Source organism: Rhamphochromis sp. 'chilingali' (assembly GCF_963969265.1).
Source record: "Rhamphochromis sp. 'chilingali' genome assembly, chromosome: 16".
Lineage (NCBI taxonomy): Eukaryota > Metazoa > Chordata > Actinopteri > Cichliformes > Cichlidae > Rhamphochromis > Rhamphochromis sp. 'chilingali'.
In genome coordinates this window covers 1,104,797-1,176,076 of record NC_137943.1, presented here as the reverse complement: position 1 = coordinate 1,176,076, position 71,280 = coordinate 1,104,797, and the positions used below count along the sequence as shown (strand labels likewise).

The 71,280-nt window shown below is 41.7% G+C and overlaps 1 protein-coding gene and 2 long non-coding RNA genes across 7 annotated transcripts; 1 reads left to right on the top strand and 2 right to left on the bottom strand.

The window, feature by feature from the left end:
- Positions 1 to 11,988: 11,988 nt before the first annotated feature.
- On the top strand, positions 11,989 to 17,044 carry LOC308383615. Of its 5 annotated transcripts, none has more exons than XR_013969178.1 (8): positions 11,989 to 12,482; positions 14,325 to 14,504; positions 14,603 to 14,755; positions 14,872 to 15,096; positions 15,583 to 15,739; positions 15,984 to 16,092; positions 16,198 to 16,313; positions 16,456 to 17,044. It is a non-coding gene; the product is annotated as an uncharacterized lncRNA (long non-coding RNA). The 5 variants fall into 5 exon arrangements; XR_013969181.1 differs by having other exon boundaries at positions 12,032 to 12,105; positions 12,403 to 12,482; positions 14,603 to 15,096; XR_013969179.1 differs by having other exon boundaries at positions 14,603 to 15,096; positions 15,604 to 15,739.
- Positions 17,045 to 18,920: 1,876 nt separating this feature from the next.
- Positions 18,921 to 20,920, bottom strand: LOC308383393. Its single transcript, XR_013969128.1, has 3 exons — positions 20,789 to 20,920; positions 20,312 to 20,369; positions 18,921 to 19,381 (listed from the first exon to the last, which is right to left on the bottom strand). It is a non-coding gene; the product is annotated as an uncharacterized lncRNA (long non-coding RNA).
- Positions 20,921 to 44,762: 23,842 nt separating this feature from the next.
- Positions 44,763 to 51,405, bottom strand: cyp7a1 (cytochrome P450, family 7, subfamily A, polypeptide 1). The gene is made up of 8 exons (XM_080861294.1): positions 51,281 to 51,405; positions 50,416 to 50,656; positions 50,058 to 50,267; positions 49,670 to 49,864; positions 49,374 to 49,573; positions 46,932 to 47,062; positions 46,614 to 46,792; positions 44,763 to 46,515 (listed from the first exon to the last, which is right to left on the bottom strand). The coding sequence occupies exons 1-8, from the start codon at positions 51,361 to 51,363 to the stop codon at positions 46,213 to 46,215; spliced, it is 1,542 nt and encodes a 513-aa protein (XP_080717420.1). The 5' UTR covers positions 51,364 to 51,405; the 3' UTR covers positions 44,763 to 46,212.
- Positions 51,406 to 71,280: the final 19,875 nt, after the last annotated feature.

Genomic DNA, 71,280 nt, shown 5'->3' with positions numbered 1-71,280 from the left:
CTTATCCCATCCTAGTTTTAAATAGATCAGTGAGAAAATAATAATCATTGTCTCCATATACTCAGACATCACCAAGTTCCTGGATCAAAAATACAGTATGAAAAGCTCAATAGTGGCTGAAATAGTAAGGTCAGAGGCACTGTTATTCTAAGTTCAATTCAAGAAACAATTCTGTGTTTGGTTTTGATTTTTGTTTTACTTTTTTATACACACATCTTCCATTTTTTCTCACAGTTGAAATCCTGTAATAGAAGTGCATTGGAAGCAGCAGTATCCAATGTGTGATTGAGAAAAGTAAAAAACTGATTTTCAGTTAGGACTGAACCAGACGGCACTCATCACAAATCCATGTGTCCTGAAAGGCACCACACCGACAAGGCTCACATTTAGCTTTCAGTTTGCTACATTTTCTGTCATAATCTGGTTTTACTGCCTATGCAAATATCAAAAAAGCTGTGTTTTTGTCTTTATTCAGTTCAATCTAAATATCTGATATTATATTCACTTTATCTGATTCTTGTGTCAGTATGATAGACTACAAAATCCCACCTTGGTATTTTGTATTTACTATGAATTTTAATGCGAAATCTTGGAATCTTCTCAGATCTTATGACTCATTATGCTAAAATCTTAAATGTGCAGTCACTTAAAATGTGATCCTCTAATGAAAGCTTACTGGAACTTCTCGATCCCAGAGGGTTTGACTTATTCAAAGTGTTACATGTCTGAGAACTGCACGTCCATCTATCTAACATACACGTCCAGGAGACAATACTGAAGATGTCAGCCTGTTGTTGTTTTGCACATGAACTCCTCCCACCTCAGTAAGACTGTCACAGTCATGAACCAGAACTTGTTTGTAATCTCACACTTCATCCTTTTCCAAGATAGCAATTATCTAAATGCCTTTGCTGAAGTAATGCACATTCCAGCATGTGTGAGTCACATGTAGGTGACATAATTGTACTAATACAACCTGATATCACGGCACAGTGTGTAATAGACATGCCAGTTCAGTGTGTTCATTTCACGCGTTGCCTCTCCAAAGCGTGAAATGAACACGCCTGCAGAAATTGCAGAAATTCTGCATGCAGAAGTTGTAGTGCCGGCAGGAGGAGATAATGCATGTAAAGCCGAGAAGTTGGTAGTCAGCAACAAATCCACTTTTTTGCTCGCTCACTACCACAATGAATACAAGCTCCCCTTTCAGCCCTTTTTCCTGATGTTGCTGTCACTTGGCTTGGCTTACGGCCACACCACCCTTAGCACGCCCGAGCTCGTCTGATCGCAGAAGCTAAGCAGGGTTGGGGCTTGGTTAGTACTTAGATAGATGGGATGGGAGACCTCCTCGGAATACCAGGTGCTGTAAGCTTGGAGTGGCTGTGGCTCTGGTGGTAGAGCAGATCAGTCTCTGACTGAAGGAAGGTTGGGGGTTCAATCCTTGGCTTCCCCAGTCTGCATGCCAAGTATCTTGGCATGCTCTGTGATGTGTGTGAATACTTAGATTTAAGACTTAAGTATAGAAGGAAGTGCTTGTATGAGTGGGTGAAGGAGGCAAGTTGTATACAGTGCTTTACTCTGGGAGAGTAGAGAAGCGCTATATAAGAATCAGTCCATTTATTTGTTATCACAAGAGCCATCTTCCTCTGCTTGTGCATCACTACTATGTCTGGTTGGCCAGCCATCACTAGTTTGTCTTTCTGGATCTAGAAGTCCCACGTGTCCTGTTTGACCTCAGGACTTCAAGGCCATACTCAGCACAGATGTTCCTGTATACTGTGTTGGCTACTTGGTTATGGTGTTCCATGTCCTGCCTGCTAGCATCTTGCACCCTGCTGTTATTTGCTGGATTGTCTCAGGGGCATCTTTGTGCATCTGGCATTTTGTTGTAAGATTAGATTCCTTCGAACCTGTGTAATAAGGTGCACTAATTAATACTCATAAGTTCGAGCTATTAATCATTTGAAAAAGTAAAAAATATTTGTGTTATTTGTTTATTGAAATAGTTAACTGTCACTAAGCCCAAGGACTCTCAACCTCAACCTGGAGCTGCCTGAACAGAAGTTCAGATAATAAAAAGGATTCGATGAGATGAGATGCAACAAGACCATCAGAGCTGAAACACTGGTGCAGTGGGGGTGGCCAGCATCATTCTGCACAGCTGAGTGGTTCCAGCACGGACCTGACCAAGGAATAAACATGGAGGTGAGAGTAAGCTGGTATGAAGCTGCATTGTGACATTAATGTGGTCATTGAAAGTATCATGGATCTCAGTATTAGTAGGTCTATGGCAGCGTGGGGAGCGTGCTTATATACTAAGGAGAGTGAAGCACGAGTATGACTCAGGTATGAATATGTTTCATGGTATTTTTCCTAAGTTCCTAGCTTTTAAATAATTATATTGCTAGCACTGAGTTATGATATCATAGTTATGATAGATTTGTATTGTCTAATTCGTTTTTATTTCACAATTAGCTTTCATTGTTAGGGTTTTGTTTTTAGTTTAGTTTCATTGGGTTCCTCATTACAATTTACTTTTTGATGATTTGACATTGTTTATTTTTTTTGAGTTTCAGTGTTATTTGATTATTTTCAGGTAATTTATTCTTTTGATAAAACCTGGACGATAAAGCAGGTAAACAGGCTTCAGTCCCCAACCTTAATTTGTAAATCAACCAATTTAACCTCCTAAGACTCGAACTCTTCCACGGCATGCATTTTTAAATTTCTCTTTGATATTTGGGCTGATTGGGACCTGATGAATGTAAAAACGAAGAATTACCAGATTATTTTTTTTACCTGATTTTTGTTTCTAAGAAAAATGAGAGCCACATATGAGTATATTCGTTTAAAATTTCAATAGAACAGTAGCAGGATAATGTCCTCGTAAGTGGATATCAGGCCCTTGTTGAGCAAAATTTAGTATTTTGGTCTAAATAACCCAAAATGTGATGTCCACATATGTGGACGCCAGGTCCTAGGAGGTTAAATGAATTATACCAATTTTACCAAGAAGAGTTGTTAAATATCCAGCCAGGTAGTTGATGGCTGCCAAAAGCAGTTAGTCGAGGTGCAAGTTGCTAAGAGATATGTATCCACAAATTAGTTGGGATGGATATATCTGAGTCTGCATGTATGTGGTTCTGAGAAAATCCAAAATAAATTCAAACCAAGGTAACCAATTCCTTTAATTCTTCTTTTTTCCCCTCCGGTGGTCCTCCTTGGGCTCTCGCACTCTGGGGCCTCTGGATGTCTGGGGTCTGGATCTCCTCCATGCCTGCTTCATGCCCTGGGGGCGGGGCTATGCCTCTCTACATCCTCTAACAGACCGTTACATGGGGAAACCTTTTGAATACAAGCGCGCTGATCCACACAGGTGTGCACACAGGTGTTCACTGTCCATAGACACAAACTACACCTTTCTTGGCTGCTATTTCCAAGCACATTGTGCGCTGTCGGTCCTGCTTGCTGCACAACAACATTCAGTATTTACTGCTGTTTACACTTAGCTAGATTAATGCGATGCTGTTGTGTTTAGTATGTTGCTCTGTTTTTTGCTTGTTTTCTCTTTTTTCTCTCAACAGCTGATCCAGGAGATTTTTCTTCTTCTTTCTCTTTTTAAGTTTCCTTTCTCACTGTCCCTCTCCCCTTCTGTTTTTCTTTCCCTTCATCTTTCTTTCTCCCTTTCCTATCCCTCAGTCATGTCTGTCCCGTCTGTAACAACTGAAAATAAAATAAAATAAAAATAACAACAAAGGCGACCATGGCTCAGGGGGGTTGGGAAGCGCATCTGTAACCGGAAGGTCGCCGGTTCGATCCCCGTACTCTCTGTCCTGGTCGTTGTGTCCTTGGGCAAGACACTTCACCTACCACCTACTGGTGTTGGCCAGAGGGGCCGATGGCGCAATATGGCAGCCTGGCTTATGTCAGTCTGCCCCAGGGCAGCTGTGGCTACAACTGTAGCTGCCTCCACCAGTGTGTGAATGTGAGAGTGAATGAATAGTGGCATTGTAAAGCGCTTTGGGTGCCTTGAAAAGCGCTATATAAATGCAATCCATTATTATTAAATGGACCAATACGGCAAAGCTGTGATGATCCATTTGGCAAAGTAAATCCATTGGGTCTCCTTGTTGGTCTTCAGACAACAGATCTGATGGCTAAAGAACCAAATGGGACAGGCAAACCTCTGACTGCACTGTAGTTGTAGTTAGATTTTACAAGGTACAAGGACTGGGCTGAAAATGGGTGAAAAAGAAGCAAATGTCAGATACTTAGACTGTCTGAAGAACGGCTGCAAGAGACTATTTTAAAAACACATCAATGTACAGCTCTTTAAAAGAGCACATTCAAAGGGACTGGATTACAATTACTTTCTTGAGGTATACTGAAGTTTCTCCATTACTGCTACACTGGAAACAAAATAAAAATGACCCTAACTTTAGACCAACAGTGAAAGTTTAAGGTAAAGTAAAGCACGAGATTTATAGAAGTTGCTCTTAAGCAACTTCATGAGTTCACCAGACAATAATTATGTTGTATTCTCCACACTTTAACAGATAACTCACACACACGAGAAGCAGCTGGGCTTGACGTTTCAGTTGTTGTGTTATTCTCAACAACACACCACCTCTGTCTTACTTCAGGTTCAGATTAGTGGATGACTCTGCTTTCAGCTGTGTACTCGCCTACTTCTGCCTGGACTCCAGAGGTTACTGCAGAGTACTGGGTTATTAAAGGTTACTTAAACTGGCTTCAGTTAAGCTCTCCTAGCCTCACACTGGTAAATGTTGTGACATTATCATTTACATGAAGGAAAAATATTCATTAAGTTTCAGTCTCCAGACTTAATCAGGCAAAATTCATACAATGGCAAACATACAAGCCAGCACTCTTTCTAGTATCAGTATAAATGCAATTCAAGTATCACATTACTCACACTCTCATAACACATACATGTAGGGCCTTGGGGGTGGGCACGTTACACGGCGCCCACAGGACGGTCTGTGTATCCAACCTCACCTCTGTGGCCGGTGCCCACCTCTCAATTTTAAATGCATGTGGACATTGAGGTTCTCGGGAGGGGCCGTGCTGACACCTGCTGTTCTCTGGCAGCAGCACCATGCCCTCCTGTGTTTTAAGTGCACTTTAGAACAACATGCAGCAACACCACATATGAGCGGGCAGAGGGAGGTATGGGGTGGTCACAAACCCCCGTTCTCTGTTCGCCATTGGGGCGGAGGGCGCGGAGGAGGAGTTGGCCGTCCGGTCTGGGATGCTGGGCCTCCCTGCTACTGCGGGACCAGGGTCTGCCTGTCTCCACCCCGGGGGAAGGGTAACATCTCCTGGTTCTGGGGGCGGATTCCCCCTCTGGGGGCGAGGGTACCTGGACCTGGGGTATAGAGGATGTTTGGGCAGTGTGAGTGTGTGTACAGTGTCTGTTTGTGTGTGTCTCCATGTTGGGTGAGTGTTTGTATATGTGTGCAGGTTGGGAATGCACGTTCGTGTCTGCGTGCGCCTGTTCGTCTGTGTCTATATGTCAGGTCGGGTCTTAGACTCCACCTCTCTGGGAACATCTCAGCCCCCCCAGGTGTGGAGGCCTATCTCCACCCACCACACTCCCTGCTGTTGGCTGATGCCCTCAGACGTCGGTGGGTTGGTGGTTGTCAGTGTACAGGGCTGGGCGCTCAGGTATGTACCGACTCACTCCTGGTGGCTGCTTAGCAGGGCCTGGCATCTTTGGCTCGGTCGGGGCCCTTCTGGGTGGTGGGGGTCGGGGGCCCAGGCCTTGGGGCCTGGGACTCCGTCCACTCTTTCACAGCTGGCTGCCGGCAGAGCCCCCTCTGGCTTCTGCTCCGTGGCTGATGGGTGACCCCTCGTCTTCCCAGGAGGGTGGCACAGATGCCCCTCCGGTGGTCCTCCTTGGGCTCTCATATTCTGGGGCATCTGGATGTCTGGGGCCTGGATCTCCTCCATGCCTGCTTCATGCCCTGGGGGGCGGGGCTATGGCTCTCTACACCCTCTAACTGACCATTACATGGGGAACCCTTTTGAATACAAGCGCGCTGGTCCGGGTGTACACACGGGTGTTCACAGGCACAGACTACACCTTTCTTGGCTGCTACCTCAAAGCACACTGTGCGCTGTTGGTCCTGCGTGCTGCACAATAATATTCAATATTTAGTATTTACTGTTATTTACACTTAGTTAGATTAATGTGATGGTGTTGTGTTTATTATGTTGCTCTTTTATGCTTGTTTACTCTTTTTTTTCCTTCTCTCAACAGGTGATCCAGGAGATTTTTTTCTTCTTTTTTAGAAGCTCCCTCTCTCACTGTCCCTCTGTTTTTCTTTCCCTCTCTTTCTTTCTTTTCTTTCTCCCTTTCCTATCCCCCAGTCATGTCTGTCCCATCTGTAATAACTGAAAATAAAATAAAATAAAAATATAATAATAACAAAGTTCAACCAAACGGACCAATACAGCAAGGCAGTGATGATCCACTTGGTAAGGTAAATCCATTGGGCATCTTTCAGACAATAATTCTGATGGTTAAAGAAACAAACGGGACAGGCAAAAAAAAACCCCAACAACACACCACCTCTGTCTTACTTCAGATTCAGATTAGTGGATGACTCTGCTTTCAGCTGTGTACTCGCCTACTTCTGCCTGGACTCCAGAGGTTACTGCAGAGTACTGGGTTATTAAAGGTTACTTAAACTGGCTTCAGTTAAGCTCTCCTAGCCTCACACTGGTAAATGTTGTGACATTATCATTTACATGAAGGAAAAATATTCATACTCATATATAAATACTTCTCACCTCACCAACACGATTGTGCACTATGTGCTCATTATACCACGCATGATTATTGATGTTATTTTGGGAAAATCCACAAACCTCATCTTTAGCACCAAAACATATGAGAAGATTTAAAAAAGTACACCAGTGAGGTCAGGAAAGCCTCACGATGTAGTTTTGTATTTCACATACAAACACTTGTCAGTGTGTTGATGCCATGAAACAGTTGTGGTCCCTGAGCAACATGACAGTGAAAGGAATTTCACCTCATGGCACTATGATCACTAATGCTTAATGTTAGTCTTCATCACAGCACAAATACACAGTAAAGTGGTGTGTGGCTGACTTCAAACTCAACACTTTATAACATCCCATTATCTCCATTGTTTCCTCCTTTCATTTTGTGATGCTTTTTGACTGTTTTGTATTTAACAACTGCAAAGTCTGATTTTCACCCATATACATAAATATTTACTGATATATGGTTTGTGTCAACATCTTGTGTCTGTGGGAAAGCTGTTAAATAACCCTGTTTATATAATTTATTGGAAGAAAAAGTCTTTCTTTTTTATTTGTATTGACTTTAACTAGAAGGTACATCAAAACAAACACACACAGATGAGTGCAATGTTCATCACAACACAAATACACAGTAAAGTTCTGGATACATCGAATTAGTGGGAGCAAATGCTTGTTTAATGGTGTCGTTTCACATTTTAAATGAATCTGTTCTGGAATGCACCTCCTTCGCCTCCACAGCTCATTATAAGAAAAAGTATCAAGACAAGAGAGAAGAACTGAGCTTGTTATACTTTTTGTAACTGGTCCAAAAACTCAACAATGCAAAATTACACAATGCACACAATGGAAAATGATTCCACAATTTTGCATTGTAGCTGGATAAAAACAGGATATACACTGGTCAGACTGGCTGGCTTATTATTGGTGGCTCAAACACAGCACACTCTAAAAGAACAACACATTATAGAAACATAGAGGCTCACTAGCTTAGCCAATGTACAATGCTTTTCTGTTTTAGCGCCTCACAATAGGCAATCTATTTGAGTTACAATCTGCATTCAAGACAGAAAAGCAGCTGCTGGACAACCAACCCAACGTAGCAGTGGCTGAGAGGGAACAGAAGACAGCAGATAGATGTGGCAATACCAGTGGATCAGAAAGTAACACTAAACAACAGAACAGTAGCATGGGCTGAAGGAACCAGATCAGCTGTGAAAGGTAAAGTCCAAAGTGGTCCCCCAGGAGGACTAGGTGCTGTGACCACAAACCACAGAAGTCTCCACCCTAGTGGAAATACACTATAAAGTGAAAATTTACAAGAATATAAAAGAGTGGGTCTCACAGGAACTCTGAGATTTTCAGTGCAGTATCATGATAAGATGCCACCTGTCCCACAAATGTGGAAGTGATTAGGACCAAAGCAACTTAGCCACAAAGTGGTAGGCCATGTAAAATCACAGAGCGGGATCAACGGATACGTCACCAACTTCCTGCAGAGTCATTGGACTGCAGATTGGTCTGTAGTCGTGCTCTGTAACCCAGTGACTTTCATTCACGTTTCCCTTCATTCATCTGTCCAGTACACAGAAATGAGTTGTCATGGCCAGGTAGCCCCATCTAAACCTTAGATCACTGCAAAGTGTTGGATTCAGTTATTTAAAGCGTGCTGTCACTGGACTCTAGAGCAATGGAGACGTAATCTCTGCAGGGATAATTCACACGTCTCCAACTTAAAAACCTTAACATAGTGTTTAAAACTGTAAAACCTTTCAAGCCTTTCCAGGGATCAATCACTGACTTTTTGATATGACTCCATGTATACTGTGCATTTCTACTGTGAAAGTTTCTGTAAGGGTGCTTAAACTATTTCTGAAGGAAGGAAGGAAACATGTGGTCCTGGATTATTTCTGTCCAAAGAGGGATTTTCAGTGCAATTAAAGTCAGTTCCGACAAACAGAGATCCCTCACCTCTACGTCTCTGTGTCACTTCACTTAAGACAGTTTTTAAAAAGCCCGTCTCCAGCCTAAGATTGACACGGTCCTGGGTCTGTGACCAAGTGTTTTGTGTTGTTTATTATTAATAGTCTTTTTTGTCTTAATTTGAATCTCTAGTTTTTTTGTTTCAGTGTTATTTGGAGTTCTTAGTCTTTTGGTTTCTGTCTCTGTCTCCCCTGTCAGCTGTTTCCTGTCAAGCCCGCTTCTCTGTTTTATGTTTCCTGTTTAACTTTGGTTCCTCTGTTGATGTTTCCATGTCTTAGTGTAGCCGGTCTGGCCTTAAACTCTTATTGCCGTTAGTTCTCTGCGTTGTGTTGTGCGAATGACCAGAGGAGTCAGCTCTCACTTTGCCAGCCGGGTGGATTTATTCTCCCAGAACTGTTTAAAATAAAAACAAAACAGTACAGCAACTTCACTTTACTGGACTTCTACAGGAAGTGACTTCGTGGGAAGTCAAAGGTCACACAAACAAAATAAAAGCTCCCAAAATATAAATACAGAAAATAAACATATATAAATAAACACATATACATAACCAATACTGACAAAGCGAGATAACACTGCAGGATGGATCTTTGGTGAAATATAAATTCTTTTTTAATACACCCGTTACATCCACCCCTCCTAGATTTCACCAAAATCCAGAACAGTCAGGTGAACAATCTAATTGGAACACAGGGACAAATCTACAGAATTTATGGCTCCTGGGCACGGGTTTAAACCTCCGAGCTATAAGCTCTAGTATCAGCTGTATAAGCCACCTACCAGATAGGTTCAGAAAGAGCATGAGGGTGATCAGGCCTCAGCCTTTCTTAGATCAGTGTGATGCCATTTACACCACACACATTCCCAGCCATCCACACACATCAATACCTTAAAAACACACAGAAACTTGGATCAATATGGAAAAAGGAACAGACTTTGAACTGGAGGGTTATGAATTCACATTTATAACTAGGCGAAACAAAGGAGGAGGAGGAGTGGCCTTGTATGTGGACAAATCCTTGAAATTTAATGTGGTGGAAAAGATGACGATGGTGATTGATAATGTACTAGAATGTATTACAGTTGAAATTTGTAAAGAAAAAAGTAAAAATGTAATCATTAGCTGTATATACAGAGCTCCAGGTAGTAGTATTGAGACATTTAAAGACTGGATAGAAGAAACATTTATTGAAATAGCTCGCAAAAAAGTTTTCATTTGTTGAGACTTCAATATTGATTTGCTAAACCCAAATAAACATAAAACCACTGAGGAATTTATAAACACAATGCACTGTATGAACCTATTCCCTAAAATTACTAGACCTACCAGGATTACATCACATTGTGCAACTCTCATAGACAACATTTTTACAAATGACATTGAAAATAAGACTGTAAGTGGACTCCTGATTAACGACATAAGTGACCATCTTCCAATTTTTACAATCTATGATAGGAATTACAAGATCAATAAAATGGACAGTAAAAAAGAGTACAGACGAGTAAGAACAGAAGAAAGAATGAATGCATTTAAAAAAGATTTATTGAAGGAAAACTGGGGTGAAGTATATCAGGAACAGGACGTTAATAGTGCTTATAATAAATTCCTTAGAATATTTACATTACTGTACAATACCAACTGTCCAATAAAGCAATATAGTAGGAAACAGAAATATATGGACTGTCCATGGATAACAAAAGGTCTGCAAAATGCATGTATAAAGAAAAATGCTCTATACAGAGAGTTCTTAAGAACGAGAACTAAAGATGCTGAAATCAGATACAAAAGATATAAAAATAGGTTAACTAATATACTTAGATTTAGTAAAAAGGAATACTATAAGAAGCAATTAGATATAAATAGAAATAATAATAAAAGATTATGGGAAATCCTGAACAGTGTTATAAAATGTGGGACTGGACAAAAGAACTATCCCAAGTATTTCATTTGTAATGATCATGAAGAATACAATATGGATGTTGTGGCAAATAGTCTCAATGAATTCTTTGTAACTGCTGGACCAAATTTAGCAAGAACAATCACTCATCCTGGGAAAGCACAGGAAAAACCCGATACACTGATTGACAGAAATCCATATTCTATGTTTCTCACAGCCGTTGATGAAAATGAAGTTCTTGAAATTGTCAAAAAATGTAAAAATCACAAATCTTTGGATTGTAATGATATTGATATGATAGTGGTTAAAAGAGTCATTGAGGCTGTTATAAAACCATTTACATACATCTGTAATTTATCATTTCAAACTGGTCGATTTCCAGACAGAATGAAAATAGCAAAAGTTATACCTCTATACAAATCTGGGAACAAACACCATTTCACAAACTACAGGCCTGTCTCTTTACTACCTCAATTCTCAAAAGTTCTTGAAAAACTGTTTAAAAACAGACTGGAAAAATTTATAGATAAACATAAACTACTCACTGAGAGTCAGTACGGATTCAGATCAAGCAGATCAACATCATCGGCACTATTAGATTCAATAGAATACATCACAAATTCCATAGACAAAAAGCAATATGTGGCTGGGTTATTCATAGACTTGACAAAGGCATTTGACACTATAGATCATGATATATTAATAAGAAAACTGGAACGTTATGGTGTCAGAGGGGTAGTTTTAGATTGGGTCCGGAGTTATTTAAGTGACAGAAAGCAGTTTGTGAAAATAAATGGTGGTTGCTCCTTATGTATGGACATTGCTTGTGGTGTACCCCAAGGGTCAGTTTTGGGTCCAAAATTCTTCAACTTGTACATTAACGACATCTGTAAAGTGTCCAAAGTATTAAAAATGGTTCTCTTTGCTGACGATACAAACATTTTTTCCTCTGGTGATGATCTGCAGAATTTATTGGAGGATATGACTAATGAAATAAGTAAAGTGAAGTTCTGGCTTGATAAAAACAAATTATCATTAAATTTGAATAAATCAAAACTGATGTTATTTGGAAATAGTAGTTTAAATACAAATGCAAAGATTCAAATAAATGGTGTTGATATTGAAAGAGTCAGTGAAAATAAATTTCTGGGGGTAATAATAGATGAAAAACTTAACTGGAGAGCTCACGTAAGATATATTCATTCCAAAGTATCACGAAGCATTGCAGTACTAAACAAGGCAAAACAGGTATTCGACAGAACCAACACGTTCTCACTCCCAACTCGTCAAACGTGTGACGCATGGTCAGGCTCCCTCTGCTGCACTTATGGACGCGCAGGGTACCCCCCTCGCGTCGGGAATTGACGTGAAGGGTCCTCCGATTGAAGAGATTGCCGCGGAAGAGCCTGTTGTCCGTATATTTATATATTTCCGAAATCACTTTGTAGTGACGTATACTGAACACAATAAATTATATAATGTAAACAACTACCTGAAAAACAGGTAGAACGATACTTTTGTATGGTTTATTGCATTTATGGAGGGAGTGATGTATGCTGGGTAATGGCACAGCTAGCGACTGGGTGACTTTATTCACCCGCTTCGGCTGTTATCAGTCCATACAATGGGCGTTATTAGCACAAATCAGTCCCATAGATATGGGCCATCTCCTGCTAGATTGTTCAGAAGGTTGTTCTCATCCATCCAGATGGAGGATCACTAACAGGAGCGTGGAAGACTCCAGAATCCACTCTGGCTGGAATCCGGTGGATACAGCAGTGTTTACAGGTAAGACCATTTAAACGGACAGCATTTATAGAATGACCATTAAACGTCAGCGAGTGTCAGTAATGTTAATGTGGTTATGTTAGTAATACACCGAGTGCTAATATAACAGCTTTAAGATGCATTTGTAGATATTATTACGTGTTTTACCGTCTTTATGGTGCTAGCTTAAAGTTACGGTGTAAACGTTAGCTTATATTGGAGTAAAGCTGTTACTGTTTAAACGATGTTAGCACAGAAATATTAGCTTCTGTCATGACTGATGAAGTTACTAGTTAATAAAGTTTTCAGTAAAGTGTTTAATCGCAGCCACAGACTGACAGCAAATATCTCGATTAGCTTCAGTGCATCTGTAATAAATATGTGCAAGTTTCAGTGCTTCGTTTAAACTGTATGATACTTATACTGACCCAGGGTCAGTGTAAAATACAATCCTAGCTGTGTGAACAAAGCCTGGCTCCTTTAATCCTGCATGACAAACCTCAGGATGCAGGTTATTATTACTCTTTCCTGCTGGCACACCTGTCACACCTGAGAGTCAGCTAGAAACTTACAGTGACGTGGACATCATGCAAAGACTGCCAGACTCTGTAATACTGCAAATGATCAGTGACTCAGGTTATCACTAAACTTTAAACGGCACCTCTGTGTGCTGAACATCTAGGATTGAGTCAGGCTGCATCAGCTGAAGCTGTTATTTGTATATATCAGTATTTTTTATTCAGGTGTGGGGAAAATACGTAAGACTGCAGTGAAGCGATGCACCAGATTAATCCCTGGCCAAAGGTGTCGTACTCAAATCAGACTACTGATCCAGCCACATCAGCCTTTTGTGAGGTCTGTTTAAAGTTGACTAAAAGTGAACTGCAGGTTCCTGAGAGGTGGACTGTGAGCACAGAAACACATGTTCATACATACAGCTGCAGCAAACTTACATTAATTTTAAATAGATTTGTTACTCTGATGTCTGTCTCTGTGTTAGTCCTCTGACAGACTGGTGACCTGTCCAGGTGTGCTCTACCTATGACTACTGGGACAGGCTCTAGCCTCTGTAATAGAAATGTTCTGTTATTCTCATTTAAAGTATTTAAGTGCTTATGCATATGCTTAGTTGTGACACTGTTATAGACTGTTCAGTGAAAGTTTCTAAAACTAGATGAACTTACTTCAGCGTCAGCAGTTTGAGAAAACAACTCCCTTTACAGGTGCTGATAAGGCCAAGGGCACCAAACAGCTTAACCATTGATCCGTTAGGTTTCATAGCGAGACACGTGAAGTGTGGTGTGATCAGTTTAACTTCCTCCCTCCTCCTTGGAATGCATAAAGGAGCAGGAGCACGACCTCTGTGGCAGCGCTGACATGACTGAACTGTGATGTTTGATGTGTGTTGGCGCAGTAATAAATAGCTTGATCACAGCTCTTTCTGTGTTGCAGACTTTATTAAAAAAATTCCACGACACCCCCCCCCCCCCCCCCCCCCCCCTCCCACTGTGAACATGAATTGAATATTCAGAAGACATTTGTTTAAATAGTTCTACAAATCTGAGCTGTTGGTGTGTCCTTGGATTGTGTGGTAATAATATTAGAGCCTGCAATCTTTCTTACTGAATCTCTACTATGAGTCATGTTACCTGAGATTAATTCTATGTTTACCTGTCAGCCTGGACGAATGTGCTGTGTGAAGGAAATTAAATTAAATCAGGTCTGAACTGCGCACATTTAAGGAACCTGTTCATATTTAATTGAAATATGAACCAGTGATTTTTTGATTGCTGATTCCAAGAGAGTCTTTGTGGAAATCCTGTTTGGCTTTTTGTTATTTTAATTCTCTTCTCTGTTTTCCAGAACAGTTCTCCACAGTCGCTGTCCACATGGGTCAGTGGGACCAAGAAGCACTCTGCTAATGTGGGACTCTGACCAGCAACATCCAGCAGGACCCAGACAGCGTTTTCTATCTCCCAGCTGGAGTTTTTGTTTGTCTGTGACTGGAGAGTCAGATTTTTGTTGAGCTTCACACTTGCAGAGGTAAGTCAGTTTGCAGAGATCCCTCCCACCCTGGCTTTTATGTGCTAGATTTCTTATCTGAAACAGTAATATTTCAGTGACTGCTGCTTATACCACAGGTTAATACACTCTACTGATCCCTGATGGGAGAATCATCACCTCTGCCAACAAAGAAGCCTGGTGGATGTTTGTTTACAGTCTGATGATGGGACATCATGCTCTGCATCTTCAAAGTTTGCCTCCTCATTACTATTCATACCCAGTAATGTGAAGTATGCTCATATCTACTATAACTGAACCAACCTGGTGCTCCTTCATTTATGGAGGCTGTTGAGTCTGAATGTTGGATGTTGTGTATCTCGTGTTCTCTGGGCTTTGTTGTCCTCAGTCTTTTTGCAGGATCAGAAAACAAAACCAGGAGGCGCGTAAATGTTTCTTCTCCATGATGTTTCTTCAAATGTTTCTTCTGGATGATGATAAGACTGTGACACAGGATGCCACCTTTGGTCTTGTGATGAAGCAAAGCTCAGGAAGAAGTGTGATTAAATGGTACCCACATGTGTGCTGCTGAGAAGGATGTACAGGGGCACCTGCAGCCAAATCCAAGCCTCAGGTTAGTTGTAGTTGCAGAACGCTACAGGACTGAGACAGCTGAGGCATCAAATGTTTGATTAAACGGATGAAAAAGAGAAGTTTCTTCCCTATAATTATCACTTCTTAAAATCTGTAGCAACTTCAAGTCTGTCAGCGTGCTGAGCATGCTCAGAATGTGACAATATATTTTTGTTCAATATTGAATTTCTTTCAGTTGCAATTGTTAAATGAAAAAAAAATAAAAATATATTCTTATAATTTAGCAAACTAATTTATCAAAAAAATATACATATATCTGTATTAGTTTTAATAAATTAATTTGACAGCTGTATTGAAAATACCATATTGTATTCATACAGAATCAGTTTGGTATCATTGTTTGTCTGCTCACTGATTGTTGAAGCTAAGAGCTACTTTGATCTGTTTAGATCTAAAGTATCCAAAGTTGAGCTCTGATGGTTCTTCACCCCTGTGTGTGTGATATGTGATTCCTACATGCTGGCAGAGCGGCAGTTTGTGCTCACAGATGGTGACGGTGTGGAGAGACGGTGGTGTTTCCTCAGAAGAACCAGCAGAGTCACAAAGGACACCAGTCCATCTCACCACCTTGACTTGCTGACTGATGTTCGTCTGCACTGCACAGAGGAAATCAACTGACCAAGGTTTGTCCAGTGACGTGTTATGAAATGTATATTTGTTTTATGCTTACAGTTATGATTTTCTTGACAGAGGCTCTGCAGAGGTTAGACAAAGCAGAGAAAACATGTGCTTTACATTTTACTGTGATTTATTGAGATATTTGTTGCCTGATGTTCAGCAGAAATAGAATCAAAGGGAGATGTTTTTGCTGTTTTTGTAATGATGTAAGTAAATCTTCAATATTATTTATTTGCTTGGTTATATTAGGAGTGTTTCTGAGTGAGGGGGGGAGGAGTCATCATCCAGGTAAAGTGACGTGGATCAGTGGATACACGTGTCTCCCCTTTGAAGGAGACGATCCAAGTCATCCTTAAATGTTAGTGCTTTCAAATACACAAACATTTTTAAAGGACAAAAATGAACATCCAACTTTGACTGTAACACAAAATAAATCTTTGCATGTGTGTTTTCAAACTCTCAGATGGGCAGCATATCAGTCTTGGACTGTGTAACCTGCAGCACTGAATGACCACCACACATGAGCATGTTCCTGCAACATTCAGCATCTGATCCTTCATCTGTGTGCTTCTGCTTTTGGTAAGTAGAGTTACCCAACTCCAGTAACTCTAAACACATGCCATCCATTTCTAACGGCCTGGTTACTTCCTGTCAGTTACTTTAGAAACCATGTGGTCACCTGACCTAACACTGTTTCTTCTTCTTCCCCTTAATGTTCAAGTGTCACATGTCAAACAGCTGGAGAGGAAACTACACCAGTGTACTGAGATGTTTCACCAACACGTGCCAGATGCTGTTCCTTCATGGTGACATCACCAGAGACAGCCCCGCCCACCTCAGGACCTCGCCATTGATCATGATGATTATAATGATGACAGCGAGCGGAACTAAGACTGTAAAAATCCACAACCAGAATGTTTCTTTCTAATTATGAATGAATACTGAGAGCCTCTTTCTGTGTTTTGTCTGTTTTGGGGTTGTTGTTTTTTTACCTCATTTGTTACTAACAAAGTTCACAAACTCACACAGTTTACATTCTGTATGTTTCCATCTTTACCTGCCACACTCTAACTGCATTTAAGAAAATAATCCTTAGAAATCGTCGTTTTTCTCTGTTGTAATTGATGATAATTCAGTGAATATACTGCGCTGCTTCCTTTTATTGCGTCACACATTGCTTTAAGTTTTTCAGTGTCCAGTTATTTTTTACTGCTGTTTGAATTCTCTGTATGTTTGACCCTGTAGACTGTTTGATGGACTGCTTGTCTTCCTGTTTGTAACCGCCGCCTGTTTTTTAATAAAGATTTGGATTTCTGACTTCAACACAGCCTCTGCGTGTCCTCCCTTTGTGTCCTCTTCCTCTGTGAATGTGTTGCATGTGTCACAGATTCATTTTATTAACAGCTTTCCCACAGTGAGTTGCATCAGCATTCATTCACAGCACATTGCAGAAGGATTCAGATTAAAACAGTGATCTTACAGTCAGAATGATCCTGACAGAGTGCCACTGTAAATGATCTTTCATCAGGTAAATTTTAAAGTTCAGGGGCAGGAGTTATGAAGAATCATGCTGGCATTAGGACTAATAATATGTACTTACAAAGTCAAAGTTTTTTAATTATGCTAGAATATTGGAAGACAATCAACTTTTAGTGTTTTCCGCATATTAATTATTCTGAAATAGAGACGTGACCCTCACTGTACAGAAGCACTAAACAACTGACAATCTAACAGACATCATTGGCCTGAGCTGTCATGCACAGTGAGTCTGATCCTTTGCTGTGAGAGTCTGACAAGCATGTTTCTGGTCAGTTTGGAAGAAATAATATCACAATGTTGATCTTTTTTTCAATATTCCTTCTCTTTTACAACATAAACTGTGATCAAAGGTACTTATGTTCACAGCATGTAATAATACTGACAGTCCAGGGCATTGTGGTCTGTTGAGCTAGGGTTAGGGTTAGGGTTAGCAATTCAGACATATGTAATCAATATTAAACGTCTCTGACGTGGGCCACTGTCCGCAGTGTTGGGAAATCCATACCAGGCTGGAACGAGTCAAGGTAGGTGAGCATCCACGAGAAGACACAGCAGATGCATCCTACTAATACTGACAGGACCAGGAGACTCCAGAAACCGAGCATCTTCTCTTCAGTGCCATCCTCTCCTGTCACCCTCTCTGCCCGCAGCTCTTTGAGTATGGGGTAGATAAGGGCGCAGAGAAACCCTTATTACTAATTTGTATTATAATTCAATTTTCATGAAATATTCATATTCAGTATCGGTCCTTTTATATTATAACCACGTATCCACCCAGGCTCATGGTGGGGCAGGGCTCTGTCCTGGGATGCTTGACTACAAGGTAATGTACACCCTGACAGTCTAACTGTAAGCAACAGTCTAAATGTAAAGTGCATTCTAAAGTCCTCTTCAATAAATCATATGCAAAGAGTCATTCAGGACTGTAAAACGTGAACTACAGAACCCAGAGTCTTCATCATTAAATCTCTGGTTGCTTCATTTTTCTATCCTATATCAGATACTTTAAGGTTAGGTTAGGTAAACTTGCATTCTCATGGTGAGGCAAAGTGCTTTATGTGTGTGTGTGCGTGTCATGAACGGCTATAAAAGACCTATAATTAAAGAACAAAGCGGGGTTTGAGTTCGAGTTGCGGCAGACTGTCACTACTTGTAAGTGGAACGCAGCCTTCCTGCGGCGGACAGCTAATAACAGGAATCGGACGCGGTCCACCCGAGTCCACAGCAACCACCATAGCAACCACCTAGCATGACCTTAAAAACATATTCTGTCTTCATAACTATCAAAAACGTGAAATGATTTGCAAAGTGTGAAAGTGTTACAGCTGCAGAGAGCTATGGCGGTATCTTTGGAAGCTGTTTGCATAGCTAATAATATACGATGTAACCATGGAGACAGTCAGTCACGTGAGCTAGCGGTGCACGTTTACTACAGTGAATAAGGTGATTGCGTGCACAGCGTCCACACGCTGCAGGGGGTAAAGACATTACTTCAATATTGTTTTATATTGATATATATTTGCCTTCTGTTGACCATCACCTCAGGTTCACCATCACAGTTTCAGCAGACAGATGCACACTGTCTAAATATCAACACATTCAAAAACTCATGTCTCAGAAATAAGCACAGCTGTTCATGTTTGTCATCAGAGTTTTATTTGTAAGAAAATTATGAACTTCATATTGTGTATCAAATAAAAGAACATTTCACAACTCTGAGTCAACAGAAACAGGTAACAGAAATGTCTCTAATGTAGACGTGTACAGTGTAGTGTAAGCATTAAAAGATTTTAAAGGAAACACTAACATTCATGTGAAACTAATTGTAATAAAAAATGAGCAGGTGGTTAATAGATGTAAAAGAAAGAATCTGAAAACAACACAGTGATCAAAGTAGAAAACAGAACTGATGTTCAAGAACAAACCGTAGCTGCACTAATATTACACATCTCGATCGTTGTACTGAACAGACATGTTGCTTTTAAAACCACATGCAGTGTGTGACCGTGACTGTTCACTGAGACCATGAACGCCACTTCGCTGAAGCCTTCGCCTTCTTCTTCTGCTTCCATTTTAGAAGAAGAAGGAGCACGAGCTGCTTTGATCTACTGAAAGGAAAAAGCAGAACATCTGAGCTGAAATCATTAAGACAGGAACAAATTCAATGCAGTGTCTCAGGTGGCTTAGCCTGTTACAACTGTTGATACAAGCTAAATACGGTTAACACACAGTGTCAGGGAGCTCCAGTGTGGGAACTAGTGGCTTTGGGTTTGTAGTCATTTAACTTTCATCCATTCATTCATTTAATTCAGGAGGAAGAAATGTCAGGTTGGTGCAGGCTGGTTACATGCATTTGGTCCCATGCTGTCTTTAACTAAATGACTTGGTTCACTTTATGGCTGGGCTGTATGTGGGGTTATATCATGTTATTTGGGCAGGAGTTCCTGTCCTCTGTTAGACTTATAAAGTTTCTCCATAAGTAGAGTTTCTAACTCTTCTAGCACATCTGTGGCTGACAGCTTTTTGGTGGCTCTTTTTACCCCACACTGGTTGTGAGTGTGTAAATAGCCCCACTAGTTCTTTTGGGTTGCAGTTAACTTGGGAGGAAGAGGTAGGTCTGCCATGACTAGATGAATAACAATTATATGGGATACATACATTTCATAATGCATGCATGTATCTCTATAAACCTGCCTGAGGGCTGCCATTTTTACATTCAGTTATTTCTCTGTTGAATCTAAATAATGAATGTGTTACAGTTAAACTGACACTGGTCAGTGTAAATGGCTCATTGGGACACAGAAACCTTTAAATTAAACCCTATCACCTGATATCGAGTGTCAAACAATATCAGAGCTGTAAACGCTGTTTACAGTCAGAATTTATAAAACTATGATTGTAAATAAATTCAAACAAGTGAGCTTTTCTCTTTGTGCTGAATATCAACACTGTGGTTTCTTAGACTGTAAGCTTTAGTTTAGCACAACCAGTTGTAGAAGCTTCCACTCCAAATGTCTTTGATAACAAGACAAAAAGACCTTTTCAGTCCACGGCCTGAAGTTCTTCTCTGACATCTTCTGCCATCAGCTTTGTCTGCTGGTTTGAAGACAATAAACCACAAAAAAGATGATTTAGTCACTTTGTCTGCATCATGCAGCTCGAATGTGTCGTGTAACGATGTTGAATAGCCGTCGTTATCCCTCTGCTGTGTCAGTAGGATTGTACTGTACAGCATCTCATTGATATGTGAGGAATGCTAATGTAAACAGACTTACATCATTAAAACATAAAGGGCAGGAGATATTTAGATATTTTTATATTTATATTACATTTTATAGCTGACGGATATTACTAAATAGATAGAATTTACTAAATAGCTGGATGAACATGAAAAATATGTCTATAATAACAAATGACCATGAGAGCCAGTAGAATTAATTCAGCTGGACACTCAAAAGACGTCCTTAAATGCTCTTTAAGTGGCAGAACAGATGAACAAACAGTTAATTGCTTACTTGAGATGAAATCTGCTCAGCTACTTTGAAAACAGCTTCTAACTGGTTCCTCCTTTAACAGGATGACGGCTCAGGGGTAAGGCCATCATGCAGTCCAGCAACCTTTATGGTTCTGCTTTGATTCACCAGGAAACCTTCCAGCGCCTCCTGTGAAAGACACAGGCATAAACACACAAACATTTATTAACATGTTCCACAGTCTTCCAGTTTGATTTTCTCATCCTGTGGACAACAACGTACATGGATGCAGGTTTATTGTTAACTTTTGTAAGGTTTATTTAGTGAACATATCCAGCTGCAGCTCCACTGTGATCCTGAACTGGATAAGCACTTAAGATAATGTGTCAATAAATGGACAAACATCAACTTACTATATTTATCCAAACAGACGGGACCAATAATGCTTCACTGAGTCAGAGACTTTAATGTCTCTTCTATGTAAGAATGTCTCGTGCTGATATACCTGCAAACTTGACAACAAAGGTTTTTCAGACTGCATGTAGCTCTATGTCAGCTCACACATTTACATTCATGTCACACTTATTTCTGCTTTCCCATTTTATAATTATTACTTACATTTTGATTAGATACCTTGAGTTTGTAAATGATCAGATTACATAATTGGAATACAATGTATCCAATTCAGGGTTGCGGGAGGATGAAGCCTATCCCAGCTGATACAGGACAAAGACAGGCTGCCAGTTTATTGCAGGGCTAACACAATATGTGTAACAGAAAATCCACTTAAATGTTTTATATTTGTTATAATAATCATAATTATGACTATTATTTAAAGGTTTCTTTAAATAATACATTTTGATTTTTATAACCTCTAAAATATAAACCTGAGCCGTTTCAGATTCTGACCTCTGACCTCACTGCAGCTCCCTCTTGGATGTACGTCTGCTTCTTGTCTTCCCCCAGTGTTGACCGCCTGCCCTTGATATCACGTACTGTACCTGAGGAATAAAAAAGGACAAACAATTGCCTTCATTTAAGAAGTACATTCATACAGAGGTAATCTATGGAAACACACTAGTTCAACCTTTGGGAGAAATCAGTTCCTGTGAAACATTTCTGTATATGAACATCATGTGGAGAATGAATCAAATGAGTTCTTCAGGTGACTCAGCAGTCCCACACTGACAAATGACATCTAGTTAAACTATTAAGCATCTTTGCTCTTCTGAAATCTGTGTTAAACAACAACAAACATAAATTAGTAACAAAAATACAGCTGAGTAGAGGCTTTACAAACCACCAGCAGCCATAATGCTAAATTTTAATCTTCAAATGTTTCTGAGCCGTCTTCAACCTGCTTTTAACACATTAAAGTCCCACAGTCAATGCAGCCTGACCCAATCCTAGATGTTCAGCACACAGAGACACAGAGGTACTGTTTAAAGTTTAGTGTTAACCTGAGTCACTGATCATTTGCAGTATTACAGAGTCTGGCAGTCTTTGCATGATGTCCACGTCACTGTAAGTTTCTAGCTGACTCTCAGGTGTGACAGGTGTGCCAGCAGGAAAGAGTAATAATAACCTGCATCCTGAGGTTTTTCATGCAGGATTAAAGGAGCCAGGCTTTGTTCACACAGCTAGGATTGTATTTTACACTGATCCTGGGTCAGTATAAGTATCATACAGTTTAAACGAAGCACTGAAACTTGCACATATTTATTACAGATGCACTGAAGCTAATCGAGATATTTGCTGTCAGTCTGTGGCTGCGATTAATCACTTTACTGGAAACTTTATTAACTAGTAACTTCATCAGTCATGACAGAAGCTAATATTTCTGTGCTAACATCGTTTAACCAGTAACAGCTTTCCTCCAATATAAGCTAACGTTTACACCGTAACTTTAAGCTAGCACCATAAAGACGGTAAAACACGTAATAATATCTACAAATGCATCTTAAAGCTGTTATATTAGCACTCTGTGTATTACTAACATAACCACATTAACATTACTGACACTCGCTGACGTTTAATGGTCATTCTATAAATGCTGTCCGTTTAAATGGTCTTACCTGTAAACACTGCATATCCACCGGATTCCAGCCAGAGTGGATTCTGGAGTCTTCCACGCTCCTGTTAGTGATCCTCCATCTGGATGGATGAGAACAACCTTCTGAACAATCTAGCAGGAGATGGCCCATATCTATGGGACTGATTTGTGCTAATAACGCCCATTGTATGGACTGATAACAGCCGAAGCGGGTGAATAAAGTCACCCAGTAGCTTAGCTGTGCCATTACCCAGCATACATCACTCCCTCCATAAATGCAATAAACCATACAAAAGTATCGTTCTACCTGTTTTTCAGGTAGTTGTTTACATTATATAATTTATTGTGTTCAGTATACGTCACTACAAAGTGATTTCGGAAATATATAAATATACGGACAACAGGCTCTTCCGCGGCAATCTCTTCAATCGGAGGACCCTTCACGTCAATTCCCGACGCGAGGGGGGTACCCTGCGCGTCCATAAGTGCAGCAGAGGGAGCCTGACCATGCGTCACACGTTTGACGAGTTGGGAGTGAGAACGTGTTGACAGAACATCACTTCATATTCTCTACTGTTCACTGGTTTCACCATACTTAAGCTATTGTGCAGAGGTCTGGGGCAATAACTATAAAACCACATTACATTCACTTTTTACTCTTCAAAAAAAAGCAATTCTAATCATCCACAATGCAGGTTATAGGGAACATACAAACTCACTATTTTTGCAGTCTGAAATATTGAAAATTGACGATATAGTGAAATTCCAAACAGCACAAATTCTATTCAAAGCAAAAAATAAAGAACTGCCAGGTAATATTCAGAGTATGTTTTTTTTGAAAGAAGGCAGTTATAATTTAAGGGGTTTTTGTAACTTCAAAACAATGAAGGTACGTACTACAAGAAAAGGCTTTTGTGTTTCTGTTCATGGAGTGAAACTGTGGAACAGTCTGAATATGGAATTAAAGCAACGTCCAAACATAAAACTGTTCAAAAAGAGTTATAAAAATATGATCTTCTCGATCTATAAAGAAAAGGAAAATATTTAAATTAAGTGAATGTCTCTATTTAAAAACAAACAAACAAACAAAAAATTCATGATGTGATATTATAGTATATAGTATATCAGAAATCTGTTCACTATTTTTATTACAAATTATATCAGTAAGGAAGCTGACTAAATATTCACTGATAATTTATGGCAAAGGGGTGGGATTAAATAAGTGTATACTTCTTCCCACTCCCTTTCAACATGTAAATTAATCTGAATGTTTTTTTGTATGTAATTTGTATAGTATTTTTTTTCTCTCTTATTTCTTTTCTAAATGTACTTGTATATTGTTCACATGTTGAAATAAATTACCAATCAATCAATCAATCAATCAATCACTATGTATTTCATTGTGCCATAATGATACTGTCCCCTAGAATCAAAATACAGAAAGATCTCTAGACACCTGGGTTTACTTAAAACAGCGTAAGAAGAGACTGAGACCTTCTGCTAACTGAATTTGCCAAACGCTTAAAGCCAAAAAGCTTTTGAACCATGGACTCAATGAGTCGATTAACTCTTTTACTAACTCGGCCGGCTCGCGTCATGACTACATTGTCCGGGACTGCCCGTGGCTGTCCTTGTGGACCCACATCATGACATACATCCGTTGGAGGCATCTGCGTGTCGGCGACATGCACAGGGACTACTGATAGGGGCTTGGTGTGTGCATCACGATCTGTGTCTGATGGATGTGAGTGAGTGAGTGCAGTTTCTGAAAGTGTGTCTAACACAGACGGGAGGTCCAAGTCAGGTTCTGCTACCAAACTGTCCAAGTCTGTGTCTCTGTCTGGGCAGTCCTCTCCTACCAGGGAACACTGGGTTGAATCCCCTGCAACCACCTCTGGAGCTTGTTGACTTGTCTTGCCCAATCCTGAGAGTCCCTCACTCAGGGTCTCCTGACTCTCATCATCATCTGAGTTGATCCAAGCACTGGTCCTGTCCTCTGCAGTCTCCTCATCCAAGGAATCTAACTGGTCTGACGCACATGACCCTCCCTCTGATCCAGTGTCACACAGTTCAGCAGTCACTACTGGCAGGAAGCTGATATTTAAAACCAGGTTGCGATGTACCACCTTTATGTTGCCTCTGTCATCTTCCAACTTGTATGTGTGAGTCTGCAGATTTCTGTCTCTGACTGTGTACACTGTTGCATCCCACTTGTCAGCAAGTTTCTTCTTTCCTCTTTCACCCTTATTTGCAATGAGTACTCTGTCTCCTATGTTCAGATGAGTGCCCTTTACTTTTCTGTTATATCCTTTTGCCTGTTTGTCTTGTTCCTTGATGGCATGAGTCTGGGCAATCTTAGCTGCCTCATGAAGATGTGACATGAGTGTTTTCACATAATTTTTTTGATCCACAACTACAGGATCACAGAGCACCTGTTTAAACATCACATCAACGGGGAGCCTCGGGATGCGGCCAAACATGAGCTGAAATGGGGCAAAACCTGTGGTCTCATGTACAGTTGCATTATATGCAAATGTCAGACTCTGTATTTGTTGAGGCCACTTGTTCTTTTCTCTGAGGGGCAAGGACCTAAGCATGTTGCCAAGTGTCCTATTGAACCTCTCAGTCCCTCCATTGCCCATGGGATGGTATGCCGTAGTATGGGATTTGGAGACCCCTGAGAACTTGAGCAGTTCTGCCAAGAGCTCACTTTCAAAATTTGCCCCCTGATCGGAGTGAATCCGCTCAGGAAACCCATACACACAGAAAACATGGTCCCATAGTTTCTTAGCCACCTGCTTTGCAGTCTGGTTTGTGCAAGGGAAGGCATGGGCTAGCTTAGTGAAATGATCTGTAAGGACAAGAACATCTACTGAGCGTTGCTTACTATCCTCCGCACTCCAAAAATCCAAACACACCAGCTCCATAGGGGCGGAGGTTCTGATGCTCTCAAGTGGGGCTCGAGCAGAGGGTTCTGGTGTTTTGGCCAGGATGCATCTTTGACAGCATTTGACATACTCTTTTATATCAGACTCCATCTTCGGCCAAAAGAACTGTTGTCTTGCCAGATATAAAGTCTTCGCTTGCCCCTGATGTCCTGCAATATCATGGACACCATTCAGTGCCTTTGCTCTGAGACTGTCAGGCAAAACAAACTGATGTCTCCTTTGTTTACTCAGGGGGTCCTTTGTGATCCGATAGAGAACTCCATTTTGGATCCTAAGCCTTTCCCACTGTTTAAATAACACCATGGCTTTCACATCAAATCCTGCCCTTTCACGCCTGGAAGGTCGCCTTCTCCTAGTGACAAATGGTAAGATCTTTGAAATACTGGGATCAAGTTCCTGGCTATGCTGGAGTTCCTCTAGTGTGGACACAGGAAATGACTCCTGTCCTGGCCACACTAGGTCCTGAACAGACTGGAACAGTTCCACAGCCCTTGTTTCAGCAGCCAGATCCCACTCACTGTGAAAATCCAGGATTGCCTTAACATCCATAGCATCACACCCAGGCTGAGACGAGGGCGTCTGCAGTCCTGTGGTGCGGAAAGGTGGTGTGTCCACGTGTTGACCTTGGACCTTCAACCGGAATGCATTTTGTATTCCCTCAGAACTGACACTCTCAGATTCAGCAAGGAGGTGACTGTACTGCTCTGTGATCAGCCTATGGCTGACTGTTGTTGCAAAGATCCATGGTGCTGAAGTAGGTATTTCCACCCAATGCAGCAAGGCAGTCAGACTGGTGTGGCAGTGGGTGTGCATCTTTGAGGGTCCTTGCATTCAGCCATCTGAAATCAGTGCAGATTCTCAAACTACCATCCTTTTCCCACACTAACACCAGTGGAGAGGCATACTCGCTCACGGACCTTCTGATGATTTCCTGTTCTTCCATTTCAGACAAAACTTGTCGCAGCTTTGGATAATGTGCTGGAGGGACTCGGCGGTAAGGAAGGCGGAATGGCCTCTCATCAGTGAGCCTGATGCGGTGTACAAAGCCTTCGGCCTTGCCACAGTCATGTGCATGCTTGGAGAAAATGTCATTGTACTTCTCAAGCATTTTAACCAGTTTCTCCTTCCCCCCTTGACCAACATGGCACAGGTCAATATTAATTTCGCTGAGCCCAACCTGTTTTAGTCTCTGTTTAAGATCAGTGAGGTGGGCATCATCCTTCTCTTCCTCCTGCACAGATTTCTGGGGTCGACAGGTGCCCTGGAAAACTTCAAAATCCTCAACAGCAACACAAGGGGACACGTCAGCCAACTTACTGTTTCTTTTCAGGGTGACTGGTTTATCCAACAGGTTAGTGACCTTCATGGGAACCCACCTATCACCCCATAATGGCGTTATGATGCGGCCAACCATGATGTTACGTGGCATGGACTTTGATGAAGTGGCTTCAACAATCACTGTGCTCCCTGGTGACATAGAAACATTACTCGGCAGCTTGCCCCAGACTAGATGCTCTTGTCTTGCTAACAAGGTGACTGACTGCTGAAGCTTGACTGTGTCGATCTTGTCTGGGAGTTCTTCACCTCTCCATCGGGATGAATTAGCCATGAGGTCAAGAAACTGCTCACACTCTGGGGGACAACCGCCACCTGACACGAGGCGCCAATAGTCATTGGTTATTTTCAACTGGTGCATGAGAAACCGGATGACATTTGTGCCAATGATTATATCATCATGTTGACCTGGCACTACAAGGATGGGAACAATACAGGTCTCTCCATACAGTTTCATTTCAACTTCATACATGCATTTGGGCTTGGTAAGTGTGCCACCACAGCCTACTAGCACTATTTCTTGAGGCAGGGGAGTGGGTTCTGGCAGTGTATTCTCACTCAGCATACTCTGTTCTGCTTGCTCACTGAGTGTGCACGCCATGGAACCAGAGTCAAGCATACCCTGCATGTGGTGTCTGTTATTAATGCTGACAGGAGTGTAGAACAGTTTGTCAAACGGGCCAACTCTCTGTGTGTTTTGTACTACCACCTTAACACCATCTGGTGCGGCTGCACATGCTTTAATGTAATGCTTTTCAACATCATCACTGCCGAGGGTTTCAACATCTGTGCCCACACATCCCCTCACCAAATGCGGGCCAGCTAGTTTAAAGGCTGGGTGTCATTAGGTTGGGAGGCAGGGCGCCTTTGAATCGGTGAGCGACGAGGGCAGTTTCTCTTAATATGGTTTGGCTCAAAGCATGCAGACATGATGAGGATGATGATGCAGCAGCAGCCGTTCTTCTCTGCGTGAGTAGCTTAATGTTGTCCGTGTGTAATTTACGTTGAGTAGGCTTTCTCTCACTCTCTCTCTCTCACACTCTCTCTCTCTCGCACTTTTTCCCACTTCACTCAGCACGCGAGCCTTGTGCCTTAAACTGGGCAGAGGGGGGAGGGGCGGTAGTTACACTCAGTAGCACAGGTACAGAGCGAGAGGGAGAGAGAGAGCCAGGGACAACAACGTCACATTAGAAAGGTATAGTAATCATCCACAACTATTTTCAGTTGCAGACGATAAAGGATTCAGAAAGTTTATTCATGCAGGTCCATATGACAGAGAATGTGCATCTTCTTTTTGTTTTCATATTTTCATTTATATTTAGTTGTGTTGTGGTTTGCAGTGTTTTGTGTTGTTTCATTTTTAATTTGTTTAAAAGGAAAAAGCTGAAAATTTAAATAGTTAAAAGTTGAACTGTGACTAGTTGGTTTTTGTATTATATGATTTATTTATTACATTTTATGTGGAGTGAATAAATAAAAGTATATTTACAGTGGCTCCTAGAGACAAAGTACGTACAAACTCCAAAACACGAACGAACACTAAAACACGTAAAAACTCCAAAACACGTAAAAACTGCAAAACACGTAAAAACTCAGAAGCACGTAAAAGCTCCAAAAAAACGTACAAAACACAACAGCAGTGCTCCAGGATGCTGGGCGCAGTGTTGAGCTTTTGTTACCTAGTGGCTACACAAGTCAGCAAGTACCAACGTCCAGATTTGGTGTGTGGTAGTAACAGGTAAAGCAACTTTTTCTTTTTAATTATTTGAATATATGTGAGTGCTTGTGTACAAATACACAAACAATTCACATATGCTTTCCATTGTGTAATTTAAGTGATCTAGTAGCTCTGTTTTGGAAGTTCAGTTCATGCTAGAAATGTGTTTTGGAGTTTGTACTTGCTTTGTCTCTAGGGGCCACCGTATATATTTATATATAAACATATATTAATAAAACCACTTCTTTTTTTTTACATTAGTAATTCCTTTTGTGCATAATTTTATATTATTGTTAATAATAAATTAATTAAAGCAACAAAACAACCTGAAGAGCCGGTCGGAGCCAAAAGAGCCAGAAATCCCATCATTACTCCACACAGGCTCATCTAGGTTTGGATTTTTTGTTCCCTAATAAATGAGGGGTTCTAAATAAACACATTCACTTAGAAACTGAGAACATTTTGTGCTTACTTGTGTTATGTCTTTCTAATATTTAAATTTGTTTGAAACAGTTAAGTGTGACAAACATACTAAAAGAATGAAAATCAGGATGAAGGCAAACATGTTTTCACACTGCTGTAGCTATCTGGGAATATCAGCTCTGTCAATCCTTGATATTTATTATTGAACGGTTTTTATCTATTGCGCTATTTGTTAAATTTGTAAATCTGTAACATATTGTATTGTTAAATAGTCTAGTCTGTTTCTGTTACTGTATTGGAGCAACTGCAACTGAAGGCTAGTGTTTATTATGATGAGCGGATGAGCAGGACATGAAACGGAGGACTGACTGAACTGAAATGACTAAACTGGCTGGCTGGACTGGAAACACGTACAGCGTAGACAGCGTCAATGACACGACGGTGAACGAGTGGAAACTGAAGACTTAAATACACAGACTGATGAGGATGATAATGAGAGACCGGCGAATACACAGCTGAACATAATCTGGCTAACGACACATGGAACGAGATGGCACAGGAAAAACTGGAAATGAGAACAAGTGAAAAATACAGTGAACATGAATGAACTGAAAATACTCTTTTTTTAAAATGTTTATTTATAAGATTTTAAGTTCGAAGTTACATAAAATCACACCAGACAAAGGACATAAGATTAAAAAACAATAACATTTAAGCACAGAAAAAAAAGAAAACAAAAAACAAACACACAATAAAACAACCCAAACAGGAAAAATTCACCGGTTAGCCAGTACAAATCAAAAGTTCAAAAGAAATACCAGTGTCCAAAGCAGATGATCTTCTGTGTGAGGTTAGACAGGGCAACAGAGAGTTCACCAAGTCCAGACGATGTGGGGAACAAGTCCAGGAAGGAATCAGGGTCCGGCAGAAGTGCAGTTTCACACAAACACAAAGTGCAGTCAAATGGGTTAAAGTTTATGTTTAATCCCCGTTAATATGATTGAGAAAAGGGCCCCAGATTTCGACAAACTTAAAATGAGTGTCAGCCAGACGATAACAAACCTCTTCAATATACAAACATGCAATCATCTCACGTAGCCAAACCCTAAACAATGGAGGAGATGGTGATTTCCAGGCTCTAAGAATAAGTCTTTTAGCTACAATCATGCCAAACATTAAGGCTTTCTGAAGAGTACGTCTGAGTGCCAATGAGGTTAGGGAGCAGCCTAGCACTGCGAGTACACCATCCGGCTTTAATAAGTCATAAATCCGGTTATATATATTAAATATCTCTGCCCAGAAACTCCTGAGTGTGGGGCAAGACCAGAAAAGGTGACCGAGGGTTCCCTCCATTGCTTTACATCTGTCACACAAAGACAAAATAGCTAGGCAGCATTTTTCCGTCTATGCTTTAGAAAAATGCAAACGATGAAGGACCTTGAACTGTATAAGTTGTAGTCTGGCATTAACAGAGCGTTCTTTAATCTTCTTCAACCCATTGGCCCACAAAGCATCCAATATGTCTACTTCCAAGTCATTAACACAAGCATCCTTGATGTGGTTAGCAGGTTCTGTAAGTGTAAAAAGTGTAGTAAACTGGCTGATTAGGTGTTTGGAAGTGTGATTTTTAATCAAATAATCATAAAAGTCACTATGAGCAGGGGCTTATCCAGATGGGCAAAAGAGTGTTTAACAAAATTCCTAATTTGTAAGTATCTAAATAAATGAGCAGAGGGAAGCATACATTTTGATTGCAGCTGAGCAAATGAAGCAAAACAATTGTCGATGTAGAGCTCCTTAATAGTGTGAAGACATAATTCAGACCAAAGCTTAAACACAGGGTCCATCAAGCCGGGTGAAAAAGAAAGGTTTTCAGTTATGGGAGCAAAAATGGATAGGTCTGGAAGGCACAAAGCACCCCTAACTTACTTTAAGATCCTAAGAGAATGACCTAGAACAAAATCATTACTTAGAAGTTTGGTAGGTATGTTTGGCTTAGGAAACAGAATAGCATCAAGTGACATACCAAAAATTGATTTAGTGTTGTGCGCCTCTATAAAAGGCCAAGAAGGAAAGCATCCCTTCTAAACAGCAGGAACAGCTGAAACACTGTTCCAGAAAACCCATGTTCTGGCATTGCAAGCCCAATAGTAGTGCCTGAAAACTGGGAGGCCTAATCCGCCCTCAGAGGAAGGTTTCTGCAAGTGTGCCTTTGAAATTCTATGGGGTTTATTTGCCCAGATGAAAGACAAAATGATAGAGTCTATAGTTTTAAAAAAAGGATGTAGCAACTTCCACAGTCGCTAGAGGCCGGGAATGGAGGCCGCCTCTTTGCTTGACGCGCTGTCAACTTTACGCAATAATGCCAGAGGTGGAATTGCTTACTTGTTTATTAAAGTGCTTTGAGAGTTTACAGAGTAATGTCATGGGCTCCTGATTCAGACTCTTAAAACATGACAGGCTCTAATGCAACAAGGGGAAACTCGTTGTGCAGCGGTCAACAAAAACTAAGGCTACCCAGCCCTCCCCTCTGTCAAAATCAAACCAGTGAATGACAGACTGACAACGCCCTCTTAATGTCACCGCTAGCACCCACGTGACTCCCATTACACATCACCATAGCAACCAAACAAATGAAAACCCAGTGATCATCAAAATTCAATTCATTTAGTTATGGCTCCTACAGGGTTTATTTGCCCAGATGAAAGACAAAATGATAGAGTCGATAGAGAGATGGGTATGTTTTGGAAAAGATGAATACATTTAGGAAGTACTACCATTTTAATTATATTGACACGTCCAATTAAAGAAAGTGGGAGAAGAGTCCATTTATCTATCTTAGCTTTAATACTATCAACGAGGACCTGAAAGTTCAATTTAAATAGCAGCTTACGGTTTCTGGGACTGTTAATACCTAGGTATTTAAAGTGACTGCTGGTGGTTTTAAAGGGTAAGCTAGAGATGAAGCTAGAGTTGAGACCATCTGCCAGTGGCATAAAAATGGACTTGTCCCAATTAATTGTGAAACCAGAGAGTTGTCCAAATTTGTTAATGAGATGAAGCAGGGGAGGCAAAGAGAGCCTGGCATCAGACAGTGTTAGAACCACATCATCTGCATGTAGAGTTATAGTAGATTTGACAGGACCACAGGATATACCCACAATATCAGAGCTGCTTCTAACTGCAATGGCCAGAGGCTCCATAGCTAAAGCAAAGAGCAGTGGAGATAAACAGCAACCCTGCCTAGTCCCCCGGTGAAGCAGAAATGGATGTGATCTATCAAAATTTGTCAGTACTGATGATCTTGGCCGTGCATAAAGCATACGTACCAAAGTTGTAAAATTACGACCAAAGCCAAATTTCTCAAGCGTAGCAAACAGGTATTTCCACTCAATTTGATCAAAAGCTTGTTGTGCGTCTAATGAAATAACAGCTGAATTTGGAGAGTTTTTTCCATACAGTTCATTCAATAGACGACGGGTATTAGAGAAAGCAAATCGGTCTGGGATAAACCCAGTTTGATCTTGTTGAATTAAAGTGCCCAAACATTTATTAAGACGTGAAGAAAAGACTTTTGCAATGATTTTTGATCACAGTTTAATGAACTAAGTGGGTGAAGTCACATTGGTGGGGTCTCTGTCCATCTTCGGGAGAAGACAAACGTGTGCATCATATATGCTATCAGGAAAAAAGCCCCGTGCAATAGAGCAGTTCACCATTCTGAGTAAAAGTAGAGCGATTATATCAATATGGGCTTTATAAAATTCTATGTTGAACTCATCCAGTCCGCAGGCTTTACCGCTAGGGAAAGAAAGGATAGCAGCTTTGACTTCTGTGATGCTAAAGTCAGCTTCAAGCGCTTGGGTGGCAGACTCTGTGAGGGGAATACTCAGAGAGTTAAGAAAGATAAAAGCTCAGAGTCAGTAGCGTTTGATTTAGAAGAGTACAGTTGGCTGAAAAATTCAAAGAATCTGTCATTAATCATTAATAAGAGGAGGCAATTTTGTGTATGGTCTGATGGGCTTGCACATCTTTTAATTGTCTGGCAAGTAATTTATGGGGTTTACCTCCCAACTCAAAGTGTCTTTGTTTCAATTTAATAATATTGATTCTGACTTGGGTTCCCAAAATATGATTGTATTCAAGTTTTAGTTTTAGAATAGCATTAGACATGTCCTCAGTATTAGATTGGCGAAGTGCCTCCTCTAATGTTGATAATTCAGATTCAATTTGGGACAGACGATTTAATCTAGTCTTTTTCAAAAATGTTTGAAAGGAGATGATCTTGCCACACAATACTGCCTTAAGTGATTCCCAAAGAGTGGAGTCAGAGAGCTCACCGTTGTCATTGTGTTTTAAGAAATCTGAAATCTCAGTGGAAACATAAGTGGAAAAAGTTTTGTCTGACAGAAGGGTAGAATTGAATTTCCAATTGAAAATTCGAGGCTGTAAATTAAAATCTATTTTCATGGTAAGTGGGGCATGGTCAGAAATCAAGATTTGATGATAAGCAGAGCTGATAATACTGGGTAATAGTCTAGAATCTGAAACAAAGTAATCTATTCTGGTAAAGCTACAATGTACAGGTGAAAAAAAGGAATATTGCCCATCATTTGGATGCTGAAGCCTCCAAACGTCTACCATGTTGTGTGATTTTACCAGGTTGTTCAGAACTGCCATGGATCTAGTAGTGGCGCCTATTTTTGTAGATGATCTATCCAAAACAGGATCAAAATAGCAGTTAAAATTGCCACCAATTATTATATTAGAGATATTATAATCAGAAATTAGGTCAATTTTTTTGGAAAAGAAGTCAGGACAGTCAAAATTAGGGGCATAGATATTTAGCAAAACCAGTGGAAAAGAGTTAATGGACCCAGAGACCAAAACAAATCTCCCATCCGGATCAGTAACGACGGATCCAAATATAAATGGAGTGGTTTTCCGTATAAGCAGTAGCGGTTTTAGATACGGGCGGTTGCCCGGGGCGGCATCGTGGTGGGGGGCGGCATCACGGGCATCGGCAAAATAAAAATTGCTCGTACCCATGCTGCCCCGATGTCATGACAGCGCATATTGGGAATGGCACAGGCACCGATCGGTTTTCTATTGCCTATTTGCTGGGAGTAAGGGCGCCCTTCGTTTGCGAGGTGCGCCTGCTGCTTGCGGCGCAGAGAAGAGAGGGCGGGGCGGCGGGAGATTTTCTGACCGGCTGGAGCAGCGTCTAATAACCAACTCACAAAGTAAAACAAAATAAAAACAAACCAACAAACACGAAAACACCAGACATTATAATACAGACTTATAATTTGCACCGATGTTTTTTTGAACTTCTATACACGAAAAGTGAGCGAGAGCACTCGGTGCGCCTGCGCGCTGCTGAAGTCAAAGTAAACTTTATTGTCATCACCGCTACAGACAGTCCAGTATATAGAGAGACGCGACGACGAGGCTCCAGTTACAGCAGTGCAAGTAAACAAACAATAAATATAAGAAGAGTAAGAAAATAAATATACACTTTAGGACTTGGGGTAAAGGATCAATAACAATTTAAAGTTTACAGTTTGATGATTTAAAGTCTCATACACAACCCGTTGAAAGGGGGGGGGCCTGCTGCTTCCAAATAGAGCACATTTCATTCATAATGATGTAAATCCAAGCCCATCATGTATTCACTGGGTTGTGTGAAATCTCAGAAATGCACCCTAGACAATGTGAATCTGTGAACTAAGGTGTAGGTGTGTTAGGTTATGTTGTGGTGATCCTTGAGTTGGGGGATTTGTGTTCATACTGGAGTGCAAAATTAAAACCAATGGAAGATGGACAAGACAAGTTCAAAGCCATCAGGTGCTCAGGTTAGAAAAAAGATAAAAGAAGAGGAGGAGAAACGAGCAAAGATGCAGGTAAGCAGATGTGTGATTGGATCATGGCAGGTCATCCTGAACCAATCAGAATCAGAATACTTTATTAATCCCTAAGGAAATTATGTGGGTTACAGTCGCTCCAAGAAGAAATGGTAAAAATAGTAACAGTAACAGACTAAACTCCAAACATTACCTTATGTTACAGATTTTAATATCAATTAGTCGTTGATTCTTCCTGTTCTCATTGTATGACTAATTATGATGGCTGTTTGGTAGCCGTTTGCATACAATGCATACTCTCTCTCTCTTCATATGTGTGTGTGTGTGTTAGTGTGTGTGTGCGTGTATACAAGAGTTTTATGTTAATGTACAATCCTTAATATGCTTTGTGTGTGTGTGTGTGTGTGGGGGGGGGGGGGGGGCAGAGGGAGTGTTCGCCCAGGGCGCATAACAGGCTAGGACCGCCACTGCGTATAAGTACAGTTTCCTGGAGAAAAGTTATATCAGAAGATAAATGCTTCAAATGTGACATAACCTTCCCATGTTTCAAAGCTCTGCCTAAGTCCTTGCAATTGCAGGATGTAAAAGTCAAAGGACATGTTCCTAAACCAGCAGCACTGTTACCCCGCATCTAAATGAGAGGTGGTATGACATATGGACTGGTGAAAAATAATACAAAGGACTGGCATAACAACAGTTAAAACAAAATTAACAACAAGAACACTGAACCCCACCCCCCAAAAAGAACAAGGCCGCAAAAAAGAACAAGAACCACTGCGGCCCATCCCAGCGTGCATTAAGGGGACTGCCGGGAAGAGGAGCACAAAAAAAAAAGAAAGAGAGAAAAAAACATCCTTCGGATCTGGCAGCTCCGCACCAGACTCCATTAATCAAAACAATAGTTATACTCATAAATCGACTGATCGGGTAAAAAAAGACGCCAACATATGAAATAAGTCAAAGTCAAAGTCAACTTTATTGTCAATTCTGCCACATGTACAGGACATACAGAGAATAGAAACTTCGTTACTCTCAATCCCTAGATAAAATAGAAAATGAACATTTAAATATAAGAGTGATTAAAAATGCAAGTAAAATATTTTAAAGTAAAAAAATTAAATAATATAATTTTACATATAACAAGAACGCTATACAATATACAATATAAGGGTAAATGACATTGAGTGCAAACCAGGCAGAGTAGTGCAAATAGGCAAATAGTGCAAATGGAGATTTGGTAATGTACGGTATGAGATAGTGTAACGCAAAGTCTTATGAGGTAATGGCAGTCCAATGCTCCACAAAGTGACTGGTAACTGGTGCAGGCCAGTGAGTGAGTCAGAGAGTGTGTGAGTGTGTGTGACAGAGTTCAGTGAGACCGTGGAGGAGAGAGGGGAGAGGGGGCAGAATCGGGAGGGAGTTAAGCTTCCTGACAGCCTGATGGATGAAGCTGTCCTTCAGCCTGCTGGTCCTGGCCTGGAGACTCCGCAGTCTCCTCCCCGACGGCAGCAGCTTGAAGAAGCTTTGCATTGGGTGCGTGGGATCAGCCGCTATGCAAAGGGCTTTTTTAGTGAGACGGGTGCTGTAAATGTCCTGGAGGGAGGGGAGAGAGACACCAATGATCCTCTCTGCAGCTCTCACTATGCGTTGGAGGGTTCTGTGACAGGACGCATTGCAGGCTCCAAACCACACAGTGATGCAGCTCGACAGGATGCTCTCGATGGTGCCTCTGTAGAAAGTGTGCATGATGGGGGCTGGTGCTCCTGCTCTTCTTAGTTTGCCGAGAAAGAAGAGACGCTGCTGTGATTTCTTGGCCAGTGCTGTGGTGTTGTACGTCCAGGAGAGATCCTCTGTGATGTGCACACCCAAGAACTTGGTGCTGCTCACTCTCTCCACAGACGCTCCGTCAATGGTCAGAGGAGCATGTTGGGTGTGCATTCTCCTGAAGTCCACAACAATCTCCTTTGTCTTCTCCACATTCAGAGAGAGATTGTTGTCAGCACACCACGTGGCCAGGCGTCTCACCTCACTTCTGTAGTCGGTCTCATCCCTGTTGCTAATGAGACCCACCACCGTTGTGTCGTCCGCAAACTTGATGAAGAGGTTGGAGCTGTATGATGGAGTGCAGTCATGGGTCAGCAGAGTGAAGAGGAGGGGGCTCAGCACACATCCCTGCGGGGCCCCCGTGTTTAAAATGATGGTGCTGGATGTGTTACTGCCGACCCGTACTGCTTGAGGTCTTCCGGTGAGGAAATCCAACAGCCAGTTGCACAGTGAGGTGTTGAGCCCCAGCTGGACCAGTTTTTGAGTGAGCTGTTGGGGGATTATAGTGTTGAATGCTGAACTGAAATCTATGAACAGCATTCGAACATATGAGTCTTTTTTGTCCAGGTGTGTGAGTGCTGAGTGGAGTGCAGTGGAGATGGCATCATCGGTTGAGCGGTTGGGCCGATACGCAAACTGGAAGGGATCCAGGGAGGGGGGCAGGACAGTCTTGATGTGTTGCATGACTAGTCGTTCGAAGCACTTCATCAGGATGGGAGTAAGTGCAACAGGACGGTAGTCATTAAAGCAGGAGGGAGATGACTTTTTTGGAACCGGAATGATTGTGGTGGCTTTAAAACATGTGGGGACGACAGCCTGGATGAGTGATATGTTGAAGATGTCTGTGAAGACATCAGTGAGTTCCACTGCACAGTCTCTCAGTACACGACCAGGAATGTTGTCAGGACCCGGAGCTTTACGTGCATTGATCCTGCTGAGGGATCTCCTCACGCTGTCCGGGGACAGAGTCATCACCTGGTCACCAGGAGGGGGTGGGGTCTTCTGTGCAGTGGTGCTGTTTTGGACTTCAAAGCGAGCAAAGAAAGTGTTCAGCTCGTTCAGCAGGGGGATAGTGCTATCACAGGTCTGTGGTGGGGGCTTGTAATCTGTGATGGTCTGAATGCCCCGCCACAGGCTCCGTGAGTCTCTGCTGTCTTTGAAGTGATGAGATATTTTCCTGGAGTACTGTCTCTTAGCCTCTCTGATGCCACGGGAAAGGTTGGCCCTAGCTGTCCTCAGGCTTGCCTCGTCTCCATCTCTGAAGGCAACATTCCGAGCTTTCAGCAGCCTGTAGACCTCTCCTGTCATCCATGGTTTTTGATTGGCCCGGACAGTTATGGTTTTCGTGACTGTTACATCCTCAATACACTTGTTGATGTAGGCAGTAACAGTCTCTGCGTACTCCTGGAGGTCAGTGGTGTTGTTATAGGTGGCAGCCTGCTTAAACATGTTCCAGTCTGTGGTGTTGAAGCAGTCCTGTAAAGCCTCTGAAGACCCTTCTGGCCACACTTTTATCTGCTTACGAACCGGTTTGGTGGTTTTAACGAGCGGTCTGTAAGCAGGCATTAGCATGACAGTGATGTGGTCTGAGGCGCCGAGGTGGGGGAGGGGAAAAGCTTTGTAAGCTCCTCTCTCGGTGGTGTAAACAAAGTCCAGTGTGTTATTTCCCCTTGTTGGAAAGTCTATGTGTTGTTGTATTTTTGGAAACACGCACTTTAAGTCTGCATGATTGAAATCCCCAGCCAGGATGAGAAAAGCATCAGGATGGGCTGTCTGCTGCTCACTGATGTGCTGGTACAGTTCATTCAGTGCCTCACTCCTGTTGTTGACATTGGAGGAGGGAGGGATGTACACAGCGCACAGTAGTATGGCTGTATATTCCCTCGGTAGATAGAATGGCCGGCACTTAATGACCATTAACTCCAGCACTGGTGAGCAGTGTTTGCAGACCGCAACAGCATCGCGACACCAGGCATCATTGATGTAAACACAAGTCCTCCCCCGCGGGTCTTACCTCCCGCGACGATGACTCTGTCAGCACGGTAGCATGTTAGCTGGTCGAGCTGAATGGCGCGGTCCGGGACACTGTCGCTGAGCCATGTTTCCGTGAACACAAAAGCACAGCAGTCCTTTACGTTCCTTTGAGATGAACGTAGCAGTCGGATGTCGTCCAGTTTATTTTCTAGCGAGCGTACGTTGGCCAGAACGATAGAGGGGATGGCGGGTTTGTGTGGGCTAGCCGCTAGCCTAGCTCGGATGCCACCGCGCTTACCCCTCTTTTGCTTCCTCTCACACCGCTTGAGGCGCATCCATTGTGGGCGAAGTGCAGGAGTGGGGGTCGGTGATTTAGTAGGCCTTCGGAGCAGACCCAGATCTTTCAGCTTCTCGGTGTCCACAGAGTTTAACTTAAAAAGTTTGTTTCTGCCGATGTCGAGAAGAAGTGTTCGGGCATATCCGCACTTGCACACAGATAGACGCGACAAAGTCTTACAAAAACACTGCAACTTACAGGACGAAAAACACGAAAAAGTAGTTTGTTTGGGAGAGAGAGAAGCCGCTGCGTGTGCACGCGCCGCCATCTTGGAAACACTTATATATGGAAATAACTTATATATGTCCAAAATTATAATATAAACGTTCTCAAAACTTCACGATAGAGAAAAGTTTCAAGACGTAGTAGCAACAACTTAAAAAAAAATTATAGAAAACTATCACCACAGAAGCATTTAAAAGATGATCGAACGAATCATGACTCTCACTGTAGGAAGAGAAGAGTGAGAATGTTCAGCAATACAGCCGCATCAACAACATGAACAAATATATTACCAGGTCATGATTACAGTGAGTCCGCAAACCATTCAGCTTCAGCAGGAGACTTGAACGTGTTAGTGATGTTGTTGTGAACTACCCGAAGCTGGGCCGGGTAGCGCAGACTGCACGTCGCTCCGGAGGCGCTAAGCTTTTTCCTGACCACATTGAAAGCCATCCACTGCGCAAAGACCTCCACAGCGGGAAATATGGACAGTCTCTCTCCATCACAGCTCAACGGTGCACGTTGGCGTGCCAGACGCAGGACGTGCCACACGTCTTTCTCATGATGTAACTTGGCTATGATAGCCCTCGGTCGCTGGCCAGCCGTTGGTTTTGGTCTAAGGGTGCGGTGTGCCCTCTCCACTTTTATCGGCTTAATAAAGTTGTCTTTCCCCAACACATCCAGCAGCAGAGATGAAAGAAAGTCCGCTGGCTTACCGCCCTCAGCACCTTCCTTCACTCTAACAATCCTGATGTTGACCCGACGCGAGTGCGCCTCTATCTGGCCTAGCTTGTCACGCAGGTTAACGGTGGCCGCCATTAGTTCTTTGCATGTAGCTTCAAGCATACAAACATGGCCGTCCATTGTAGTAAGCGACATCGAGTCGCTGTTCGGATGACCAGATATCTGCCTGGAGGTTAGACAAAGTTGACTCAATTGTGTCAAGGCGGCTCTCCATAGAAGTTTTTAAGCTAGCTATAGCTGCTAATATGGTGTCGATGCTCGCAGAGTTTTCAGCTACAGCTTTCTGGCAGTGTGTTTTTAGGCGGCATGTCGTCCAGTCTTTATTGTAATTGATGCAGACCAGTAGTGCTGTTGACTAGTTAAGTAAAGAAGCAGGGTGTCGGGTTAATTGTTGGAAAATAAGAAGAAAAGTGCGGAGCTGAGAAGAGTGCGTCCTACTCCATCAGTGTACACGAGCGCGCCCCGGAACCCTGACATTCTGATTCTGATAGGACATCCTTGTCTAATGCCTCCAAACCAAGCCTTAAAGTCAAAACCATAAATGCTCTGTCAATCCTATCAAACTGTTTCTCCTGATCTAAAAATAATTCCAACATCCAAGGTGTATAATTTACAAATATCAGCCCGGCTTTTATCAGAAATAGGCTGCCCATAATCTGTCCAGTTCACAATAGGACCGATCTCTGTGAATGATCAACTCCAGGAAATGTTTCAGCCTATTGGCAAATACTTTGAAAGTAGTTTGTAATCTGTACATAGCAGAGCCACTGGTCTCAGATCTTAAGCAGGGTCAGTCTCCTTTTTTAGGTGGAAGAAATACCGCTGCACCTCCTAAAGGTCAGCTCCCAAACACTTCCAGACATGTTTACAAAAGTCTGCAGGGAGCCCATTCAATCCAGCAACCTTGCTGACCATCAGCAGCAGCAGGAAGCTCCTGCATAGTCTACTGTTGACAAAAAGTACATATCCCTTTCACACTTCCCCCACACTGGCACTAACCCACACGCCTTCTTCACCATTGACCTTTCCTGTCACTATTTCTGTGGTAGAAATAATGTCAACATTAAGCTCTGGAAGAAACAAAATCTCGCTGGTTTAAACAGCAGAAAAATCAGTCAGATGTGACAAAAAAATCAGCTCTTCCACCAAACCACAAAGAAAGTAAAGAAGAAAGATCACCAAGTGCAGCATGCACTAGTGCACGAGTGTAATTATAATGTTATTATGCAGTCTTTAATTTCTTTAACCTTTTCCTTGTTTAACTATAAGTGTCTGAGACTTGTTGTGTGTTTTTTCAGCCAGATCCATATCCACAGAACTCTGCATGTCATGTTATACATGAAGTCGGCATACTTTTGACTTGTTTTGCTAAAACTGGAAAATACTCACTCACTTTACAGATTTTCCAAATCTTTCATTAAGAAAGTTACTAATTTCTTCCAATCTGTAAAATTCCCCATTGCATGACTATATATCTGAGACAGAAACATATTTAGGGTCATTATGATAGTACATGTCTTCTCCTGCAACAGCACCTGGCTCCCTTCCTCCTCACTTTTTAGATATTTAGATAGATAATTAGACAATCTGGAGAATGGTCTCTAAAGACTATTATTAAAAAACACGTAAAAGTATGGCTCTTAAAAGAGCACATTCCATTCAAAGGGACTGGCATTACAATCATTTTTCACCTACAAGAAAGTGCAATAAAGTATGAATGAGATTTGTAGAATATGCTTTTTAGTACGAGTGGTGAGTTCACAAATTCAATTCAATGTTATTTATACAGCACCAAATCAAAACACCAGTATTGTAAGGTAGACCCTACAGTGATACATACAGAGAAAAACCCAACAATCATATGACCCCCTATGAGCAGCACTTTGGCGACAGTGGGAAGGAAAAACTCCCTTTTAACAGGAAGAACCCTCCAGCAGAACCAGGCTCAGGGAGGGGCGGGGCCATCTGCTGTGATTGGTTGGACTGAGAGAAGGAAGACAGGATAAAGACATGCTGTGGAAGAGAGACAGAGATTAATAACAGATATGAGTGTCTGGCTCCTGAATCCAAACTGGAAATTAAGAAGCAGAAAGTTAGCGGCCATCAAGGTCTTTATGTCTTTAAGACATTCCTGCAGTTTAACTCATTGGTGTGTGTTATCTGGCTTCGTGGACAGATAGAGCTGGGTGTCATCAACATAGCAGTGAAAATGTATGCTATGTCTTCTGATGACACTGCCTAAGGGAAGCAGGGGGAGTCCACTTCGTTTCTGGGACACCACTCAGACAACCAGCAGTTTAAGGAGAACATGCGGCTAAACATGTCACTGCTGGTCTGATTGGGGAGGGGACCAGAGAAAGCTACAGAGTCCCACATTGTTTTGGCAAAGTTGCACACTGATTCGATATTGATTTTAGTGACCTCTGATTGGCGTAACTGGGTGTCATTAGTGTACATTACAGTGAATTATAGTAACCCTCAGCCAGCAGTTTTACATTTCCCTCAATGTCGCCTGCTCTGGCCCCTGGAAGACAATTGACTATGGTTGCCGGTGTCTCTAGCTTCACATGTCTGAGAACAGAATCACCAATTACCAGAGTTTGACCCCCGGCGGGTGTGTCGCCGAGTGGGGAAAAACGGTTAGACACATGAACAGGTTGGTGGTGTATCTGGGGCTTCTGTTTAGGACTATGCTTCCTCCTCACCGTCACCCAGCCGCCCTCTTTCCCCAGCTGCTCGGGACAATCTGCTGTGGAGAGCTAATGGGGACAACTCTACCTTCGTCTGGACTGCCTACGGGGATGTAGCTAGCTGCAGGTTTTCAAGAGTGCGAAGCCAAGCTGCAAATGGGCTACATTTATCACAAGTACCATTATTGATAAAGGAGGCTGAGGAGTAACTAAACATCTGACGCAATGAGCAGGAAATGGACAGATGAAGTGGCGGGTGAATTAATCGAGAATGTCCTTTGGATGAAACACATGCAGAAGGTGAGAAGCCCAGACTTCCCTCTCCTCGGCCACCTCCTCCAGCCTTTCCGGGGGAACACCAAGGTGTTCCCAGGCCTCCTCACCCTATCTCTAAGCAGAGGCCAGCCACACTTCAGGGAAGCTATCCCCGGCAGAAGGAACTGTTCCCTCGATCTTCTGCTCATGGGGGTCCTTTGAATTGCTCTTTGTCTGGTTCCTCACCCAGGACCAATTTGCCATGGGAGACCCTAGCAGGGGGCAAAACCCCCTGACAGGGGCCCTTGGATCCTTCCAGAGGTGTGTCCCTTCCACCACGATAAGGTAGTGATTCACGAAGGGGGAAACAACATTATGAAACAGGACATTATGTACAAGTTTTTAATTAAATTGCTTACGCAGATAAGCTACACAAGAACACCATTGTGTGTAACAGGAACAGGTTTCAGACAAACAGAGAATAATTATGTTATTGTCTCCACACTTTAACAGATAACTCACACACGTGAGAAGCAGCTGGGCTTGACGTTTCAGTTGTTGTGTTATTCTCAACAACACACCACCTCTGTCTTACTTCAGGTTCAGATTAGTGGATGACTCTGCTTTCAGCTGTGTACTCGCCTACTTCTGCCTGGACTCCAGAGGTTACTGCAGAGTACTGGGTTATTAAAGGTTACTTAAACTGGCTTCAGTTAAGCTCTCATAGCCTCACACTGGTAAATGTTGTGACATTATCATTTACATGAAGGAAAAATATTCATTAAGTTTCAGTCTCCAGACTTAATCAGGCAAAATTCATACAAATGGCAAACATACAAGCCAGCACTCTTTCTAGTATCAGTATAAATGCAATACAAGTATTATATTTACAGTCTTTAACGTATTGAGGGGAAAAGCCCCTGAGGGATGTCTGCGTTTGCAAAAGTATGTTAAAGTGTGACACAAGAAGAATCAGACAGCTAATCTCTTGTTAGCTCAGTTGTGCACTATGTGCTCATTATACCACGCATGATTATTGACCTTATTATGGGAAAATCCACAAACCTCATCTTTAGCACCAAAACATATGAGAAGATAAAAAGACGACAGCAGTGAGGTCAGGAAAGCCTCACGATGTAGTTTTGTATTTCACATACAAACACTTGTCAGTGTGTTGATGCCATGAAACAGTTGTGGTCCCTGAGCAACATGACAGTGAAAGGAATTTCACCTCATGGCACTATGATCACTAATGCTTAATGTTAGTCTTCATCACAGCACAAATACACAGTAAAGTGGTGTGTGGCTGACTTCAAACTCAACACTTTATAACATCCCATTATCTCCATTGTTTCCTCCTTTCATTTTGTGATGCTTTTTGACTGTTTTGTATTTAACAACTGCAAAGTCTGATTTTCACCCATATACATAAATATTTACTGATATATGGTTTGTGTCAACATCTTGTGTCTGTGGGAAAGCTGTTAAATAACCCTGTTTATATAATTTATTGGAAGAAAAAGTCTTTCTTTTTTATTTGTATTGACTTTAACTAGAAGGTACATCAAAACAAACACACACAGATGAGTGCAATGTTATTGATTTATTATCTGTTTGCACAGCAGGTCAGTTAACAAAGACACATGTGGACTGTCCCTCAGTTCAATGAAAAACCTTCAGAATTTAAAGGGAATGTAATCTGTTCCAATTTACTCCCATGTTTGGAGGTAAATGCATTTAAATACAGCATGGACATAAATACTGATTCACCCTCTTTCCCCGAGCACTTAGACTGTGGCTCACAGTGTGTTTTATTCACAATATAAAACAGCCAAGCGTGCTGTTTACAAACCAAACATGGTTTTTGAATGAGCAATCACAGACACCTTCATTGTGCAAATGAGCATTCCTTCACATCCTGAATATATCCTCAGTTATGAACTACGGAGCTTATAATTCATGTCACGTAAAAGTATTTGCAGCTGCTTCTAAATTTGATATTTAGAAGCAGCTGCAAACTGATCTTTCTGAGTTAACTAACCAAAGTATCAATGGGTCTTTACACCACATCCCTACATTCTAGGTCTACCGATGTTCACTGCACCAATTAAAATTATCATTATTAAACCGCATGGCTTGTAATAATGATACTAAAAAGGTAGATGCATGCTAGCATAAAGGTCAGCGCTGGCTGACAGCATGAGAGTGCCAGCGAGAGCAAATTCCAAGGCTGATGGACAGTAAATGAGTCTGATTGCAGCAATTTGTTCACTGATAAAAAGGCTGCCCGCAGCAACTTCAACTCACAATGTACAATTTACATATACTAGAATATAAATACAGCAGGGAAAAGATTTCATTGATGAATGCTAATGGTAACACACTGCAGTGATAAGTAAAGAATTTTATTTAATCAAAGTTTCATTTGTTTTGGTTTTTTTGTTTTGTCTTTCCAAAAGCCTCTAATTTTTAAACTGATAACCTAACTTTCATTTTTATATTAACAAAAAAATGATATATATGTCATAACAATGGTTACCTGGAAGGAGTTTACGTTTATCTGAGAAGAAAAGAAAGAATGAATCTGAGCAGTGTGCACAAGGTTTCTGAACTGTCTTATTGACAGACACTGAGGTCCTGTGTATGATGTTAATGCTCCCTATACTTTAGACCATGTATATAATCACAAGTCAGTGTCATGGCATAGTGAATTCCTTTTATAACTGACTGCTTGGATTTTAGAAAAGCTCAGAAATTTGCTTTGGCAAACAGTTAACAGGATCAAATGCATACCCAGATCAAACATGAACCGCCCATGGTCAGTACTACAAATGTATTTGTCTCTCAAATATGTCTCCAGTCTGTCCACTGGAACTACTTATCATTTTTAACAAACTATAAACTAGATTCTCTGAAGCCTTTTCGTAAGGGCTCCACCCATGTGTGCAACATATGTTCTTCAGAAGCAACGCAAAGCAGAAAAAACATTCATATGTAGTTATGGATCTTCATTAAAACTGTATAATATATACACTATTTACAATATGAGCTTTAATCTCTCTGTCTAAACACAACAGAACCTATTGACTGGATTTTAGTTTGTACCTGAAGTCTATATCATACGTAGGCTGAAGGATACCCAGGCCAGCACGGGACTGGTCAAGAGGCGGGGCTTTGATACCAGGGTCTAAAAGTTCCATGTCAAAGTAAGACAGAACAAGAGTCAAGAACTGTTTGATCTCATACACAGCGAAAAATCTGCCCGGGCATTTAGTGACCCCAGAGCCGAAGGGCATGTAGAAGTAACGCAGCCGCCGCCCACTGCGGTAGAAAGTGGTTTTCTCCTGACCCTTGTTGTCCAGAAAACGGTCAAACTTATACTCCTGCAGAGTGAAGAGGAGAAAGAAATGAAGAACAATAAAAAATGCAGTAATTTCTTGGTGAAGAGACTTTTCTTATTTATAACCCATCCGGCTCTTACATAAGGATCCTCATAGATTTCAGGATCATAGTGCAGCAAAGGCGGATACAAGGCTATGACATCATCTTTCCTTATTTGGTAAGCTTCTTGGTTATCAAGGTGAAGGAGGAAGTCTTCCTTGGCAACACGCACATTCATAGAAGCACTGGAAAGACGCATGGCTTCTTTAATGATGCTGTCTGTAGACATCAAGGAGACAGACATAAAGCGAATATGTTCATGCTAAAATTCTGAACGCTAGTCTTTTAATTTAGCAATATTAGGTATGTCACTTTTTCTTCTAGTGATCTAATGACTGGGTAAAATAAGTAATCTCACCCAAAACAGGCATGTTGTCCAGCTGGTCCCTGGTGAGGTTCAGTGAGGGGTCGCTGGGGTCAACTGTCTTACCAGAGTCTCCCAGGATTTTCTGCACTTCCTTGTGAGCGGCTTTCATAGCATCTGGACTCCTGCGCAGAGGTACAACCTCTTACTGTGTGTATTTCTTTCACTATTCTGTGCTTAGTGAAAGATGTAGGACAGTTTTTCCAATTTCATTGTACTACTGTACTATGTATGACTGTGCAATGACAATAAAGAGTTATCTTATCTTATGTTATCTTATGTCCTATATTATTTTTATTGTAATAACAATTAGTTTTCTTCAGCAGAAGTTATTGGTATTGGGCTGCGTACTGCATTTTAAATTAATACATTTGTTGTGTTTGAGAAAGGTGTTTATGGAAAAAAAAATATTTGAAAAGCTGCTCAATTTTTAATATTTAGTCATGTGGGATGTATCACATCACATATTGTCCAGCACATGTAGATTTCCAATCTAATCGAGTCTTTGGCCCAAAACAAACAAAAATATGTAGCCTGTGCAAAGGCATGGCCCATGATAGTACCTGTGAGTGTAGAGGGTAAAAATTCATGTTCATGTTAGCGATCAATGTAACACTACAACGTACATCAGCATTACTTTTTATAATAAGTATTTCCTTAGATAGCCGGAAACAACTTACCTCCATGCAGTGCTGGACAATTAGTTTTTTATTGCATGTAATGTGACATATGACATAACTTAACCATAGGTACCCTACTTAGGATCTGTAAAAAAAAAAGAGCTGTGCTCTCGGATATAAACTGCACAGTGATTGGTCAACAAGACTTTGTGATAAGGTATCAAGAATACTGCGAAGTCTTGATGCATGCTCAGTCATCAATGTAAGGAAAGCTAATTCTGTTAAAGCTAAATCTGGTGGGAAACATTTCATCTCGCCATTCAAAAGTCTTCAGTCTCAGCTGACTGCAGGTTTCCCCATTGACTAACAATGTCAAAGGTCAATTTCATGATAAGAACTTAGTGATTCAATGTCAATAACACTTATCAATTCAGTTCCTTATCGATTCTCTTATCATCCTTATTGGGTTTTCATTGGCTCCCCTTTGAGAGTCACCACCATCGCTAAGAAGCATATCAAGAACATTGCATTTGTACAAATTAATTACATGCTGTGTGGTCAAATGTTCGGGTGTTGAAAAAAAAAATAAAAGTAATAAAAAAGTAATAAATGTAATAATTACACATCTTACACTGAATGCATTTCTTAAAAGTAATGCAGTATTTTACTTAATTACTCACAGGAGAAAGTACTTTCATGTTACTCTGTCTCATAATTACCATTTAACAATGTGAACCTGTTGGTCCTACAAACCAAGTTAAATCCCCATCCTAATTTCAGTTCAAATAAATTTTATTTGTACTGTGTTAAATCACAACAATAAGGTGCTTTATATTGTAAGGTCGACCCTACAATAATACATCCAGAGAAAAAACCAACAGTCATGACCCTCTCTGAGCAAGCACTTTGGCGACAGTGGGAAGGAAAAACTCCCTTTTAACAGGAAGAAACCTCCAGCAGAACCAGGCTCAGGGAGGGGCGGGGCCATCTGCTGCGACCGGTTGGGATGAGAATCAGGACAGACTGTGCTGCTATTTTCCTCCTCTGACACATGAATTGAAATCAGCTAATTGTAGCGTGATTGCAAGAACCAATAAGCAGGATCTACGGGCAGGTAGAACAGTTCCAAGGAACTGGACTACTGGGAACTGGTTCTCTACAAGAACCATCCATAATCTATACTGTGCAGATAGTCATGGTGAGCACTATTAACAGAGAGCTGAGGAGTGGCTACAATCAGAGCGTTGCAGGATGGGGAATGATGTGCCATTAGGCCCCCTCCTCATTTTCTTTTCACATGAATGACGTCCTTGACTGACGCTCAGACCAGCATACATCCTCATTATTGAAGCAGTGACATGTAGGGGACCACTGATACATGTCAGGGCTTTTTTGATATGATGTTTTTCTGCTTCCCTGGCTGCTGTGTCTGTAGAGATGGTGTCCCTCTATGTTATAGTGTATTTATGATACTGATTTGTATGCACTGGTTTTTCGTACACATAACCTTTTGAATGCCCCTATTACTGATTGAAATTTCACAGCAAAACAATGTCCAGATGAACAGCATCAACTTTCTGGTAATGTCCTACTACTGTACCATTTATTGCTGTATTTTTCTAATTATTTTTGTTATCGTGTGATGCTTTGCTTAGGCTGCTGCCCCCGCGACCCGGCCTCGGATAAAGCGGATGAAGATGGATGGATGGATCGTGTGATGTTCGTACACAGAGTAAAACTCACGAGACTGATTAGACACACAATTTGATTTACTATTCCTTATGGCTTTTCATGAGACAGCCCATTACCAGCTTACCTGATCATATAAAAGAGACTCCAGAAGGTAGCAGGCAAGGTGTTAGCCTGTGAGGCCCAGAGCAGAGCAACATGGGTCCTGGCTTTGCTGATGTCATTGAAGGTAGATAAGGAGTCATTCAAGATCATCCTCATGGAGATTAAATCGGACACATTCTCTCTCTTGGACAGGTGTTCAGCATGCATGGTCTTAGCTAGGTTCTACATAAGAGTGTAAAAAAAAGAACATTCAAACATATTAGAGGATGAAAATGTTACAAATGGCTCAGAGGCCTTTGACTCTGACAGCCTACTAACCTCTCGGGCACTGTAGGCACTTTTGAACACGTGAATAGGCAGCCCGGCCACAAGTGCCGGGAAGATTTTGTCAAATTCTTTGAAGTTCTCCAAAGCATTGAGCACCAAAGCTTTCTGGGCTGCCTGCCGAGCCTGACACTTGTCTTCACCAAGCTCTTTACCAAACAGAGTTAGGTAACCAGATTCAAACATCACCTGAAGAACAGCAGAGCACAAACTTATAAATGACTATTTCAAGGGTTTTTTACTCACATATGTGGCATGAATTGTGTCCCACCCTGAGTAGAGAATATAGGTGTAGAACCTTTGCAGTTACTACATCATGACTATTCAAGAGAAATGTATCTTCCATGGGCCAATGCTTTCACTCTAAATTCAAGTTACTGACCTTATAGCAAAAGGCAAATATGCCGTCCACCTGCCAGTGGTCCTTGCTTGGGCTGAGTGTATCTGATTTCAGCATGACATCCTGAAGGTGCCCCATCATTGTCTCAATAAGGGAGGGAAGAGCCTCCCCCTGTAGTGTTTTCAGAAACGTCTGATGGAGGTTCTCTGTGGTGTGGCCATGGCGAGGATCAAAGCTGTCATGACCAAACGCCTTGTAAAGAAAGAAGAGCTTCAGGACTATCGAAAGATCGACCAATACAATGAGAAAGTGGATCAAGAAAAGTGTCCTAACAGACTATATGATGTATTCATATAATATATCTTTTATAATAAAAGATCAAATCACGTCATAAAATTACCTTGACAGATGTAGCAAAATGGAACTTCCTCCAATCAAGGTGTCTTCCCTGCCTGATGACTGAATGGTAAGAGAAGGGGTCGCACAGGAAGTGGATGTACCTGCCTGCAATTTTGCAGGTGAAAATGTGGCCGTACTTCTTCTGGCGGCTGCGGAGGAATTGAAGTGGGTTGGCCCCGAACTGGAGAGCACAACCTAAGTAGGGGATCAAACCATTTTCAACTGCTGGCTCACCTGGTTGCCTGAGGACAATGACAAGAAAGAGATCACAGAGATAACTCACTTTGTTGGATCTCAGTTGTCTGGATCGAATTCTGTAACTTCCGGATGAAAACGCTTTCATTTGTCTGGCATGTGCGTCAATGATTTCTTCAAGACTTCGGCTGCACTGACGTCTTTAGACTGATTTTGGCAGCAGCACATATTGTGCATTTCATATAGTTCAGCTAATTTAGTAATAAATTAATATCTCAGTATTATTAAGAAGTCATTATTTTACAAATACAGGTAAGTTTAAACTGAAATGTTCAAATAAAACAATGAATCAGAGAGAGCAAAATGTTTGGCTGCATCTCAACAACAACTCCAAAACTTTGCAAACCTACAACTCAGGACTGATTGTTGACATAGCTACATAGCAGTCACCTCTGTGTTACTCATGTATTTGAAAATAATAATCATTCTTCTTGTGCATTTCTATTAAAAAGGTTTCTTCTTTTTATGTGCTGTAAGCTGAAAATTAATCAAAATCCTAACATTCCTGTCAGTGTTTAATTCAATATATGCAGAAGTTAAGTAATATACTCAAGCCCAAATTAAGATTCATGTCCTTCATTACATCCTACATGCTCTTTCTTAAGTCTTACCTGCGTCTTATCCCCACAGCAAGCCAGAGGAGGCAGCAAAATCCCACAACAACTGCCCAAATCAGAGCAATGCTTATAATCATGCTGATGATGGTAGAAAGATCCACACAGCCGAGCCCACCCGTCCCTGCAGAATATGTGAGCAGCTTGTGTGCTATTGAGAGTGACAGTTGTGTGAGAACAGCAGCATGCAGCAGGTTTTTTTATACTTCCTTTGAGCCTCTGGGTGGGTCTGATGATGTCGTCACCAGATACATCTCAACAAGGAACCAGTTAGGCGTTTTCATTGTGCAAGATAAATAAATAAGCAATGAAGTTATTAAGTTAATTTTATAAAGAAGAAGCAAATTTATTTTCTTGGATGTGTGTGGATTTTTGTTTACATGTTGTATTTATTTTGTGCTGTCCGAAATCTGTGGCTAAAAACAGCTCTCATCTTAAGTTAAAAGTCTTTTATGATGCATTTGTTTTTAAATTTACAGAAATTTTGCAAGAATATTAGAATAAGAATATTTACATTTTACATGAAAACTTCAAACAGCAATTTCTTAGAAATGTATTGAATAAGTAACATGTTTATATTTTCTGAGAAATAGGATTCCAGGTATACTTTGTGTGCTTCTGTGTGTGTGTGTGTGTGTGTGTGTGTGTGTGTGTGTGTGTGTGTGTGTGTGTGTGTGTGTGTGTGTGTGTAAGAGTTGGCCTTGACCGGAGTCCATGGACAGTGTTGCCTGACTGCATCCTGATAATGCATCTGGATTGATAAATAGATTCAAGGTCACTTCTGTGTCTGTTTGTGTGCATAATGAAAATTTCTTTTGACGTTGCATGGCATGTGCTTTCTGTTGAGACTTGCAGTTGAGCAAGAAGTGATAAAATCTGGTTCATCAAGACAGACAACTAAAAGAATAGCAAATAAAACTGAAGTACATGCATTGTCGCACAGTGTGCCACCGAACATGTAAGAGTGATGAATCAGTAATCTATTTGGAAATACTAACAAGTCTCAACAAAGATTTGCTAGAAAAAAATAAAACAACATAGTAAAGCAACATACCTGAAACTGCAGCCTGATGAGTTAGTAACAACCATGTCTTAATGTACAAGCCCCCAAAACTATTATTGTTCAACTCAGGTACCAAAAAGTTGGAATGACATGCAAAATAAAAACAAAAATCAGGGATTTCCAAATTTCATAAATCCATATTTAATTCATGATATAACACATGTTTATATAGAAATGTTAGGAACTAACTTTGTAGTTGTGCACATTCATTCCTGTCTGATCCCTCCCAGATTCAGTAAGCTTAAGTGATCAAAGTACCTTCATCTCATAATACAATAAATACTGCAAGGATAAATACATGGATGTGTGTTTTGTCTTTCTTGTGCACCTGTGGGTGCAAAAAGGTTGAAAAGCACAAAGCCAGATGATCTGTTAGCTATGATCTCTCTTTCAATAAAGTGTTTGTCTCAGTTCAAGGTCTTCAGCGCATGTTAATGACGGTTTTTATTTGTTTTTCTTTTCTTTTTATAAAATTTTCATCACAAGATTTTACCCCCACTTATCATTTTTACCAAAAGAGATCAAAAGAATGGAAAAGAAGAAAGTACTAAGTTTAAAGGCCAAAACACTGGTGCACAACAAACACCCAGAGAAAACTTCCTTGAGTTTCTTAAGAGTCGTCTGGGCAGCCTGGAAACCCTAGCAAAGCTGGGCAGTTGCAGAATGGCAGATAACTATGCAAAAGGAGTAGCATAACAGTGATTCTGAAGGCTGTGTCAGTGACTGGCATGAGGTCCAGCTGCAAACTGCATCGTTGACAAGACAGCGCAGATAAGGGTCGCAGGATACACTATAGTGATAAAAACAACCTGACAGAGACGCTCAGTCACAGCCAGACTTAAGTACACAGCCTTTGATGAACAGATCGCTTGAACATATGTGGCAGCAAGCTCATAGACTCGGCTCCACCTAGGGGCGGAAAAAAGGTGGATCCACTGTTCACACCACCTACAACTGAAGAGAGAAAAACAAAGACAGGTGTGTTCCAGAAGCACCGCCTGTCTTCTTTCCTTGACCTTGATGACATTAAAGTTAAGGAAAAGAAGTCAGGGGAACTGATAAGGACTTGGGAAAAGAGAGGAGCCCTTCTACAATTGGAACTGCTGTACACTCATCTCTGTTTAACAATGTGAAGACTGAACAGACTGTGAAAAGCAAAGGCTGGCATTTTAAATAAGGAAGTTTTAATGCATGTCTGCAGCAGCCAAAAACCTTCCAGTGAAAAAGCTTTTGAATTTACAAAAGAAGCTGAGTGTCAGTTTTGTGACTGTAAGTTGTGAATACACTGCAAAAGTTCAAACTCTTGCCAAGTATATCTGTCTAATTTCTAATCAATAATATCTCATCACACTTAAAATGAGACACAATCAGCTACAGAGTAACATTTCAGTGAGATTAAGGAAAGTGGATCTGGAGAATTTTCCCTTCTTCCATTGGCAGATTTTTTCCACTTAATAGAAGATATAGTTGCTTCAAATAGTGAAAAAAAATCTGCTAATGGAACAAGGGAAAATTCTCCAGACTGCGTGGAAAGTGGCAGCAGCACGGCCGGTGATGATGTGGTGTGGTGGATGAATGTGGACGTGCAGGCCGAGCAGCACACAGACGTATCTGAAGGCTCTTGGGAGGCTTGGCCGGTGACAAGAGCACAAGGCCAGATCAGACAGGACCAGGCGAGGCAGGATCAGACGGTGGCGTGGCGGCCGCAGGCAGTTGATCCGGTGATTGAGCTGTAGGTGGAGCTGACAGCTGGACAGACTCTCCAGAGCTGCGAGCGGAAACAGACGGCGGCGTGGAAGCCAAGGAGTGTTGGACCGCTTCACTGGAGCCCCCAGCAGAAACAGACAATGGCGTGGGAGGCGTGGAGTGCTGGAGCGGCTCCCACTCAGGTGGCTGAGCAAATCACTGAGCAGATGATTGAGCTGGTAACTGAGCTAATGACTCAGCTAGTGACAGAAGTAGGGGTTGAAGTGGTGGTTGAGCTGATTCTCCAGAACCTCCAGAACAGGAGACAGGAACAGGTGCTGCTGCCAGATACTAGCTGCTCACACACAAAGAGTAGGTATGGGTGCAGAGGTAGACTGTGTCCTGGTTGGCCTCACCCTGGGAACCCGCAATGGTTTTGGGGGCAGACCGGACACCAGTCATTCCCACCTGATGAGTAGGTACGGGTCCAGGAGTGAGCTGGCTCCCAGCCGCCTGCATCCTGCGAGTCAGTACGAGCACTGGCAATGTCTAGTCTGCTGTCCCCACCTGAGGAGCAGGCTGCCTCAGCCAGCCTGGGAACAGAGGAGCAGGCTCAGAAAAAACAGACTTACCAAATATCAGTGTGAAACTTTTCCCCCCACGGCTAACAGTCTTTGAAAAAACAGTCTTAACAGTGTCTGAGGTTACAACTCAAGCCTCAGAAGGAGCAGTGCACAAACGCTTTCTTAAATCCAGTGAATCAGCTTCCTCAGAATAAACTGCCTTGGGTTTGGCAGTGTTTGAAGAGTGATTTTATCCAGCTCGGGGTGTTCTGCATCCTCACTAATGCAGATAAATCCTCCCCCTTTCAATTACAACGTGGAGTCAGACAGGGGGACCCCCTCTCACCTCTTCTTTTTGATATAGCTCTGGAGCCCCTTGCTATTACCATAAGAAACCCCCCAGGCATACAGGGAGTCAAATTTGGGAATGCTGAAAGTCTTGTTAATATGTATGCGGATGATTTATGGATCTGTCTTTCCGAACCAGGAATTTCACTTCCTAATCTTTTAAATTGCATTAAACACTTTGGTAAATTATCAGGATATATGATTAATTGGGACAAATCTGAAATCATGCCAATGACAGATAATTTATGCCCAAAGTTTCTCAGCTCACTCCCATTTAAATTAGTGACTACATCCTTTACCTATCTTGGCCTTAAGATTCCTAAAAATTCAAAACTTCTTTATAAATTGAACATCTTGGAAATCCTGGATAAGCTCAAAGAGGATATTAGAAAATGGAAACTGCTCCCTTTGTCTTTGATTGGTCGAATAAATGCAGTTAGAATGGTGTCTCTGCCACGATTTCTATGTTTTTCAAAACCTCCCTCTTTACTTGCCACCTAAGTTTTTTAAGCAGCCTGATTCATTGATTCTCTCATTTATCTGTGCAGGAAAACCCCTCGGATATCCAAAGCTCATCTTCAAAAAAGTACTTCTTGTGGGGCGTTGGGTCTCCCTGTGTTTACACACTATTACTGGGCTGCAAACTCAAGAGCTCTATTACACTGGCAGTGGGGTCCGCCCATCAACCACCGATATGATAATCTCCCGCTCTGGCTTCAGGTAGAGTCAGCAACAGTATCTGAAACCTCATTACCTGCCTTATTGTTTTCTAACACCAGTTCCTCTAATAAATGGATCAGGTGTAATTTTGTTGTTAAACACTCTCTAAAGATATTAAGTCAAATCAGGAAATCTCTTAAATTACCTGATCTCTCAGTAAGAATGCCAATAACACATAGCCATTTGTTTAAACCAGGAAAAATGGACAGGGTGTTTTTAGAGTGGGGGGAAGGGGGTTGAAACATATTGAGGACTTATATATAGATGACAAATTTGACTTTCCACTGAAACCACTAAATCATACTTACCTCGAAGCAATTCTGAAAGCAAACTCTATCTGATATCGCAGTTTGTTAAAGCCTGACTGAGCAATTCTAAAGAAAAACTAAGCGCACACAGGTAACTACTCTAGTGAAAAAAGGCCACTCTGCACACAAGACAGTGTCTGTTCTGTGACTCCTGCTTGCCTCTACAATGTAGGACTGGGTTTTGTTTTGCCTGTACTTTTATAACTGTAGATAGATTTCACTATACAGTGGGGCAAAAAAGTATTTAGTCAGCCACCGATTGTGCAAGTTCCCCCACCTAAAATGATGACAGAGGTCAGTAATTTGCACCAGAGGTACACTTCAACTGTGAGAGACAGAATGTGAAAAAAAAATCCATGAATCCACATGGTAGGATTTGTAAAGAATTTATTCGTAAATCAGGGTGGAAAATAAGTATTTGGTCAATAACAAAAATACAACTCAATACTTTGTAACATAACCTTTGTTGGCAATAACAGAGGTCAAACGTTTACTATAGGTCTTTACCAGGTTTGCACACACAGTAGCTGGTATTTTGGCCCATTCCTCCATGCAGATCTTCTCGAGAGCAGTGATGTTTTGGGGCTGTCGCCGAGCAACACGGACTTTCAACTCCCGCCACAGATTTTCTATGGGGTTGAGGTCTGGAGACTGGCTAGGCCACTCCAGGACTTTCAAATGCTTCTTACGGAGCCACTCCTTTGTTGCCCGGGCGGTGTGTTTTGGATCATTGTCATGTTGGAAGACCCAGCCTCGCTTCATCTTCAAAGTTCTCACTGATGGAAGGAGGTCTTGGCTCAAAATCTCACGATACATGGCCCCATTCATTCTGTCCTTAACACGGATCAGTCGTCCTGTCCCCTTGGCAGAAAAACAGCCCCATAGCATGATGTTTCCACCCCCATGCTTCACAGTAGGTATGGTGTTCTTGGGATGCAACTCAGTATTCTTCTTCCTCCAAACACGACGAGTTGAGTTTATACCAAAAAGTTCTACTTTGGTTTCATCTGACCACATGACATTCTCCCAATCCTCTGCTGTATCATCCATGTGCTCTCTGGCAAACTTCAGACGGGCCTGGACATGCACTGGCTTCAGCAGCGGAACACGTCTGGCACTGCGGGATTTGATTCCCTGCCGTTGTAGTGTGTTACTGATGGTGACCTTTGTTACTTTGGTCCCAGCTCTCTGCAGGTCATTCACCAGGTCCCCCCGTGTGGTTCTGGGATCTTTGCTCACCGTTCTCAAGATCATTTTGACCCCACGGGATGAGATCCTGCGTGGAGCCCCAGATCGAGGGAGATTATCAGTGGTCTTGTATGTCTTCCATTTTCTGATGATTGCTCCCACAGTTGATTTTTTCACACCAAGCTGCTTGCCTATTGTAGATTCACTCTTCCCAGTCTGGTGCAGGTCTACAATACTTTTCCTGGTGTCCTTCGAAAGCTCTTTGGTCTTGGCCATGGCGGAGTTTGGAGTCTGACTGTTCGAGGCTGTGGACAGGTGTCTTTTATACAGATGATGAGTTCAAACAGGTGCCATTCATACAGGTAACGAGTGGGGGACAGAAAAGCTTCTTACAGAAGACGTTACAGGTCTGTGAGAGCCAGAGATTTTCCTTGTTTGAGGTGACCAAATACTTATTTTCCACCCTAATTTACGAATAAATTCTTTACAAATCCTACCATGTGGATTCATGGATTTTTACTTTTTTGCCCCACTGTATCTGTGAGGTTTTTGAATAGCAAAGTGGCCCGAGCCAAATTTCCCCATTTTGCATTGGTTACTAATAAGGAACGTGTGGTCTACTGCCATCCTAAGACTGAGCTGAAGGGAGGAATAAATCATTACCTTCTTATTATAGGGTCGAGATACAACCCATGAGAAAATGAAATCTGAATGTGCTCACTTTTGAATAAGTTGCTGGAAGCTCTGCAAGCTTACGGAGGAAGCTGCGAAAGATGAAATGCTGTCGTTTTCGCATGTCTGGAGATTTTTACTATAGATGAAAGTAAATGACCAGACTGGGAATTTAAGTTTGGTAACGTGGCCTGGCCGGCTGAAGCAAGTATTGAACTGAACTGAAACATATTTGATTGAGAGATGTTGACAGGAGAAAAAATTCCAACCAAAATTAAGAGGATGATTACGTAGTGGTAGATAGCTGACTAATCATTGCCACATGCTCTGGGTAAACTGATTGGAATTCCAGAAGAGCCAGGATTGCATACTATCAGCAAAAGACGACTTAAATTGGACTTCACCTTGCATATTCTTCAAGCCTGGTTCTGCCGGAGGTTTCTTCCTGTTAAAACGGAGTTTTTCCTTCCCACTGTCGCCAAAGTGCTGCTCATAGGGGGTCATATGATTGTTGGGTTTTTCTCTGTATCTATGAAGCACCTTGAGGCGACTTATGCTGTGATTTGGCGCTATATAAATAAAATTGAATTGAATTGAATTGAATTGAATTGAATTCTTGCATGCAAAATGAAGAGAAATGGAAGCCTGGGGAGAGAGAGATTTCCGTGCTGTTATGTTCATTAAAACTAGGAGACAGAAAGTTAAGGCTCCTGTAAAACATGGTGCTGATTGGCATTGCTGAGAGAATTTGCAGAGAGGAGCATGTTTTTAGCCAGATGTAATGCAATGATGATGCTGCGTACAATTAAAATGATTGAAAAAGCAACTAATAGCACAAAAGTGACAAAGACAAGGACACACATGCACGGCGGCGTCTACAAATGAGAATAGAAGATGTGTAATGAGATTTAAAGCATGTGGCGTGAATGCTGACTGAAGATTGGACTTATTGAACTCACGCACGAGTGTAATAATACTGAGAAGGAGAGCTGCAGCAAAGCACCGGAGAAAAACTGTAACAGTTACCCATCTGTAATTATCCTCATGGTCACAGAGGTGGATTGCATTGTTGTACAGTCCGGGTTTCTTTCATGAGGTTTGGGAGGGAAGAGCAATGTGGTTTCAGCGTGTTCACTTTCTTGCATTGTAGAGGCTTGTCTGCTAGATTATGAGTGCTGCCAAAACCTAGCTGATCTACATATCAGGACTGTGTTTTAGTGCCTTCTGTGCTGATAAGCTTTTATAGTTTAACCCTTTAAGACCTACCATAGAACCAAGTTCGCCAGAGCTTATATTATATTTTTACATGCTGTGGAGCCATTTTTGGGAGCATTTCAAGTTGCTATACATCAATACAACCATTATAGCCCAAACTTTAATAATATGTCTGCATTAGGTGCATAGTAATTACATAAATTGCAAAAAAGTGCAATAAACTACAAAAAAATTGAAAATGTTTTTGTTTTTTTAACATATATTTCTAGTTAGAGAAATTTAAGAGGCTTATCCCTCAAAACTGTAAATACAAAAAAGTTACACAAACTAGTTTCCCACCACAGGAAATTTATTTTGAGTGTCTTCATAGTTTTATTTTTGAAATACACTAATTTTTATATACTGCAGGAAAAACGAAAATAAATATTATAGTGCAAATTTGCAAAATAACAGCATATGCATCAAAATAAACTATTTCCAGCAGTGCAATATGAGTCCTAAGCATCCCAGAAACGACACAGAAAGTCATAAAGTCAAACATAACTTTTTAAAACACATAACAAGTAAAACACAAGCTCATAAGGCCCCGATCGTAAAAAACTACATTTCCGCAAAATGACGTCACTTCCGGTTTCGGGCAGGTCATGCGGTCATGTGATAGTTCGCGCTGATGGACGTAGGAAGTGTTACAAACAGCTGATGGATCGGCGAAGCGTGTTTCTGGAATATCATGTTTTTGTTGCTGCAAGTGATTTTTATGCAGTTTTTGCAAAGCTATATGTGGAAGGAAACTGTGACCGAGGACAAGCTGATGGCATAAGATGTAAGTACAACTTCTCCAGTTTCATATGCAAAAAAAATTTTTGCGCTAGCTTACTTGGTTGCAGAGCTACCGGGATTTAAAAATAGTTACGCAAAACAGAGCGTGCCCGCTCCGATCGGCTGTAAAGGGTTAACCACCTAATCAGCAGCACCACTCTGCTTATCAGTGATAAGCTCCAGTTCTACTCAAGAAGTGAAGTGTCTCCAGATTATCAGCTGCACTACTGACCTTGAACATTAGTGGCAGACACACAGTATCCTTGCCAAACTGCTGCTTACTGCATGAAGAGATTAGAAACTGTGCTTTGAGTACTCTATTAGTTTAGAAAAGGCCTATACAAATACCAGTTCATGCTGTTTATGCAGCTCTGTCTGTACATGCTTTGATCAAAAATTACTGTCACCCCTAGGTGGTGAATGTCTTCCTCACCCTCAGGTCCTCTAACAGAGACATGGGAGTTTGATGGTTCTGCTCAGCATCTCAGCTGTGCCCATGTGGTCTCCACTCAGGTCCACTAACTGCTTGGCGTCGATGTTATGTTAAACTGCTTTGTTCCAAATGTTTTTTACACTATCGTGGCCTAGTGGCCAGAGCCTTTATTTGCCAGTTTAGAGCCCCAGTTATAGATATGTTTTCACCAAGGCTGCTTTCTGTCACTGACTTAATTTATATTTTTTTACAGACAGAATTCCACACATGCAAAGAAATCAAACCATGTCCACAAATTAAATTATGTTCAATATTAAGAAATGACACAGGGAAAAGGTTTTTAACACATGAAGAAAGGGAAGTGCAAAAAGGCACCAAAGTTCTAGTAAGCACTGTTGGGGCCATAATCCAGAAGAGGAAAGAACATCATGTCACCATAAAGTGTCCATGACCAGGTGCTCCCCACAAGATTTCAGGCAGAGGAGTAACGAGGTGAAAAGGAGTGAAGAGAATTATCAGGGAACCACTGGTGGAGAGCTGCAGAAAGACCTGAAACTAGCCGGTACAATTGCTTTAAACTGCAATGTAACTGCCATGTCCTGTATGCACACTCACCATGCAAGACTCCATTGCTGAATAAAGAGCATGTTGAAGAAATTTGCTGAACAACATTCAAACAAACCTGTGACTTACTGGGAGAGTATAGTCTGGTTAGATGAGACCAAAACTGAACTGAACAGAGTTCATAGGAGGAGCCCACAGAAATGCTTTTTCTGGGGGCGGGGCTATGCCTCTCTACACCCTCTAGCAGACCATCACATGGGGAAACCTTTTGAATACAAGCGCGCTGATCCACACAGGTGTGCACACAGGTGTTCACTGTTCATAGACATAAACTACACCTTTCTTGGCTGCTATTTCCAAGCACATTGTGCGCTGTCGGTCCTGCTTGCTGCACAACAACATTCAATATTTAGTATTTACTGCTGTTTACACTTAGCTAGAATAACATGATGCTGTTGTGTTTAGTATGTTGCTCTGTTTTTTGCTTGTTTTCTCTTTTTTCTCTCAACAGGTGATCCAGGAGATTTTTTTCTCCTCTCTCTTTTTAAGTTTCCTTTCTCACTGTCCCTCTCCCCTTTCTTTTCCTTCCTCTTTCTTTCTCCCTTTCCTGTCCCTCACTCATGTCTGTCCCGTCTGTAACAACTGAAAATAAAATAAAATAAATAATAAAAACAAAGGTCGATCAAATGGACCAATACGGCAAAGCTGTGATGATCCACTTGGTAAAGTAAATCCATTGGGTCTCCTTGTTGGTCTTCAGACAACAGATCTGGCTAAAGAACCAAATGGGACAGGCAAACAAAAGAAAAAAAGAAATGCTTTGTGTGGGAGAATGGGGCATGCGACTCTTTCAACATACAGGAGGCGTCTTGAAGCTGTCATCACCAACACAGGCTTCTGTATATTAAATAAATGTCATTTATATTTATAAAGAAACGTAAAGAAAAATGGTCTTACATGGACATAAAAGTGTGGAATACACCACTTTTGAATTAGTTATTGAATTTTGTGCATAACAATGTGACACTCTCAGCAAGTTAACACATTTTTGCATTAAACACATTAATTAATTAATGCCAAACGTTATTTTATCGCTCATAATATAATAAAGACTTCCTAGAGTTTATCTGGAGGTTCAAGGTCATGCAAACAGAATAGTCAATTAAAGGGAAGTGTTTGCTTATGGCATCTTAGTGACTATCATTTGTTTTCTCTTGACCTTTTTATCTCTCTCTCTTTATTACCTTTTCTCTCAGCTGGCTTTTCTTTAAATACCTTAAAGTTATTTTCTGGTTAAGGTCATATCAACCTGCTAATTACTGCCAACAGAAGCAAATGAAACCTGGATAAGTCATCTCAGATAATACCCGAATAAGACCAGTGCTTGTATAGAATAGAATAGAATAGAATAGCCTTTATTGTCATTGTACAGAGTACAACGAAATTGGAGTGCCACTCCCTTGGTGCAAGTTTCAATAATAAATATAAATGTAAAATATGAAAAGTATAAAAAGTACAAAAAAACAATCGTAAGTACTCAAACAATAGTATGTACAATATATACAGGATAGCAGCATTAATATGATGACAGTATGAATAGCAGCATAATATAATGACAGTGACGGTATGGAATAGGTTCAGTTGTTTTTGTGCTTATTTACTACGGTGATAGCTCTGGGAAAGAAACTATCCCTGAATCTGTTTGTCCTGGTTTTATGTGACCTGTACCGTCGGCCTGACGGTAATAGTTCAAACAGTTGGTTGCTGGGGTGAGAGTGGTCCTTGATGATATTGCCAGCTCTGCTGAGGTACCGAGAGTTTGCAGTGACCTCCAGGCTGGGCAGAGAGCAGCCAGTGATCTTCTGGGCTGTGTTGATGACCCTCTGCAGTACTTTCCTGTCTGCAGCTGAGCACCCTGCATACCATGTTGTTATGCCGTACGTTAGGATGCTCTCTATGGTGGCTCTGTAAAATGTCACCAGCAGCCTCTCCTCCAGGTTGTTCCTCCTGAGCACTCTCAGAAAGTGGAGACGCTGCTGGGCCTTTTTTACCACCGCCGTAGTATTTGCAGTCCAGGAGAGATCATCAGAGATCTGCACGCCCAGAAACCTCATGGAGTGTACCCTCTCCACACAGCTCCCGTGAATGTAAAGTGGGGCCGGGTCTGCTCTGCCCTTCCTGAAGTCCAAGATAAGTTCTTTAGTTTTCGTGGTGTTCAGTTGGAGGTTGTTAACTGAACACCACTCAGTCAGTCTGTTGACCTCATCTCTGTAGTCCGACTCATCCCCCCTTGAGATGAGTCCAACCACTGTGGTGTCATCCGCGAACTTTATGATGGTGTTTGAGAGATGGGTAGGGGAGCAGTCGGATGTGTAGAGCGTAAACAGGAGGGGACTCAAAACACATCCTTGTGGAGACCCGGTGCTGAGTGTGATGGTGCTGGACCGGTGGGGGCCGAGTCTGACAGACTGTGGTCTATTTGTCAGGAAGTCCTTGATCCAGAGGCAGATGGGGGTGGAGAGTCCCAGGTGAGACAGTTTCTGGACCAGGATCTCCGGGATGATATGATTGAATGCTGAGCTGAAGTCCAGAAAGAGCATTCTCACATAGCTTCCTCGGTGCTCCAGGTGACTCAGCGCAGTGTGGAGCGCTATGGTGATAGCGTCCTCGGTGGATCGATTTGTCCTGTAGGCAAATTGGTGGGGGTCCAGAGTGGGAGGCAGACCGGCCCTGATGTGCTGACAGACCAGTCTCTCAAAGCACTTCATCACTACAGGCGTAAGTGCAACAGGCCTGTAGTCGTTTGGGCTGACCACAGCTGTCTTCTTGGCGATGGGGATGATGGTGGAGGTTTTGAGGCAGGGCGGGACGGTGTTTGATGACAAGGAAAGGTTGAAGATTTTAGTGAAGACTCCAGTCAGTTCGTCAGCACATGCTCTGAGAACCTTTCCATGTATTCCATCAGGACCTGCCGCCTTCCTGGGATTCACTGACCTTAGAACACACCTCACTTGGTGCTCCCTAAGTGTTAGTGTGCCAGTGCTGGGGGCGGGTGGAGGTGGTGTGGCAGCTGAGGGCCTGGTCGTCTCAAAGCGGGCGAAGAAACGGTTTAGATCCTCAGCCAGTGAGGCATCAGTCCTAGATGTTGCCTGGTTATTGCTTCTGTAGTTGGTAATGTGATTGATCCCCTGCCACATTTTTCTGGGGTCGTTGTCAGCAAAGTGATCTTCAATCCTCCTCCAATCAATGCGTATCTATTTTATAACCTAATAAAACAACGTGACTTGGGAACACATAACTCTAACAGTTTATCAATTCTAGGTATTCGCTCACCAATCCAAATCACCAGATTTGGGTGTTCCAGTCACTTCCATGGTTTCCAGGGCATTTAGAAGGCTCATCATTCTTATATTGTCATACATACATTCTTCTTTCAAATACATTCATAGTCACTCATACACACACACTTACACACGCGTTGTTATCCTTTGCCCCTTACATAGATGTATTCTGACAGTTTGACAGCTCCCCCTTAAGCAGGAAGTCAATCTGAAATCAGGAAGCATCGTATATTTGACTATATATTTAACTAGTGTGTTAGCGCAGTTAGCTTGTTAACGTGTTGGCCGTCTAGCCCCACGCACGGGGCGATCCGCGGTAACTCGTTAACGGAGATTTGCCGTGTTGTGGCGTTAACGACATTTCAGATTAACGCTGACAGCACTAGTGGGAACACAACGAATATGACTGCACATTTACTCCAACATCATCCTCGTGCAAAGACAAGTGGAAGCAGACAAAAACAACAAGCATGCTACTAACTTTACCCGAGTCATTTAGACAGCCGTTAGCACAGGATTCTCCTTATGGGGACCTGATATGTTTAATATGCTGCTGAGAATATAGCCCAGAAGAAGCGTATAGTACAGCTTTTATTTTGAAAGAGACATTTCTCTGTAATAAACTCTCTTTTCCAAAGATGAGTGATTTCTCCATCAGATTTGTTTTTTATTACTTTGTTGTTTCAGCAACATTAAACTTAAAAACTGTACTTTTGAGTTAAAAATATATATTCAGATTACCTGTTTTACCTGCCTGCACTTCCTGCCGTCACCTCTGGACGTGGAACAACCTGGAACTCTGGATCATAGCCATACGGACACTACGCTTCAGAGTCTCATATTTCTTTTGTAAATAAAAATATTCTTTTTGGAAAATCACTCAGCCTCTGTCTGCCCTTTGACTCCAGCAGGTTATTCTGGCCACTCACCCTGGACAAGAACTAAAGAAGCAGCCATTATGAGCAGAGCTAAATTGAGTGGTGTATTAAGTAACTTTGGTATTGATGAATACAGAACACCGTCAGTTGGCAACAATAATGTTATTCCATCAGTTAACATTTCCCTCAGTGTTCACAGTGAGGTTACACTTCACGTGAATGCCAGTCACAGAGTTAATATGCAAACTTGTTAATTTTTTCTTTGGAGAAAATCCTAAAATATACATATTACTTTAATAAAAGAGACACATAAATAGAAAACATCCATATAAAACACTTAATTCACTGTAGCTGTGCAAATTAAAGAGAAGAGAGTGTAGTCCAGCGTTATTACAAATTGTGTCACAGTTTAAAACTCAAAGTTTGAGTTATCTTTCATTTGATGCATGTTGTCCGTTTGGATATAATATTAAGACATTTATCAGTGTAATTATGTGCGCTCAAACCTTTGTGTTTACATTTTACAACTGGACTTAATTTTAAAATACAGTGATGAATGAAACAAAGAACACATTTATTTGACTGTTTTTGTAGAAATGTAGAAAATGGCCCCTGGTCCCCTTACCCCTGATGTGGTGTTTTTGAACAAGACAAAAACTGACACCATTAATGTTAATACAGGTGTATTAAATACATCAAGTGTAATTTTGTATCAAATAAAATACAAGATGCATATAAACAATATTAAAGCAGAAAACCAGAGAATACAAGCATCAAACAAACTACAAAAGAAAAAAAAACATAATGCACATGTATTGATTCACTGAAAAAATGCTTCTGTTATTCTTCTTTTATATTTTTAAATCAAATGTACTCACTAAAAAAAGACTTCCAAATCCATTTTATTTATATATCACATTTAAAAACAGAAAGTTTGCCCAAAGTGCTGTACAGAAACAAAGGAGTAGCACAGAAGATGAAAACACTGACACATAAACACACAATAATACATATAATAAACATATCAACTCACTCCAGTTTGCTTACCGTGCACGCAGAGGCATCGATGATGCAACAATCTTCCTCTTGGACTCCATCCACAAACATCTGGAGCTCCCTGACTCCTCCACCAGACTCCTGTTTGCTGGTTTCTCAGCAGCGTTCAACACTCTGCAGCCTCACATCCTGCCCACTAAACTTTCCTCCAGATTTCACCTGGACGATCAGCTAATCCTGTGGATATTGGACTTTTTGACCAACAGGACGGGTCAACAACTCTCTTTCCGGTCTCAGCTCCACTGGCTCCCCCCAGGGCTGTGTGCTCTCCCCCCTGCTCTTCATCCTCTACACTGATGACTGCAGATCCACACAGATCTGTCACCTGGTGAAATATGCTGACGACACAGTTCTCCTGTCACTGCTGTCAGGCCCTCACAGCACCACGGCCGCTCTGCAGGAGTTTGTAGAGTGGTGTGACAGCTCCAAACTTGAACTGAACGTGAGCAAAGGTGGTGACCTTCTCCAGCAGGCAGAGGGATCTGGCTGCTTCAGTCACCACCACCATCCACGGGAAGCCAGTGGAGGTAGTTGAGGAGTACAAATACCTGCGAACCATCTTTGACAACCTCCTGAGATTCTCTGCCAACACTGAGGAGATTCTCAGGAGGTGCCACCAACAGCTATACCTCCTTTGGAGTCAGCACACCCATCATGATGACTTTTTACTATGCTTTCCTGGAAAGCATCATGACCTTCTCCATCACCTGCTGGTTCCACTGCCTCAGCCTTCATACAGGAACAGACTGCAGCGCACTGCATCAGTGTGCTCTACAGTCATTGGCCTGTCAACAGGCCCTCAGACAGGCAGCCAAAATCATCAACGACCCCTCTCACATTCTTCACCCCGCGTTTCAATGGCTCCCCTCTGGGCGACGCCTCCGCTGCATTTCCTGCAGGACTGAGAGGAGGAGGAGCGCCACCTTTGTCCCCAAAGCCACCCTGCTTTTTAACTCCAGCCGATGAGACCGTTTCCCACACCAGAAACAGAAACTACTCTACACTCTTTTATACTGCCGACACTTTACTCACTTTTAGTCACTTACAGTTATTTATTCACCTATTCAGTCACTTTAATTTTAAAACTGTGTATATACTGTATATTCTGTGTATTTATTATCTCACTCTTATTGCTTGTTCTTATTGTCCTTATCTTCAACGTCATGCTGCTCTGTTGTTTGTTAATTGCCCCGTGGGGATAAATAAAGTCTTCTGATTCTGATTTTCAAAAGTGATTAAACAAAGATGCCTGTCTAATATTTAAAGGCAGCGTATTCCAGAGTTTGGGAGCCATAATTGAAAAGGCTCGTTCTCTTCTACATTTTGGCCAACAGCAGCTGGTCGGCTGACCTAAGGGTCCATGAAGGCTGAAGCAACTCTGAAAGGTATGGGGGAGACCATTAAGGCATTTATAAACCAGCCTTACAATTTTTGAAATTAATTCTGTCATGAATAGGAAGCCAGTGAAGAGAGGACAGGATAGGTGTTACATGTTCATGCCTGTGGTCACCAGTGAAGAGGCGGGCAGCAGCATTTTGAACGAGCTGAAGACATGCAGGAGACCCTTGGCTGACTCCAACATAAAGTGCATTACAGTAGTCCAGCCAAGTTAAAATAAAGGCATGTATTACCTTCTCCATGTCATGTCTTGACTAAACTGGCTAGCGCTTTGCTATTTGCCTCAACTGGAAAAAGCTTTTTTGCAACACAAAACTAATATGTTTGTTTAATATAAGACTCAAGCCAACCACAATTCCCATGCGGGTTGCATTAAATATTGTTAGGTCTAAATACAATCACCTCCGTTTTACTCTCATTGAAACTCAAAATGTTCAGAGCCATCCAAACTTGTTTATCTGAAAATTGGGACCTTGCTTAGAACTACTGATGTTATTGTCATCACCTGGAGCAATGAAGAAGCAGGCATAAGAAGGTGTGTGATGGGTTCTGTTTCCCAGGGTTTTCAATTTTTTGGACTAAATCTCTGGGTCACATTTTGCCATGATGGCTGGTATAACATGAGTGAGCTAGATGTGATCAACAAATATAGTTAGGTAAAAGATCAATAATGAAGTTGCTGCAGCCCTGAACAGGTCCAGTTTTTTACACCATTGTAAATAACTTGTTGTCCCATAATCGGTCATGAATGATATCAAGTCATTCCTGTCACAACATTAGCAGCTGCATTCAGTTTAGGGTCAAGTGATTTTTATTTATCCCTTACTTATCCAGGGAAGAGCGTAACTTTGTGCTGAGCATTGGGGGGGTCGAGATTTCTGTCTAGAGCAGGGGTCGGCAACCCGCGGCTCCGGAGCCTCATGCGGCTCTTTAGTCCTTATACTGCGGCTCCGCGTGGTTTGGGAAAATAAATTACAAGTATTTAGCTGAAGTGTATTTTATTTATATTAGTTCTTTTTAAACTTGTAGTTCTAAATTGGAAGATTATTGTGATATTGAAATATAAAAATTAAATTTTATCTTATTATTTTTTCATCGCTCAAAATAAGCGTCACACTGGCGGAAGCCGGTGTACCCGCCGAAACGCCTGCATTTATCGAGACTTTCAACCCCAGGTAGGCCAGTTATGGATCTTCTGATCCACATTATGTCGGCAGCTCCACCGTGAACTATGTTAAAGACAAACACGCTCACGCCTCACAGACGACAGCTTACAGTCCTGCGTGAAGATGAAAGTACAGCCTCGACCTGCAGACGCTGTGCGCAGAGGTTCAGGAGCAGAAGTCCCGTTGTAAACATATCACGGCAGACCTGACGATGTTTGCATGAACAGGCTTTACAGCTTCTCTTTATTGACCACCTTTCACACACGGTTGCTGTGCGCACACAGCCGGCTGTAGCTTTGCAGCTCACAGCCCGACACACAACAGCAGAGAGAGCACAGACGTAAAGGCGGCGAGGTGTGACTGCGGGTGCCGCTCAGGTGCGTCCACCTCCCCTGCAGCGGCGCTGCAGACCACGCCCCGCCACACACATTAACCTGGTAAAATACATATTTAGGCAGAATTTTGCAAATATCTATTTTTCATCTTTCAGCAGCATCGAGCTTTTTTTTCCAATTACTTTTTAAAAGTCAGGTCAAGGCTCCAAAAGCTCAAAGGAGATATGAGGGCGGCTCACAATTGTTTTTTTCTGGATCATTTTAGTTCAGCTTTCCTTTTGTTATATTTCTTTAAGAGTTCAAAATGTGTTCATTACATAAATAACATGTAATTTTCTCTGCAGCACTTCATGGATTTCATAAGCAGCACACTTTAGTTGCTCTGTGGATTCTTTTAAAAAGCAGTTAAAAACTTTTCTGTTCAAACAAGCCTTTTGTTGATCTACGTATTTTATATTCTTTACATTATTTACATTTGATCCTTTACATTGTGTATAATGTCTGTTGATTGTATTGTTTATTTTAATATTTGTGTACAGCACTTTGTGACTGCCTGTCTGTGAAAAGCGCTTAATAAATAAACTTTACTTACTTTAGTTGTTCACACAAAGCATAAAGCTAAAAAAACAACATATACAGTGTTATCTTCATTTTAGATTTCAAAAAGTATTTGAGGCTCTCAGTGTTTTCTTTTGCGTGGAAACCGGGTCCAAGCGGCTCTTTGGGTGTAAAAGGTTGCAGACCCCTGGTAATTTACTTTTTGCTTGATGCAACGTGCATAAAGCTTAAAGATTAAAACTAATAAAACAAGTTTAAAAAAGAGACTTTTCATTTGATTCAGTTTTATATGAAGTATTGTGCAGACAAAAATGAATTGGGCTGAAAGATCTGTTGCTTTGTATTCAACTTGTGTATAAAGTTTTTAAAAAGTAACAAGCAACTAATTATTTTTAAAATAAGTAATTAGTAAATTAAAAGGATTACTTTCTTGGACAAGTAATTAGTAGTTAATTAATTTTTTCAAGTAACTTAACCAACACTGTCTCACAGTGAGTGTTACAGTTTGGAGGAAGACTCAAGCGCAGCACTCTGGGCTCAGATGCAGGAGTGCTATGTACAGCTGCGTGAGGGAGAAGGGGCTCCAGGGAAGTCCAGGGGAAAAGCACGCGTTCTTCAGATCATCCACACACGATCACAGGTTCTCACACCAACACTGGCCACTCGGGAATCACACGGGGGGGAAATCCAGGGAGCTCTGTGGACAGGAAGACGGGGTTAAATACAACGCACAAAGGAAACACACTTAACTTGACTTGCTGTAGCTTGGCTTCACCAACGCGTGGTAGACAACGATCCAGCGACGAACTGCAGTCACCTCCTGGCTTAAATGCTGATCATCTTAATGAGACCCAGGTGTCTCATGTCAAGAGATGTATTCTAAGACACTTCTTCAGCTGAGAATCAGAGAGGAGAAACACACAGCTTTTACTTGCAGCAAGAGCAGCCACAGAGCACCCGCACGAGAGTCAGAGCTCAGGGACTTGCGCTCTGCCACTGCCCTGGTCTTTATTTGTAGACATCAGTGGGTGTTTGTTCCTTACATTGGAATGTGGATGTTTATATGTGTGTGTGCATGTGTGGGGTCAGAGTGTGACCCCATAAAGACTTCCCTAAACCTGCTGGTCTGGAAGTCTAAACAAAAGGCACTTAGACCAAAACAGACATAGATACGTTTATCCTACCACAAAACAATAAGAGAAGGTACGACCTCTCCCACGCTCCCAGGATGTGGGTGTGAATGCCAGAGCACTCTTGTAGTGAACAGCAGCCTAAGTCATCAAAAGATCAACATGCAGTATTCTACCATATGCAAACTTATATTATTAAAAGATTATACTGACAAGTTTCTATTGACACTCATCTCCCGAGGACGTCGGCCGAGGGCGTGAACCCACAGTGAGTTCTGCCCCGGTGAGAGAGAAGAGGAGAGTGTCACGGCTGGCGGAGGGAGCCGTGTGGTGTGGAGGAAAAGGAGGACCCAAGATGCAGCGAACTGATGACAGAGTGATGTTTATTTACAAGGTGGTGGTGGTGGCAAAAACAGGCAACTCAACATGAGCAATTACAAACCTAAACTGGGAGAAACTAAAGACAAACCTGAGACCATACAAAAGGGGTGCGGGGCAGAGAGACGCAGAGACAGGAACGAAACACCATAGAATGCAGAGCTACACGGAGGAACGC

Excerpts from the sequence above, each read along its gene's own strand:
- cyp7a1 (XM_080861294.1), bottom strand. The coding sequence starts at position 51,363 with ATGATTATAAGCATTGCTCTGATTTGGGCAGTTGTTGTGGGATTTTGC. Across the intron at positions 50,657-51,280 it reads GCTGTGGGGATAAGACGCAG|GCAACCAGGTGAGCCAGCAG; the intron begins GTAAGACTTAAG and ends CATTGTCCTCAG. Across the intron at positions 49,865-50,057 it reads TATTTGCCTTTTGCTATAAG|GTGATGTTTGAATCTGGTTA; the intron begins GTCAGTAACTTG and ends GCTGTTCTTCAG.